Raw genomic sequence first — 72,089 nt, 5'->3', positions numbered from 1 at the left:
TTCCAATGGTGGAATGCGAAGCTGCGAGGTATAAGAAGTAGTCCTGGTTGTAGTTGGGAGGATGCAATAACGGTGCATGGGTCAACGCGTGTTTCAGTGCATCAAAAGATTGTTGGGCAATCTCGTCCCAAAAGAATTGTGCGTTCTGTTTCAACAACCGTGTAAAACCTTTAGTGACCTCGGCGTAGTTTGGGATGAATCGGCGTAAAAAGTTCGCTTTCCCTTGCAAACTTTGGAGTTGGCGCAAACTCGAAGGAGGAGGCAATTTGATGATAGCCTCGACTTTCGAGGGATCGACGCGAATGCCGGCTTTTGAAACAACAAATCCCAGCAATCGACCTGTTTCTATACAGAAAACACACTTGTGGGGATTCAACCGAATTCGATAATGCCTACACCTCATAAAGATTGCTCGTAGGTGGACAAGGTGATCAGCTCGTTGTAAAGAATGAGCAGGCAAATCATCGAGATAGGGTTGCACAATGTGCTTGATGTCATGAAATGCATAAGACATCGCCCGTTGAAAAGTAGCCCCGGCATTCTTAAGCCCAAAAGGTAATTTGCAATAAGCAAATGTCCCCCATGGACAAATGAATGCCGTTTTTGGTTGATCGGCAGGTAGAATATTGATTTGATTATAGCCTGAGAAACCATCCATGAAGGAAAACATCTCACTTCCGGCACAATCATCAATAATTTGATCGATATAAGGCGTAGGATAGTTGTCTTTTGGACAAGCTCGATTGATATCCCTATAGTCGATACAGATTCTTATTGTTCCTTGTTTTTTATTGACGGGAACAATATTCGATACCCAATCCGTTAACGGGATCGGATAAATGAAACCTGCTTTCAACAGCTTTTCGACTTCTGCTTTAATCGCAGCCGCTTTTCGAGGGTGAATCTGACGCAACCGTTGCCGAATGGGTTTAGCATCCGGGTAGGTTTTGATTTCATGAACAACAATGGCAGGATCAATTCCCGGCATTTCCTCGTAAGACCAGGCAAACACGTCGCGGAATTCTTGGAATAGGGCCTTGTAAGTTTGGATTTCTTCTTCAGTACATGCGGCACCTATATGAATGTTCTCCTCGATTCCGGGCTTCACTGAAATATCAATGGGAATAGTACGAGAAATATTCCCTAAATTCAGCTCTGAATCAGAATGTTTCGTTGGATCCTGAGCGTCTTTGACATATTCAGCGGTAAAGATAGATGAAAAATCATTTTCAAATGCATCATCCTTAGGTAAAAACGAAGATCTGTGATGGAGATCTTCCCATGGTAGATCATCTACACTTAGGATTTCGCGAAGTTGTTCGTCAGATGACACTTCTTCGGGAAACGTTATCCGTTCTAAGGGTGAGGTGAAAAGTGACTCTTCACTGACCACATTCATTTGGTCGGTTTCGGTTGAATGAAAGTCGGTAAAAGACATAAGAGCTTCATAAGCAATCTCATACGGACTCAACGGCATAACATCACCGAGTGAGTCTAGCTCAGAGTCAGAGGGAACATACCAAGGATCATCATAAATAATGTTTTCTGACGTGATCATATGAATTGTTGCAAACGAAGGGTCTGCATTGAGTGGAGGGAGAGGAAAAGTTCCCAGTAAACCGGAATCCTTAACTAAACCTACACCAATGTCCCTATAAGGGATTGTCGTTTTACCAACATGCTGGATAGTTTCTAAAGAGGTTGGGTCGGATGAAAAGTATGTCAGCTGATCAATAGTCACGATCTTACCGTTATGTGGAAACTTAATGACTCTGAAGACCGATGAAACGACCGCTGTCATAGCATATGACCAACTTCGACCCAAAAGAAGGTTGTAGTCTAGAGGGGCATCAACCACTTCCACATCCAGACTAACGGTTTTACCTTCGACCCCTATAGGCAATTCTTGTAGAATACCAAACGGACGGAACCCACGGCCATCAAAGGCCTTAAGGATGGTGGGGGATTGGTTCAACGAAGGAGAACCAAGCGATCTCCAACATTGAATCGACATAATACACGTAGAAGCTCCCTCATCAATCACAGTCCGATGAATAGGCCTGTTTTTGACTATCACTGGAATTTGGAAAGCCATTTGATGGGGGAGACGCGGTGTACTACTTTCTAGATCAAAGATCATTAGGTTCGGGTCCTGAACATCGACAGCTCCAATAGCCGACAAAAGCAATTTTCGTTGCGCTGGACATGATTGCAGCACTTCGAGTGCCGACATTGCTGAAGGTGAAACAGCTAAGTCTTCAACAATGTTGTAATTCTGGGCTGCTCTCGCATGTGGATTGAAAGCAGACCTTCGAAGTACACCCTTGGCGGGCGGCTTAATCACTAAGTCTGGGTTAGGTTTTTCGATCTGTAGTGGATCGGAACCAGGAGCTGAGGTTGATGGGTTAGAGTGAGAAGATTCTGCTTCCTTACCATCAACAGGAGCCTTACTACCATAATCTTGCGATCGAGTCGCAATCCTGACATGAGACATCATCAAAATGGGTTCTTCACTGGCATTCGAAGAAGAACCTATCATCTTATTCTCCTGCTCTGGAAATGGATTTTTTAACACAGCAGGAGTGGGAGAACCTTTGACTATTTTCACTACCTCGGCCCGATGAGGGCAGTCTCTCGTAAAATGATCTTCTTCACAAATAAGACAAGGATATCGAGGTTTGCGTTTTTCGTCATTGGTTTCCGACTTTTCCGTTTTCTCCTTTGGAGCCTTGTCTGCTTTAGCCTTCTTCTTTCCTTTCTTCTTTCCACCGTTTTTTGATTTGGCCGTAGATGACTCTACAGCGTGAATGTCGGCGGTAAGTTCAGGAGGAGAAGACTCTCCTGTCGGAGAATCAGGCAAAGTGATAATTGGAGTATTGGAGGCCTTGGAAGACTTCTTCTTACTCTTCGTAGTCACGATACCAATCATACCATCAGCGGCATGAGATCCCGAAGGAGCAGCAGCGATTTGGTTTGACTTTGGAAGATCCGGAATTTTCTCGTGTAACGTACCCGACTGAGTGTAAACTAAGTCAAGGTATTGTGCCTGAGCAATGACTTGCTCCTCAGTAACTACTCCGGCCTTAGCTACATCTTCAGTAATTCTTGGTAATAATGATTTGACAAACCATTCAGCTAAGATTTGGTCCGGGATAAAAACTTTCACTAATCTTCTTCGACGTCTCCACTCATGGATGTGATCAGAAATGTACGTGGATGTCGATTGTTTTAGCGAAGTTAATAATTCTGTACCATTATCGTATCTGACTGGTAACTGAAAATGAGTTAAGAACGAGGTAGCTAACTGGCTAAAGTTGTAAAAAGAGGCCCGTGGTAACTCAATGTACCACTTGGCTGCGAGACCAATGAGTGTACGCTGGAAAAGACGTAAGCGGATGGAATCATCTGAGATGGAATTTGATGCACACCAGAGGTGGTAAGTCATCACGTGATTAGACGGATCCTCTCCAGACTTACCTTCGAACTTGGGTATATCGCTGGGCAACTTATTTGGCATTGGCGGCCAGAACTGAAGATATTGAATTGGATCGTTCGTTAGGCGCGTCAAGTCGGGTAAATCTAAAGTCGCAATAAACGGTAACTGCCGGTTAGGATCTCTAAAACTCTGAGTCACAATACCAGCCCCAGGAGGAGGATATCCAGGATAACTAGGAACAGGAGTCGCATTTGGGATATTATATCCTCCTGGAAAACCAGGATTAACCGGACCGTACTGGGGTTGCTGAGGTGGTTGATAAGTGTACCCAGGATACGGTTGATACTGGTAAACCGGTTGTTGGGCAGCTTGCCCAGGTTGATACTGTCCCTGGTACGGAGGTTGAACAAATTGAGGTTGAGTAGTAACAACCGTACTTGTACCAGGTTGGCCTGCAGGCATCTGGACTGTGGTTTGAACCGTGGGTCCAGACAACGGTACAGATGTCTGAGGAGTGGTTACAGGGACAGTAGAAACCGGAGCTGCCGATACTCCAGAAGTAAGCATGGTAGATGAAGCGGTAGTTGCTGCAGCCGTGTGAGGTGGAGTACCAGGTGCAATTGGCGGCTGAGTAACTACAGAAGTTACAGGGGTCTGAACACTTGACTGGACAGGTTGCGGTTGCTGGGGTGGACCAGGAACTGCAGGTTGTCCTGCTTGAGGTACCGACTGTATACTTGGTTGCGACATCTGTTGACCCTGTGACGGATCCCATGTTAACATTCCAGGGTATTGACTCGTAACAGGTTGAGGATACTGAGATCCATAGCCGTATTGAGGATAGGGTTGATAACTGTAAGGTGCAGTCCCATATGATTGCCCTTGAGGTGGTTGATAACCTTGACCAGGGTATTGACCCGTAGGTTGATAACCTTGAGGTAAATACGAATACTGGGGTTGACCTTGACCTTGAGGTTGGTATCCTTGAGGTTGATACCCTTGGGGTTGATACCCTTGGGGTTGCCATCCTTGAGGTTGCCATCCTTGAGGTTGATATTGATACTGAGGTTGACTTTGGGGTACATATTGAGGCTGGGGTTGATACCCTTGGGGTTGATACCCTTGAGGTTGCCCCCCAGTCACGAATGAAGTACCTTGAGGTTGCCCCCCAGGCATTAACGAAGGTTGCCCCCCAGGCGGTAATTGGCCACCTTGAGGTTGGTTAATGGGAGTTGAACCTGACATCATATAAACGTCACCTATACTCAATGGTACATTACCACTGTTTCCAACTAATAACCCATGATCAACAGGTTGAGGAGATGCTCCCGCAAAGGTACCAGAAAGTGATTGATACCCAGTAGGAACAGAAGGACCGCCATGTAAAAATGATTCAGGACTTTGTGAAAACACAGATGACTGACCAGACATATTTACAGGAGAATGAATTCCTCTAGGTGGAACCGGAGTACGAGGTGTAGAAAAACCTACTGAGTTGTCTAAAAAATTGGTTAATGCAAGGTACCAAGATTCACTTCTAGGAGGACTGTAAAAGATGGATTCACGCTCCCTTAGATCAAGGGTAATTAGATCTTCAGAATCAGAAACGCCTATTTCTTCCTCTGGAACAAGTTCTTCTATAGCAATTAATCCAACAGGAAGATTTTCGGTGATAATTCTTTCTATTCTTGGTGAATCAGGAACACTAGGAGTTGGAGTAACAGGTTCTGAAATTTCAGGTTCTTCGCCTGTTTCACTGGCAGATGAAAAACTACCAGCAAGCTCGGAAACTGTAACAGCTTCGGGATTGTAACCTGTTTCTAAACTTTGGTAATCTGGATGGACTACCAAGGAAGATTCTCCTTCTTCAGGTGATCCTACTCTACTGCCACTAGGAGGAGTTACAAGGACCTTTAACCCTTCTAAATGACCCGGAATGTCTTCAGGAGATTCACCCCGCGATTTACGGAGTTTTCTTAACAAATCTATTCCGGTAACAATCTCAGGAGACTTGCCCCGAAGTCTACGGGACTGTCTCGGTAATTCCGCCACAATTAAAGATTTTAACTACAACACACGAAAACAAAGTAAAAATTTCAAATCAAACCACCTAAAGTCTTCTAAAGAACAAACAAATTTGAAGCACACGCCTAAATAATCTAGAGCGTCAAACCACACACAAACAGTAGTCTTCCGGACCAAAAGCGCTAGTTGGTGATTAGGCCCAACCTCGCAGGATTCAGTACAGAAATGGTGGGTGGAACAGTTACCCCGGCAACCTGCTTAATGAATAGACTGGACCAAGTTCCTCCACTTTAACCGTCTCGAAGTGAAGCGAACCCCCCAGAAAATCCAAGTGAGTATAACCGACGTCTGCTCCAGGTACAGTGGGACCTTCCCTCCACCGTCACCTTGGGTAGAATCCTAGATATTATGGCCACTAAGGTTACCAATCACAACAATTACACCTGGGGGAACAGTCTAAACTCCGACAGCACGCAAGGGCAGAGTAGCAAGCTCCAATCCCCTTACCGGCTCCTTGACAACAATCCAAGGTTTACCGATAAGTGACCCCTGGCTCCTCGACAATGGTTAATCCGAGGTTTACCGTTTGTAATACGTACTGCCTGGCGTCGTTCCCAACGAGGGAGGAATGATCCCCTCACTGGTTCGGACACGAGCTCGTGCTTCTCCTTTAAGAGGAGCTTTCCCAGAATGTAACTGAAACAATTGGATTTGTTCTACTCAAGATAGACTATCTGTTTGGTTTTGTAGTCTTGGAGAGTTAAGTACTCACCTACTCCAAGACCCTAGCCTAAGCTATGTTGGTGCTTCAGAGCCCTAGAAAAATAAAGATTACTAGATTGATTTTAATTTAAGCGTTACTTTTAAGGTTGTTTCTTAAGTCAAAAGGTGATGGAAGTGAAACTAGTGGTGTGTTGACTCGACTCGAAACCACTACAAAATGCACCTAGAATGATTTATCCACTACTTTACTTTTTCGATGAATTGCTTAACTAAAAAGTTGAGAGAATGCAATCTTTATAAAAGCAACTTCTTAATTGAAGACAATCAAAGAAACAATTCGTTTGTCTTTTCCAAGCATAAAAACATAACCTCTCTTTACATGCACGAAAAAACTCTTTTCTTCTTTCGAAAACAAAAAGCTACTTGAAACAAGACTTTTTAAGAAGATGTTTTTGTATTTTTCTTTTAATAAAGCAAATAAATCTAATATAACCAAAAATCAATCTTAACAACTCTTAAAATCTATGAAAATGCACTCATAAGCAAACTAAAGGCAAATTTACTCTAAGCAATCTTAACGAGGCCAAAACTAACAATGATTATTTCTAAGGTGTTTTACTTGATCACAATCAAATCAAGGACTAGCTTATTGCAGAACCAAAAACTAGTCAAAACAAAACTCTAATCTTTTTGTTCTTTTTGTAAAATGGAAATCAATACTTTATAAACAAGCAATTCGAAATTTGACCCAAAACAACTCAAATGGCAAGTTGCTCACAAAAGGAGACTTTACGACAGGCCCGACTTCTAAGAAGGTTGACTAACCAGAGAGATCTAAGGCTGGACAACTTTCTACTATCAAAGTCACTACAAAGCCTTTCCAAAAATCAAACCCTAGGTCTAAACTTCGTTGAAAACCACTAAAACACTCAAAGCTCACAAAACTAGTTCAGGTGAAAATTCTTGACAGGGTACTAAAGGATCTGGGCAGAAAACACTAAGGAAAAACAAAATCTAAAAGCAATTTAAAGCAAAAATGGAATTTTCTTAAAGTTTACAGGAAGACGCAGGCAACCCGTTGTCACAGGTGCGGCCCCGCTCTGTGCAGACGGCAACAGCGCGTCCAAAGACGCACTGTGCAGTACTAAGAGGGTGCGTCCTTCTGGAAAAATGAAGAAAAACCAAATCTAACTAAATCTAAAGCTAAGCCACCCAAATACTAATTCTCACAGTCAAAAACCAGAAAATAAAAATGATTTTCTCAAAGCAAAGTTCATATAAAGGAAAAGACTCTCTCATTAATGGATTCCCCAGCGGAGTCGCCAATTTGTCACACGGAATCTGTCAAGGGTGCGGACACGACTGACCTTCCTAGAAGTCTAAGACATTCTAATGACAAACAAGACAAAATGGAGTGATCTTTCTCTAAATACACCTTTTACAACATGAAAACTACAAGTGTTTAGGCTTACCTTATTCCAAAACGCTGTTGTTGAAGTCCGTTCTTGACGATCCGGATGAGCTCCTCCTTCAAGTCAATTCCTGCAACCACAAACAATCAAACAATTACCAAGCACTTGCATTTCATATAATAAAACATATATTCAACATGCAGACCAAGGAACACATGAAATAACTCATTAACACAAGCTATTGAGAAAAATAAACCAGTTTGTATTAATAACGAAACAAAGAAACTCTTACAACCTGGCCTTGGTGTTGTGCAAGTTCCTCCCAGGGTCCATCAAGGGTTTTCCTCTACTTTGACAAAGCTCACCCTCTCCCAAGTAGAATCAAGTGAAGACAATCTCTCCTCACAAAGGCTCTAATGGAAGACCTAAATCCTGCAGCATTTACCCAAAGAAAATGTATAGCTCCAACCTCTTCTCCTTCTGGCTCAATGCCTTTATTTATAGTGCTGTAAAGAGGTTATTCAGGTCCACTATCAATGGGATCATCCCCCTCTTTGGGTGGGATAGCTCCCTTATTGATGGGATAAGTTCCCCCTTAATAGAGATACATGAACCAACTGGAGGCGCATCCATTTCATCAAACCGACCTCTAGAATGTTCTAGAAGTAACCACAAGTAACTTTTTCAAGATAAAAACTCGCGCATTTTGCCTTTTACAGAGGGACGCACCTGTTCCTTAACATACAGAGCGTCCATGGACGCATATTTTGTGAACAAGGTCAGCGTCCCCGCAGGTAAGGCTAGAGAGAACCTGCGACCCCAGAGATAAACATAGTTTTTACAAGACTTTCTCTCTTCTTTGAGTTTGAGATGGATAACAGAGGCATGAGACTTGCCTAAGAGGGTAGCATGACTGTTGATTTGAGCCATACTAACTGTAAGTAGTCAAGGTGACATTTTTTAGTGTAACACCTTCATAGTTCCACCCGGGCATATGTTTCAAGGTTCTTCTTTTCCATTCATGGTTCCATTCGTCCCTCTTCAAATCTTCTCAGCGCTCGGTGCTCTCCTCCGTCAGCCTCCAATCGGACTGGAATAAGAGGTTTATATTTAAAGTTTTGAGCAGAGTATTCAACATGAGCCCTATGGAATGTTGATCGCTGATGAGAATGGTAGTGGGGTGGTCGGGGGTTCCAACCCCACTAACCCCCCATCTTGGTGCATTATGGTTTTATTAACATGTGATTTTTTTTAACATTTTTTTGGTGATGTGGTTTTGACTTTGATATATATATATATATATATATATATATATATATATATAAACAAAGTTTTCCCTTTGTTGATTCCACTCTAAAGTGTGTGCAACAGGGTCGGGCGGGACCACCGGGGGTGTCTCGCCCTCCCAACATAAACATTTTATGTTAAATGACAACCATTGGCAGTTGTGGGGTGGCGGGGGTGACAGCCCGACCCCTAAATATATATATTTTTTTGGTTTTTTATAACCAACCACATTTTTTCAATTTGACCAAAATGTTGACCAGTTCTATCTCCCTCATACAAACTCAGATTTGAGTGTTGTTCACACCATTAGAATCAAGGAGACGAGCACTTTGATATGGTCCTAGCTCAAGAGAAATCTAACCACTTTGAATTTTGTGCTATTATAAGCCCTCTTTGACCTCTGAGTGTGTTTGGAGCTATCTAGATCAACAATGCATTGTGATAGCCTAAAATAGTGATGAGCAATGGCTAATAAACAAATACTTGAGAATTTCAATTGATGTATATGGAAATTAATAGAATTGTGGGCCCCCCACCTTTTCTTATACTTCGGATAAGAAGATGCGAAGTGTCACATATGTTGTCGATATGTTCAAGTTATTATGTGCACTATGGAATGTGTGAATTATTTAACAATTGGGCATCCCAAAAAAATCTAAGGCTAAACACCCTTAGGGCTTCAGCCTCTGGTTTGGACCAATAGTCATATGCACTAGGGCATTATACACCAGGGGCTACAAGATGAAAATTTGGCATTCGAGCATCAAATTCTTCTATAGAATTAAATTCATAGAGGAACTAAATGAAATGTGATATATATATATATATATATATATATATATATAAGTTAAATAGAAAACATGACATGTGTGGTTCCCATGCAAGAAAAAGAATTGTAGTTGCTATCAACACATAAAAGCACTTATATTTTTCCACAAAACCAAGAGAAGAAAGGAAGGTGAGTAGCATAGTGGAAATGAATAGATATCAAATAGAGATGAAGTTTAAATTGGTGGTTAAAATATAAGTCTGCAAAAAAGTCTAAATCTGAAGTGGCAACATGTTTAAAGAAGTACATATTTGAAGCATTAGAAGAAAAAATGTAGAAAGGAAATTGGATAAAAGGAGCCTACCACAAAGGGAAAAGTAGAGATCATGAGGAACTTGAATTGCATTAGAGAATCGGATAAATATATGTGTCTATAAGGTAGAGATAGGAAAATCTAAGAATTAATTATTTTGTAATTAATATTTTAATTAAAGGAAACTCAAATTTGAGTGAAAATTTTAAGGGGATCTGATAGGTTGAGAAAGTAGGTGCTTCTAGAATAGTGGGGGTTATTACTTATAGCATGTTCGTTCATACAAACTATGGGAATTGGTGCTTCCAACAAGTTGGTGCCTACAAAGAAAAAGTATTTGGAACCTCCTATAGGTTAATTCCTACATGATTTTGTTACGCCCCTATACTACTAGTGTAACCCCTTATTTTTATTAGTACAACCCCCTTATTATATTTTTGTACCCATGTAGTCCCCATATTGTTATTATTGTTCCCCATAGAATCCCACTATTTTTATTATTGTGCCCTTACATTATTATTGTTATGTTAGCTCTGATTATATTATGACCCCTTAGACTCCTATATATAGAAAGGAGGTCTTGTCATTTGTATCATCCAAGAATTGTTCATTTGTGTAATGTAAAGGAGGTTTCCCCCTCGAAAAGGCTGAATTCTAAGGCGTTGATCTATATTTTCTATCATTTTGTGAGCTGGTTTCATAACATTTGGTATCAGAGCTTTAGATTCTAGGGTTTCACTGCTCCAAACAAGTCATCGTGGAATTTTCGCTTTAACATTTTTTTGCGATGTTTCAGAATATTAAAAAAAAACCATTTGAGATTAAATCTCGCTAAATCTTAGATCCAAATTTCAGAGCTTTTCTCGCTACATTTTAGGAGATATGATCTGAGGAATTTAGGGTTTTTGCAAGCTCCAGAATTTCAACTAAAAAAAAAACCCATTTGTGGAGAAATCAGTTTGAACCTCGACTCTAAATTTCAGGTCCTATATCGCTATACTTTTGGAGATATAATCTGAGGAAGTTAGGGTTGTTGCAGACCCCCAAATTACATTCCAAACAGGTCAACTTGGGAAAATCGTCATTTCTCTGAGCATCGGATGGAATGTTCATAAGAATTTATAGAAAGAGTACGGACTGTAGTTTTGTGGGTACCATTTTCACAACCTAAGGTTGAAACAATAACCCGCAGCACGTTGTACAAGTTTGCACTACTGAACAAGTCTATATTCAGGTCATCGTAGGAGATTTGGCATAACTCTTCATTGGAAAATCCAATCTTGATTAGACTTGAAGAGTTAGAAAGAGGACTTAGAGGGCTATTACAAACCAAAATTTCATAACTTAAATATCTGAATGTATGAAGTTACAGTCATTTCAATATCGATCTCCTAAAATCAAGAAAAAGTGAGATGAGGAAGTTTGATGGCAAGGATCCAGTAAATTGGATACTACATATGGAGAAATATTTTGATCTACATGGTGTACCACTGTTACAAAAGGCATGTATTGCATCTAATTATTTAGAACCGAATCAATTTTTATGGTATAAAGGGATTTTTTCTCGTAAACCACTTGTCACGTGGTCAATTCTCATAGAGGAAATGATAGCACATTATGAGGATACAAAGAGAAACACCTTCTTTAGTCAATTGATAAATCTCAAAAAAAAACGGTTCAATGGCATAGCACATTGAGGACTTTCAAAAATTGAATATAAGGGTAAATGATATTCCAGAGAAGCAAAGGATTGATGTCTTCATATGTACTTTAAAGGATAAAATTCAACATGAGGTTCGTCTTTGGGAACCTAATTCATTGCAAAAGTTATTCAGGTGGGCAAGAAAAATTAAAAGTGAAATTATGGAAACAAAGAATCCCCCCACTCACGACTATAATTATGGAAGTGTTTCTTCTCCTAGCCTTCCAGAACCGAAAAGGTTTACACCACAACAATTGGAAGAAAAAAGAGAAAAAGGGCTTTGTTACAATTGTGATAGCAAATGCACTAAAGGTCATAAGTGTGTTGAAAATAAATGATTTTAAATAGAGTATGAAGAGGAGGAAGAAAAGGATCAAGAAACATCAAAAGAAGAGGATATACACCAGGAACCCACCCCAAAGAAAGAAGAAATGAATCCAACCATATCTTGTAAAGCATTGTAAAGAATTACCACACCTCAAACTCCCAAGATAGAAGGACATATCAAAAAGAAAAAGGTTAAAGAAGTGAAATATCACATCGAGAAAGAAGAAACGAATATGACCATATCTTCTAATGCATTGGCCAGAATTACCACTCCTTAAACTATCAATATAGAAGGACATATCAAGAAGAAAAATGTTGGAGAATTGAAAGAATACATCGAGCATCAAGAAATGAATCCGACCCTATCTTGTAATGCATTGGAAGAAATTACCACTCCTCAAACTATCAAGATAGAAGGACATATCAAGAAGAAAAAGTTCAAGAAGTGAAAGATCACATCAAGAAAGGAGAAATGAATCCAACCATATATTGTAATGCATTGGCTGAAATTACCACTCCTCAAACTATCAAAATAGAAGGACATATTAAGAAGAAAAATGTTCAAAAAGTGAAAGATCACATCGAGCATTAAGAAATGAATCTGACCATATCTTGTAAAGCATTGGAACAAATTACCACTCCTCAAACTCTCAATATAGAAGGACATATCAAGAAGAAAAAGGTTCAAGCAGTGAAAGATCACATCGAGCATCAACAACAAGTTCTCCAAATTTTAAAGGATAATGCCACTTTGGTGCAGAATCGAATGAAACAACAAGTAGATCAACATCGCAGTGAAAAAAGTTTTGATGTAGGTGATTGGGTATTTTTACTGCTACATCTCAAGCAAACTATCTATGAGAAGGAAATGTTGGCAATATTACATGCACTTAAGAAATGGCAACCTTACCCAATGAGAAGACACTTCAAGGTAAAAATGGATCATGATAGTCTTAAATACTTTTTAGAACAAATATTATCTTTAGAAGAAATGAAAAAATGGGTCACAAATATGTTGGGTTATGACTTTGACATCATCTGCAGAAAAGGGAAGAAAATTTTTGTCGCAGATGCACTCTCAAGAAAGGATGAGGATGTGGAAGCATTGTTTTGTGCTATTTCTATTATCCAACTAGATTGGATAAATGAAGCAAGGGATGAATGGAAGAAGGACAAAGAAGTGTGGCCACTCATTCAAAAGTTACAGAATATCCCAATTCAAACAATATTGCCAGAACTTGAAGAGGAAAGAAAAATCATATTGGAACCTGAAGCAGTCACAGAAACAAGAACCCAATAGCTACAAAATTGATCAATTTCATAGTACCTCATCAAGTGGAAGAACTTACCCACTGAATATTCCACATGGGAGGACAAGAATTTTATATAGAAGCATCAAGAACTACTCAAGCGTTGAGGACAACACTTTTTGAAGGAGAGGGGCATGTTAGGCCCCTATACTACTAGTGTAACCCCTTATTGTTATTAGTACAACCCCCTTATTATATTTTTGTACCCATGTAGTGCCCTTATTGTTATTATTGTGCCCCATAGAAGCCCACAATTGTTATTATTGTGCCCTGACATTATTATTGTTATGTCGGCTCTGATTATATATGACCCCTTAGACTCCTATATATAGAAAGGAGGTCTTTTCATTTGTATCATCCAAGAATTGTTCATTTGTGTAATGTAAAGGAGGTTTCCCCATCGAAGAGGCTGAATTCTAAAGCATTGATCTATCTTTTCTATCTTTTTGTGAGCTGGTTTCATAATAGATTTGATGTAATTTTGAGTTGGAGCTTACATTTTACATCATAAGAAAAATGAATATATGGTTTTCTCCTGTATGGGTTTCCAAATAAACTTATTCTATCAAATATTTATGTGATTGGTTCATTATTTTCCATTATAGTGTTGATATGTTAAATTGGTTAAATAATTGTTAAAAGTGTTAAAATATTGATACCCCCTCTTGGTATTTTCCTAGTCTCTAACATTAAGGGAAATAGGAGATTGTTTATCAGAAGGATATTTTTGAGTTATCATCCGTTCTTGAAATTATTATTCATCATATTTTGTAATTACTATAGGACTTCTTTAATTTAATTTTCTCAATGATTGTAATTAAATGTCTTTATATTCTATGAAGGTGATAGAATAAGTAAGATAGTTAGACAGCTCAACATCATATGTGGATTGAGATACTTTGTTATTTGGGTTAGCAACAAGTTGTGAAGGAATTTAAAGTTGTGGAGGGGGGTTATTTGTAGGGAAATGCATGTATGGCTAAGGGAAACTATATAACTTATGGCTATTTGGAATCTAGAAGGGGACTTGTGGTTGATTTCTGAAAGAAGGATTTCACCACCCTTGTTTCCATTGATGGTTTGGGGAAAATTGAGGCATCAATGGTTGTTAGGGAATGGTAGGATGCCTGAGAAGGATATTTTAGTTTTTGGTTACTACAAAAAGTATTATAAGATTGAAGTGGGTTTTGAAACATTCCTTAACGACATGGCTACCATGGCCATTTTCAAATGATGAATTGGACTTATTCCATTTCAATATTTGTATCTTGAGAGACTTATTTTAGCCCAAGTAGTGAGGGGAATATTCTTCTAGCATTTTCTTACTCGTAGACCCCAAAAATATCAAGTCTATTTAACATGCATTATTTCAAGGGATGCTTCTTTCGACACTTGGCACAAAATATTGATAAATCAAACTCGACATTGTCATGCTTCTTCTCAATGTATAATGTATCTAAGTGTGAAATCAAAGAGATGCGTATATCAGTTTTGAAATATTTAAGAAAACTATTGATTTATGCTCTAGAATCACCTCTTCATTGTATCTTGGTGGTTCTTGTTATCATGTCCCTCAATCCCTTTCCTATTTTGGAGGTTCCTCTTTAATACCTCTTGCAACATTTGCAAATTTGATTGTAGGGTAGCTATGAGAAATCTCCACTACTCAGCAAATTTAAGATGTCAAAATAGTCTTCCTTTATTACTCCTGATAGAAAAATTCATAGGATCTCCTCAACCAACTAACTTTGTCTTCATCACTGTACATTGTAATTAAACCATTCAACATAGTTTGTGAAGGTTTCATCTTCCTTTTGCCACATCCTAAAGAGAATTTTTTCCAATATTTTCCTATATGGTAGTATTGATACTTACCGAGTAATGATTTATTCATTTCATCCCACGTTCCTTAATTGTTCGCACTGAGTCCCGTGAGCCATGATAGTGCCATATTTTCCAAGATAGCAAAGAAAATTTTTGAGCATATTGACATAGTCATAACTTCTACAAATAACACCAAATTCAAAGAAGAATGTACCAAGGTCTATATTCACCATCCCATGGAAGTTTGGAAGTGCTAAAGGGGGGATTTGTTTTCATTTTTTGCCATTCCCATTAGATTTATAATTGGGAATTCAAATGTAGTAGTCTCATTTTTTAAAAAAATTTCTCTCTATCACATGATATGCAAAATTCTCCAAAATTTGATTATTTATATAGAAAAGTGAGATTATTATAGCTTGTAGTTGATCTAAATAAATATCTAGCTTATGTTTGCCACTAAGAATTACTTTTGTACTTGCTAGATCTATTGTTGGGAATATATTTTTTTACCTATGTTTAATAAGTGGCCTCTTACATAAAGACTGGATGAATGGACAAATTTCAAATATGGAGTCATAGTTTTACCCCTTTCTAAATTTCAAGTGATAGGTGTTATCTTTTGAGTGGCTTCTCCTTTGATTAGTTTTCCTTCATAATTACTATCCTCATTATTTCAAACAATACTACCAAATCTACCTATATGATCTCTGGTTCTTCTCATGAATTGAAAGAAGCATTCTATGCTAGCTCTAACTAAATGATCAAATTTATATTTTTTCCTTTTGAATAGAGAAGAATGGCTACAACATATTTTTATGGGAACAACTACGTCTTAATTTGTCTTAGGACTCCCACTCAACTTGCCTTTGTGCCCCTTATTTTATATTGTCTCCTATAAACTATGTAACAAGGTATACAAGTTTAGTAAATCCTTTAAAATGGCACAAAAAATGGTGATCATTTTAATTTCCTTTATAATTACTTACAGAGGCAATGAAAGGGTTTGTACATTTCTTTTTTAATCTAGGATTTGTATATAAATTGCAAGCTACCATGCATTATATATGAAAGTCATGTGTTCTTGTTTCACTGATTAGTTTAGCAATTATAGTTTCAATATTTACCAAGTCTCATCCTATGGGAGCCCACAAATTACATAGTCAAGGTAAAAGGTAATGAATTGTTAGTGTCTAAAATATCGATCCTATAAATAGCAATTAATAATGTATTTTGTTGTGGAGGATATCATTGAAAGACCTCTAATGAAAACATGGCGCAATATCCCTTAGATGAATTTCTATTGTGCTATTTCTTTAATTCCTTTAATGCCATGAACATGAGGAATTGTCATCAAATTTCCATTATCAAATGCAGGAGAATTAATTATAATCTCATACAAAATTTGAGACTAGGAATATACTAATTCCAATAGTTTGTCCATAAGTATGACTTACTCTTTAGCGACTTTGAATGGCAACACTATAACCTTGGGAATGATAGGAATTAAAGAGTTCATGATCCAATATGCTAGGATTTTATCTATTCTTGGATTTAATCATCCATTCATGTGTATATTCACATACATGAGTGGAATTGTTCTATTGCAATGATTTTAAGAGCTAAATAATAATCTCATAAAGGATAGGGAATTGGAAGTGATCTAGGAATGAAATTATCAAGGACAAAGAAGAATATTGAGATGAACAAGGTAACTCAATGTACCACTTAATTTTCATCCCTATTAGCTTCACCTTCAAATTTGGAATATTTGAAGGTTATGGGGATGAATAACCACGAAGGGTCAAGTATAATTATGTCATTGGTTAAAAAGGATAAATTAGGAAAATTGACGGTTTCCAAAAATAGAAACAATGACATAAGCAAATAAGTAGAGTTACATAAGGATGTATCTAGTATCATGTTATACAGCACATTTTATGATATAGTACTTCCATGTATGATTTTTCCACCACCAACAATAAGCCATAAACTTGTTTGATAACTTATACTAGAAGTAAGACCTTCACTAAATGGAATTTCAAGAAATGTAATGATTGTGCTCTCAATAGGAATTCTACAATTAGTAATGCTTCCACTTTTTATATAAAATATACATGTAGTAATGTTTCCACTCCCAATAAAGGCTATAGAACTCGGATAATTTCTACTCACAAAAGGGTATCTAGTAGATGGGATACTCACTCTAACAATTGGTATTCCTAAAAAGACATTTCTACCATTGAAATGTACATTGATAGAGGGATTCACTCTGCCAATTAGCATTCCTATGTGGTTTCCACCCTATAAACCTAATGATATAGGAATGTGGAATTACCCAAATTACAAAGAGGAAGAAACATAGAAAAATAGAACTATCCTTGGGAGGGAACCCATTCACTTGACAAATAATATAAACCTCTAGATCAATAGATAGAGGATTAAAAATTCTAGGAGAATAGTTGACATTGTCCTTTATAACCAAAGGGTCAATTTTTTCTTAAGGGAGAGGAGGATGGTCCTTATCTATTCTCAATGGTATTTCGCTATCAATACCTCATAAAATATCATTCATTAATCCTTCATATCCAAGTGAATATTTCACATGGTTTTGGTCCCCTATAGAACTATTCCATCCAATGTGTTCTTTTTCTTCTTCCATAAGAAATAATGGATAAACAATTTCAATTATATTCCTCACTAGGTAAGCCCCATGTAATTGGTAGGAATACCCTAGTTCATTCTAGATTGGTGAGGTAACTTATTAGCCACATTACATTGTTACAACTAAATAAAGAACCCATGAAGATAAAAAAATCAAAAATAAAACCTTTGGTCATCTAAGTGTGACACTAATCAACACACTACTACAACAAGACAATTAAAAGTCAACAACATGGAAACAAATTCCTTCAAAAGTTATCCTAATTTTATTAAATTTGAAGGTCCAAATAGTAAGGATCCAAAAGTGCCTTTTAAAGGTTGTCTTGGGATGATGAGAAACCAAAGCAAACTAATGGAGGTGTGAAAAAAACATTATACTAACCTCAAGAAGTTATTAAATAAGTTTCATCATACATTAGGAAGAATGAAACCTCTAAGGGGGCTCTAATAGAAACTATATATTTGACTAAATTATTAAGTATAATAAATAATTCCTACTTATATCCATCTAGGAGAATCTAATAAGGATTCCCACTCATGATTGTTCGACACATAATCCTATGGGAATTGTGTGTCATTGTAAATAAATTGTACATATTAGGAGAGTTACCAATAGATAGGAGAATGCAAAATGCTAGCGGAAATCTAGGAATATAGAACCATTATAGTGTACTAAACATAATTAGGATTGAGTTATGTGGGGGAAAACTAATAATCCACCTTCAAGGTCCCCAATAGTGATGCAAAATATGGTTGAAGAAAATCCAAATTAAATAATGAGAGAAAGAAAATTAAAGGGGGTACATACTCAATTCAAAAGAAATTTCACCCATGGACTTTGTGACTATGTGACACTCATATTAGACTAGTTTGAACTTCCTATGGGGCCATGTCAAGAGCTATTTCTGTAAATGAAACCAAACCTTATCACTAACTTAAGACTTGTGTTGAATTTAATGCTGGTCCTATTGACTTGTACCTGGAATTTATTTTCTGCAAGATATCATGAACCAATTATTGGAGGTGATGTATTTTTTCAACAAGTTTGGTTTCTCTATATACCTTGGTCTAAGAATTGGAGGACTTTGCTAGTGAGTATGAAATGGGAAGAGATACATTGATAGGAGAAAATTCAAGGAGCCCAAAGAATACATGAAAAATACTTTGGCAGATAGAGAAATGTAGGGATTTGTTATAGCTATGTTGAACACATGGAATGATTTCAACCAATGTATGTGGAATCTTGGAGTTTTAGAAGCACAAGATATGCACAATCATTATGTCTACTACTTATTTTTTCCCATATGTTTACGGGTGAAATGAAGTTGATTCAATCAAATTGGTACCCATTAGATACCATAGGTTGGACTAGAAGGTAATGAGGAACCTATTATACCTATCTAAAGTAATGGTCCAAGGTAGCCCAAAATGAACCCAAAGATACCAAAGAGGAGTTTAGTAGTGGTTTTGTCTGTGATAATTTTCTTGCATGGCACCAATGTGACCATTTTAGAGAATTAAATTTAAACAAAAAATACAAATTCATTACCATGCTTAGTGGAGGGAAAGCCAAACATGTAATCCATTACTCTGAAGGACTTTTTAGGTAGGTAGAGGAGTGTATAGTTCCTGCTTCCTTATGGCTAGTATGTAACAATGAATTCATATTTTTTATTGTATAATTGCAAGAACTCAGAGGTCTGACACCCATAATAGTTAATAATTTTAGTTAGTGTGATAACCATGGGCCAATTTAGGCAATATTTGACATGGTTGGTGTTTTCCTTATTGTGCTTGATGTTTAAGTGGAATTGTTGCAGGTATGTGGACCATTTTTAATCACATTCATTTAGTAACTTAGACTTATATTTGCATGAATTGTAGAGGCCTATGATCAATGTGGATGATTTTCTCCCTCACGAGATTATAATTCTTCCATTCTTATCATACCTACATTGAGAACATATTATCATCATAGGTGGAGCATTTATGAATAGTATTACGAGATGTTTTTCTATGATAAGCCTCTAGATGTGATTTTTGAGTGAGGACTACATTAATAGCATAGTTTGAGGCATATGTCTTAATCTCAAATGACCTTTGTAGGTATGGTAGGGTGAGAAGTGGTACAAAGTAGAGGTGATATTTTAAATCCTTGAATGTCTTTTGTTTTGACTTAGACTAGGAAAAATTTTCGTTAGATCCACCCTTGATTACTTGACTTAAGGGCCAACAAATATGAGAGAATCCCAAAACAAAATTTTAGAAGAAGTTGAAAACACCCAAAAAGTTATGGAAATAATTTAGAGTCATCAAGGGTGGTCATTTATGAATGAGTTGGATCTTGGTTAGGTCCATATGCACCGCTTTTTCATCCATGATGTATCCCAAATAATCATTTGTTCATAGTGGCATTCAAATTATGGTGTTGCAGGGTTCTTAGGAACTACTAAATGTGCTGTGAATGTTCTTCCTAAGTTCTATTGAAGATGAGGATGTCATACCAATATATGACTTCACAATATTTTGTGAATAGTCAATGGATATCATCCATCATCTTCATGAATGTTCTTGAATCATTACTCATACCAAAAGGCATGACCAACCACTCAAAAATGATTTCTTTATATTTGAAAGTTGTCTTCATTATATAAACTTGCTCAATTCATACCTGGTGTGAGTCTAACTTCATATCGATCTTACTAAATAAGTTAGCACCCTTAAGTTGATCAATAATATAATCAATTCAAGCCTATCAAGTATCTACTCTTGACGATGATTAGATTAGTGATATATAATCAATACAAATTTTCCATGTTCCATCCTTCTTCTACACAAACATAATTTGGATCCCACAAGGAAAGCTCAATTAAATGTGTCCCTTTTGGATTTGATCATGAACTTGGTGTTTTATTTCATCAGTATCCAAAAGAGATCATCTATACATTAGGTCATTAAGTAAAAGGGCACCAGGTGTCTAGTCAATTGAATTCTTGAGATGCTAGTGGAGAAGCACCCCCATAAATGAAATGAAGATATCTTTGTATGCCTCTACAATATTGTCCACCTACATATATTATGTAGAGAGACCTCATGCTAAGGCTATGGTGATCATAGTCATCTTCCAATCATGTTATGATAGAACCATGAAGAGGAAAAACTTTCTGGTTTGAAATATTTCCTTTTGGCATTAATTTATAGAGATAAATGAAATTGAAGTAGTTGGAACTACCTTTGGTAACTTGTTGAGTTGACATCCAAAAGTAGCAATGACACTATGGGGATGAAGGTCATATATAGCATGATGTTTCCAAATCTAGTTTTTCATATATGATAAAATAACAAATTTTGAGTGGGGCAACATCACAGAGTACCTCATCTTTGAAGGGATTAATGGCATAAGATAAGTGGCATTATTAGCTGATAGAAAAATATCATATTTGGCTCAACCAACCGATAACGTATGGTTGGGGATGTGGAACTGTCAATAGTTTCAACCTCTTGTTGATCTTGTCTAATATTAGGTCTTTATGGCTCCCACTTTCAATAATGAAATTTAATGGGATCACCTTCACCCATATCTATGAGTGGAAGAGGCACTCTCCCTCCTTCGAATCGTCTGACTCTTTTGGTTGGACATTTACAGCCACAATAGTAGAACTGGGTTTTGGATCAATGATCCACATTACTTAATCTTACTCCAAATAAAAATGTGAGACAAATTCCATTTCCTTTTTAATAAAATCAGACAAGAATGATTATTTCTAGAGGCATTCACCAATGTTGTACTAGAGGCTTCTCTAGAAATAACATGACTTTCAATGTCCTTCAACTTCCCATTACCCTTCTCTTCTTGAAAATTGGGTTAGTTTTATTGAGGTTGTATCTTCTTTCTCTATCCCATGTTCAATAACATAGGGTTTCCTTTTCTAGGCCCCTGTTGCAGCAAATTTTTGGACCTAAACTTCTACTTATTTGTCTACTTAAAATTCTACTTGATTTTGACATCATATTTATAAGTGGCTCTAAACGAGGAGAGGTCGAAGAAATGCATATTTATTTTGATGTACTAGTATAATCCACTATATTACTTTAGAACTAGATGTCACTGGGAGTCTTTAATACCAATGTTTGAGTGCAAGGTATGAAAAATATTGGTGCACTCCTAACACCGCATAGTCTCTCTCATTTCACAGAGTTGTCCATCTCATGTATCAATCATTATAATTCCTTACAGAGTGTAAAATCTCCGTTAGGGCACCAAAAAAGGCCACCCATGTGGGCATTTTCTTGAAAATTGTAGAGGCGTCTTTGTTGTGTCTCTCCTAGTAACCTTCCTACCAATATTTTCCATGGGAAAATGCTTTCAAGAGTGTAAATACAATCTTTTCAATGCTGAAATTCTTTTGGATGGACTAATATCCCTCTAATAGATTTAATCAATTTTCCAAAATATGTGCATCTATATAACCTTCAAATAAATGGATGTCAAAGCTAACTTGCACCTTGAGGGGTGTTGCACCTCCAAAATTACCACTTGTTGAAGGTGCCTCAACCTCGATTAGTAGTTTTCATAAGATCTAGGTGAAATTTTCCATCATCTTGTTCTTCTATCACATGAATGCTTCCTCGAGCAATAAATTGAGAGGATCTCATACTTCATCATCTATATTTTATTCCACTATGGGAGGTTTCCTAGGCTAATGAGAGGGATCATTCTAAAGAGAAACTAGCTTGAGACCCAAATCTCTATATCTTGACCTCATCAACGATATGCACTAAGAAACATCAAGAAACAAATCTCTATAATACCATTGATATGTGTTTTATAAGGAACAAAATGAAATGAAGGGAAGAAAATGGAATACATACACAAGGAAATATAGTAGAGAGTACAGTAATATAGTGAAAAGCTAAGTTCTATTAATGAACAAAATAGCAAAACATTGTAGAACTTGAATTTTTTAAACTAGTTGTAGTGATCTCTTGAGAGAGAGAGAGAGAGAGAGAGAGAGAGAGAGATGGTAGCTACACTTATTCGCAAAAGTCATTACAAGAAACTAAAATAATGGTCTTTTAACATAAAAAAAATAAACATCCCTAAAGGTCGAAAACCCTAACCATAGATGATAAAGTGCCAAAAGGTTTATAGGCCACAAGGTGGTTAGTTGATATGTCAACTTCCCAAAGGTGCAACCTTTTGCATATGCACTCTATTTAGAACACATAGTAGCTCGTAGAAAACAACCATTTGAGGATTAGAACTTTTGGCTAAGGCGGGGGTATGCTATGGCAACTCCTAACCCCTCAAATAACAAAAAAAACATCATTTAAGTTCTCAAAATAACTTTGGAAATTTCAAAATCAAAAAACTATAAAAAAAAACGCCATACAAAACAAAAACAAAAACAAAAAAATACAAAAAAAACAAAAAACAACACAAAAAAACAAACAACTGAAAAACTATTCAATGAATATAAAATAAATAAATGATTATCAATATTCCCTTGAATTAGATTACACCAAAATAAAATTATTCAAATTATCATTTCACTATATTCTAAAAATAATTAAAATTAACACCATATAACGTGTAAAATAAATTCTTAAATTTAATTAAAAAGTAATAATTTCTAATAACTTTAATGTTTTTATTCTATAACTTAATAAAAAAATATACTTCAATCCATATCAATACCTTAGTATTGGATACCTCCTTTATTGGGTTGAAATATTTCCTCTCATAACAAATATGCGAATCAAGATGGAAAGAAGCATTTCAACTACTTTTTATTTTATTTGTTTGTTTCATTTATGATTTTTAAAAGGGAACCTACAGGAAAAACCCATTTTTATTATTCCATTTGTTTTTGGCTTCTTGTTAAAAAGTATGAGAAATTATTATGGATTGTTATTTTTTTTATTTTTTATTTTCCATCCTTTGAAATGTTGAAAAGACCGTAGATATTTATTTATTAATTAATTGGACTTGAATATTATTAGGAGCGAAAAATACTCTCTCAAGCATTTAATTTGGAGCGCATTAGCAAGCTCACATGGGGTGGGAACATTATTCGAAGAGAGAGAAATACGGGGTCGGAACATTGATTTGAAATTTAAAAGGAAACGCTTTGCCCTTTCAAATTTGTTAATAAGGAAATGCTTTGTCTTTTCGAAATTGGTTGGAACAATGATTTGAAATTTAAAAGGAAATGTTTTGCCTTTTCAAAATTGTTAATAAGGAAACACTGGGCCCTTTCAATGTTCTTAATGGAATTAGAAATTTAAAAGGAAATGTTATGCCTTCTCAAATTTGTTAATAAGGAAATGATGGGCCCTTTCAATGTTGTTAATGGAATTAGAATGGCTTTAAAAGTGAGGAAAAATATATTAATGTAATTTAACGGTTAATTATTGTTAGGTTAAAATTGAGGAAAAATATATTAATGTAATTTAATGGTTAATTATTGTTATGTTAAAATTGTAGGTAGAGTGTAGTATATGGTGGAGATGTCAAAGTAATATTACATTAAAAATATTTTAAAATATATGTCAACTGATTAATGAAAAATAAAAAAATAATATTAAATATGTTAATTTAACTAATTTTTTTAACAAAAAATACAAAAATACATTAATATTATTGATTACAAAAGGAAATTAAGTATAGACATTTAATAAAACAAAAAATAAATAAGGTTGGTTTAGCGAAGAAGTGTCCAAAAAATCAATTAAGGTATTTTTGTTCTTCAAAAATTCTTAAACTATATTAATTATAACATATAGTAATGAAATAAAAGTATTTGTTTGTAAATTTTAACAAATTTACCAAGCTATAAAACTTACCAATGTGCTACCACTTGGCATTACACAAAAAATATTAGATTAGATTTTGTGTGTAATGTAAACTAGCAATTGTACCACATGTTGCAAAGGAAACATCGTAAGGTAGTAGCATAAGAAACAATAGCATAGAACCAACAACGTGTACAAGAGATATTGTGATGAATAAATAAGAAAAATATTAATTGCTTTGTCAAACTCAAAAGTCACACATTAGATTTAAATGTTTTAGAACAATATGATGTATAACTTTTTTCGTCAAAAAATATTTAAAGGGGGGAGGTCTTTGACATTAGAGTGAAGCTTGATCTCTGAAATGACATATTTTTTAAACTTCATGGCATTAGCGTCAGGATTTCTGGTGTTTTCCTTGAAATCAATTTGACATTATTTATTTAGCATATATGCGTTTCTGGTCCATCTCTTGTTAAATTTGGTTCACGACTATTTTTATTTGCAACAGAATTTGTATCACATCCCCCTAGCCATGATCAACAAGATCTTGTTGATGGCGCCAGAAATCTGTCAACCAAGGGGATCTCCCCGATATCAAGTTCCAACTAGACCTCACACTATTTGGTGTAGGAGTCTTATCTAGTATAAAGGTCGGGTTGCCATATATTTAGAGATTTGTCTTGGCTCTAGATGTTAACACATGAGAGAGTTATGCTAGTATCTTCAAATAGCAAGGTAAGTGTGCCCATTGAGTGCGTAATGTAACCCGTGTCTAGGTTCTCTTACTTCAAAGGGAGAGAGTAAAGTGAGCCTCCAAGTGAGAGGTAGTAGTACCACCCAAGAAGAGACATAAGCGAACCAGAAACGGTCTGTCTAGCATCCAATAGAATAGTCCATAGCAGATACGACAGTCGTTAAAATCGAAGTGCAAGGGAGAACATGTACACCATCTGGAAAACTAGTCCCCACGGATGTGATGGTCATTATAACTAGTAAACAAGACATGTTTGTCTAATATCCTGCGGAGTAGTCCACAAGGAGACAACAATGTAAGTACTAAAACAACCAAAGTAGTTCAACTATCTTAGTACAGGTTAAGAAAACATGCATTACAAATTTTGAAAGAGTAGTTTTACAAACATCTACAAAACATGCATGAAACATGTTGGCCTTAAGAGACTTATGAATTAAGAAAAACCCCCAAGACACATATGTACACCGTACATCACTAGTCCCAGCAAGGGGACATTGGAGCCACTCCTCACTTCTCAAAGAATTGACTAAAAACCCTCAAGGCTATGTGAGATGAGCCAAGGTAAAAAATCCTTGCTCATACAATGGGAAGGGTATATATAGATAAGGGTGATGCTTGACCCTTGTGACTCTTGGACTACCGTCATGACTGTTCAACTTCCTATGAATTTTAACTGACATGACTCTTCATATTCATTATGTGTGTCCGTTGGACTTTCACTTTACATTACATTCGGTTACAATAGATATGGCCCGTAGTAGTGATGTGGCCTTGACAACTCATGACACAACCTGACATGACACTGCTGACATGGATTGGCTGGCTGTGGTGGCAATGTCAAGCTAATTTTGCTGTTGAGTGATGGATGTTTTCTTGGATGTGCTTTGTCTTCACCTTCACATGGCTTGATGTTGCGGGGTCTTCAATGGTCTTGGTCTTGTAAGATGGTTACATGCATGTGTTCCTTTCTCTTGAGCTTCTTTCTTCCATCCAACTACAAGTAAGTCTTCTAGCATGTTTGCTCCTTCCTCATCTTGTTCATCGTCTCACCATGATCCATCAATGTACCTGTTCCTGCAATTCACTCATGACGGGAAAACATCAAATCCAAAACCTCCTAGTCTAAGATTATGAATTGTTTTCCATGGTCTAGGCCTGGGATAGATGACAGGCTGGGAAGAGGGACCAACAACTGTGCAATTCCAACTAACAGGGAGGGAGACTAGTCACTAAGACTACGCAAAGCGCAGGTTAGGCTTGGATGAGGAACTCTAACATAGAGTCTTAGATGTTGGGTAAAATTGCACAAAGGCCATTGGGAGGAAGGATTGTGAAGTTGAATACACCAGTGGTAGCTATAAGGTGGGACCCTGAGGGGCACCTCTGTGCAGTTTCCTGTGGAAAGACAAAGCAGGACATCAGAGGAACTAGAGAGGACAATTATGTACAGTTTTTGGGAACAATGAGTCCTGCTTGAGGGAGGTCACTGGGAAGACACCTTTGTGTAGTTTATGGTAGCACTGCAGGCTCAAGTCTCTATATATTGCGAGGTTCCAGTAGGAAGGGAAAAGGCTCGATGACTAATCTTGCAAAATGTGTAGTTTAGTTTAGGCTTTGAGGCAATTTCTACACAGTTCTAGGAAGGAAGACATGTTTCTCACCTCTGGGATTGCATAATGCAACTGACCCATAGGACAACCTCAAGCACTACATAGTTCCAGGAAGTAGAGCAGCACCATTGAGAGTTGAGACTGCGCAGTGCAGCTCAGTTAGGTTCCATGAAGGGGGTTGTCCGGCCGAGAGATTTTCAGGAAAATATCTACGTGTGAGAAGCAAGTGAACTTGTGAGGACTCGACATTGTGATCACACACTTATAATACTTTAAAAACATGACAACACCAACCACAAAGACAACATAATAAAGCATGAACCTCTATGATACTGTCTAGAGCTGAAAGCGACAAGTGAGACCTTTGGCATAGACCCTTGGATGACCATGACGACACTTGCACGAAAGTTCTTACAACTTTGTGTGTGAGTGTGATGGATGTTCGCATAGCTAGGACAACTCAAACACACAAAGACAAATGTTTGAAATAACCATAACAAGATCGCAACCATGACAAAGCAATCAACATGCCAAAAGACGACAGTTGGTCCAACAAGAGAAAGCGAGCAAGACAAGTAGAGGAAAAACACAAAATGACTTTTAGTGATTGCAACCATTCATTTCATTCAAGATAGAATGATATGAAAATGATATGCAGTCCTTCAAGCTACATTAAGATGTTTATTTCAAAATATGTGCTTCGTTTCCATACCTACCCTCCAAAGGGTTATGCGTCATATGGAGTCTTCATGTGGTCCTGATCCTGTATCATACCTTAGGTTCCTTGATTTGCTTATCTTCCTCCTCAGCTCCTTAAGAGTCCTCTATCTTGTCATCATTCTTGTGATCACTAAGAGACGCATCTGCATAGTTTCAATGGGAAGTGACTGTTGCAGGATGAGGCTCTGGGAGGACACATCTATGTAGTTTCAATATGAAAGGTAGTCTAGGCAGCTAAGGGACAAAACTATGCATTTTCTGGATGCAAGGCACTATTGCAGGATGAGGCTCTGGGTGGACACATCTGCATAGTTTCAGGATGCAAGGTAGACTTGGAAGCTGAGGGACAAACTGCGCAGTTTCTGGAGACAGTGGGTTTTAACTAAGGGAAGGACACTGGAGGAAACCACTACGTAGTCTTGAATGATAAGGGATTTTGGGATTTCTACACATTGCTCGGGTCCAACAGGCAAGGGAAAAGCTTGAGGGTTGCAGATGTGAAGTGTGCAGTTCAGGAAAGCTGGATGAGGCTAGGTTGCTAGGGAAACTCTAGAGTTTGGCTAAGCATGGGATTAGTGAGACTAATGTGAATAGTGATAGAACTTGACTACAACCACACACTTGAACACTTAGTGATACAACATAGACCATCCAGAACATATAACACATACTTCTCTTAATGCAACAACCTTTTTGGAATCTTACAACAAGTGTGGCTCTGGTGATAGACTTTGAGAGGATAAAGGAGACACTTGTGTAAGAGTGTGTGAAATGAGTGTGAAACATGTCTATGTGATGATAACAACCAATTCTCACAAATATTTCCCTTTGAGGTAAAAAAAACTTCCCTTTGCATGACAAGCAATAATCCCCATTCCCAAAACTGACACATGCTATATAAAGATAAAAGTGTGAACTACTCTTAAGATTGAAGAGAGGGACTTGAGATCATAATCTTACCAATAAGCTAGTATGGAATGATTGATCACAGGATCCAAAGTAGGCTCCGAAATTTGAGTACAAACCAAAATTTTGGAGGGTGTTGCAGCCACTACAACAAATCCATACAACAATCATTGAAGCATTTTCATGGGTGGTTCAAAGTATGAAAATCTCCTCAAATATGTTGTCATGTTGAATTATATTGGTCTAGAATCTAGCTATTGTTGATTCAAAGTCATCAACAGTAGAGTAATACCTATGGGATACTCACTGGTCAGTCTTTGATCTGTAAGATATCACAAGTTCAATTTATAGGTGGATGAAAAGTTGTGTCAAAAATAAAAGGAAAACGCTCAATTTGATTTTTTTTTTGTGACCAAGTGTTTGTTGAGCTCTTTCATAGTGCAAATCAAACTCTTACATTCCCACCTCTTACAAGTCATTTTCCCTGATGAGTTTTTCAACATTAATTTGATGTAGCATTGAAATATGGAGAAAACAGAAATAGAAAACCTACCTTCGTTACTTCCATATCTAGTTGAAATTATCAATCAATACTCATGAATGTGATTCCTAAAAGGCCATTAATAGACAAAAATATGATTGCAGGATATGGAATGCATGGGGATGGAATGGGAGCTCTCAAACATTTCTATGAAATGGAACAAGCATGCATGAAGCCATATCCTGTCACCTTCATTGGAGTCCTTTGTGTGTGCAACCATGTAGGCCTGGTGGACGAGGGTTGGTTGCATTTTAATCGAATAAGAAGACATTATTGCATAGCACCCATGGTAGATCATTTTGCATGCATGGTTGATATGCTTGGTGTTGTTGGGAAAAGTATCCAATACGGAATGACCCTATCCCACTCTAAGGGTGATAGTACCTCAGCAACAACTGAATTCAAAGCTATTCAAGATTACTTCTTTATGAGATGTAAGAGAGAGAAGAAAGGGATCCACTAACCGTTGTCTTCCGCTAATGGTTGATCCAATCTTCCCTCTTTGCTGCTTTCTCCCAGCTCCTTGCTCTTTCACTAGCCCAGCTACACAAAGATCCTGCAAAAGCACAAGAAATGGAAACTACAAGAAGCATACATCCATAACTGATTCAAGGATTAGAATAAATCAAATATACAAGTATCAATACGCCACAGAGACACATGCATATAGAAGAACCTCAAATGCTTTATTTAATGGAAGAAGTAAAGTTCTGAGAGTGTTACAACCATAATAGGCCCAATCCAGCAACACCTCCCAGCAGAAAGAAATCTCCTCTTCACCTCCTTCAAGCAAATCACCCAATAGTTCTATGCACAAACCAACAGCACTTCCTTACATTCACCAGATTCCAACCTCCCTAGACCTCATGAGAGAGCTCTATATATAGGAGTTTTGGAGGAAGGATGAGTCAGCTTGAGGCTGGCATGAAGCTGACTAGTGTCCTCTCCCACTTCAGTTATACTTCAGTTCTTGAGTCCACTTGGAGTTTCTTGCTTCCACTTGGAGATCTAGATCCTCTTACTCATCACAAGGTGAATTCCCTGATCCAAGTGTCATTTTGGAAGCTTCCTGGGCATTTGACACCTTGCAGAATGACTGTGCCACTTGGCCAATCTCGCCCAGCGCAGGTAGCTTTCATTGCTTTTGACATTCAGCGCAGGTACAGAGTGGAGCAGTTGGCATTCAGCGCAGATTCTCAGTGGAGCAGCTGACATGATCCAGAAATAGCCTGTTTTTGACTGTTTTCAGGTGGAGAACTGATTTTCAGTGCTGTGGTTTGCTGACCTTGTTCCTCTAGGGGTAGGAACAACATGTTTAGGGACTTTGGATCCCTCAGATTATTGACATTTCATGCTTCATGCTGTTAGGCACAAAAATGTCTATAACAGTTGCCCCCTAAAGTATGAGGTTGTTTATCGGGTGAAATGCTTTATCAGGAGGATCCGAAGTTCATTCAATCGCTGAGAGGTGCCCTGTAATAAAATACAATACAATACATTAATTTTCATTCTGCTTTCATGATCTAGCTGATGCGGGCATTCCCATGCTCATCTTTATAAATTCATTTTGGTACATAGAACAGATGATCGTCTGATGGTAGACCGATAATTCTCTGCTGAAATTATCATCCTTTGAGTAGGATGATCATCTGCTGCAATGATGCACATATCAAATGTCTTTATATTTCCTGAATATATATCGCAGCCCGGATGGATGAAACTAGATCCGGGGTCTTCAAACTCGTTCGATCTTCACTCTAAGTACAGGTCGATCCATGTGAGAATTGCGCTGAAGTCGAACATGGAAAGACATCGCTTGATTACCGGTCAATAATGTAAACCGTTAACAAGCACGAGAGGGATCACAAATAATGACAATGATCCTCAAGGTACTGCAGTACAAGTCATGTGGTGTGAATAAAGGACTTGGCGTCGAACACCACGCAAAATCTTCTGGTCGAAGGTCATTAATGTATACCTGTCACCGGAAGTGAGAAACTTGCCATTGAGGCATGCAAGCTTCAAAGTACTGGAGGGATTGTTCCTAGATAAACTTCTTGGATAATGAGCTGAAGTCGACAAGAAGCGATCCATCAAAGGAGGGCCTTAATGAATCCCACATCAGTGACACGGAACGGAGCTAATGATTTTAGTGGAGGTGAAAACAATCTGTGAGATATGATTCAGGGTGGCGATCATGGGTGGATGAAGGATAATGTATGGCAGTGGATGGGACACGGTTGACTCTTTCTGAACGACATCTCTTGAACATATAACGACACTGATGTGATGGATCGGTAGCATTACCCCAAATGTGGATGGTTTGGCGAGGACCATGGTGATGAGACCGGTGAATGAAAAAAACCCAACCCGATGTGATACGGAGGACAAAGTGTCATGTTCAAGAGCGACTTGCTACCATTAAAGCTTTGAGGTTCTCCCAATTTTTCCCCAGTCATTTCTGACCAGTACCTCTTTATTTTTGTCAAGCTTGAGGAGGATAACATATGCTTGTTCTATAACCTGCCCTTCGGGCAAGCCCATCGCTATGTTTTAACGAGCCTAGCGATAGGGAAACTCGTTCTCGTCTAAAGACAAGTTTGTCGCTATTTAATCATTTTAACAAGTCTAACGACAAGGAAAACTTGATCCTTTTCATTTTTAGAGAGTCTGAAAAGGTACAGAAAGTTAACTCCAAAATTCCTTTTTCGTCATCTAATCCCTTAAGTCCGAAAAAGTATAAAACAATACAGAAGGGATGAGTTTTCAATAATTTTAACGAGCCGAATAAAACAAGTGCTCGACCTTTTTGTGCAATAATCCCTCAGGTCCAAAAAAGATTAAAATCTAGAGGAGGGATAGCTCTTCTGGTCATTTTAACGAGCTGGAAGGCCAAAACTCGGCAAAATTTTCATATTTTACGAGTCAGATGAAAAGAGCTCAAAGAAGACTCATCTTTTGAGGAACGAGTGATAAACAGGGATAGCAGCAGATTCCAGGTACAGGTTGGAATTTTCCAATCCCGGTAGTGTCACAGGGATGGCTAAGTGAAATCACTCTTCGCAGCTGTTCCTCAAAATGGGTAAACAATCATATGGAGGTGAACGATTGGCCAAATGAAATGGAGGTGGTGGGTGTAAACACGACCAAGGAATTTTATGGCTAATAAATTTACGATCACAATGGTTATTTACCGAGATGGGTTCATTTTTTAATGAGCTTGAATGCGCCAAAACACTGCTCAATGCTTATGTTTATTTTTTAACGAGCATGAACTATGACACTAAAACTGCTCGAATCTCGCTTTTCTATTTTTTAACGAGCATAAATTCCGCGGTAAAACTGCTCGATCTTATGTTTATTTTTTAACGAGCATGAACTATGTGCTAAAACTGCTCGGATCTCGCTTTTCTATTTTTTAATGAGCATAAATTCTGCAGTAAAACTGCTCGATTCTGATTTTGTATGCCTCCAGCATAATAATGTAAACGAGGCACATGCCCCCTAGTCTTTAGGGGGTCGTTTCATTTTTTAATGAGGTTGACACCGTAAAGAACTATCCTCTTGACTCTTTATTTCATTTTTTAAACGAGGTTGACCTGAGATAGGAACTATCCTCGAAGTTTTAGATCCATTAGAAACAGAAGGTTTCATATTCCGCTGTGGCCATTTCCGCCAGATTAATTGGAGGCGGTAGGGCAAAAGTACCCTTTAAAGTGGGATCTTTTAGGAAAATTACTCCGATATTTTGGAGAGAATGATTCCTTCCGTGGATCATTGGAATGCTTCCCGTAATAAATGACGGCACAACTTCTGTCGAAGTTGTCGTCGAACTGCTTGGTTGATCTCTTCCCTTGCTGTTCGACAACTTCAGATTTCTGTGATCTTTGTTCTCTGTTGAAATCAAAGCATCATTCTGTTGCTTTGCAACTGACAACATAAGTACTTGCGACGGGGAAGCATTTCCACTATCAACCAGATTTTGACCTGGGTTGGGAAACGGATCAGTCAACACAGCTGGATTTTTCGGACTCTTAAAAAATCTTTTTATTTCAGCTTTGTATGGACAGTCTGTTGTCCAATGATCCTCGTCACATATAAAACATGGACTTTTTGGTTTTCCTTTCCTAGGAGAGTTTGAAGAAGATCTTTTAGGAGACGATTCTCCTTGTTCCTTCTTCTTCCCTTTGTTTTGTTTCTTCTTGCTTCCTGGTTGATTGGTTTCTTTGCCTTTATCTTCTGATACAGCATTTACTTCCGAAGCAAGAATTTCTTCTTTTGCATTTTGATCCGAATTCTTACGGGCTTTCTTTGATGAAGCCTTTATCGATTTCGTGTTTTCTGTGCCAATCACGCCATCACCGGCATGAGAGTCACTATTTGATTTAGGAGGGGGAGGAATTGAAAATTCCGGTCTAGGGGCGTCAGGTATTTTGTCATAGAGTGTGCCGGACTGAGTATACACTAAGTCCAAATATTGTGCACGAGCAATCACTTGCTCCTCTGTTACGACTCCCCCCTTGGCCACATCCTCCGTAATAGCCGGAAGTAACGACTTTATAAACCATTCAGCTAGTAGCTGATCGGGAACATATGTTTTCACCATCCTACGACGACGACGCCACTCATGTATATGATCAGATATATGGGTAGAAATTGTCTGTTTGAAGTTGGTTAATATTTCTGTTCCCGTTTCATACCTTATCGGTAATTGAAAGTGGGTTAAGAAAGTCGTGGCTAGGGAACTAAAGTTGTCGAAAGAGGCTCTTGGCAATTCAATATACCATTTAGCCGCTGGACCTGTCAATGTCCTCTGAAAAAGGCGAAGTCTTATCGAATCGTCGTTAAGGGTGTTCGACGAACACCACAGATGAAAAGTCATCACGTGATTCGACGGGTCTTCACCTGGATTTCCATTGAATTTAGGAATGTTAGATGGAAGTTTATGAGGAATCGCTGGCCACCAAGGGGCATAAGCAATCGGATCGTTTGTTAACCGGTGTAAATCGGGTAACTCTAAAGTTGCCACGAATGGTAACTGTTGATTCAAGTTAGGCGAGGCGTAACCAGGGTACGATGGAATCGCTTGAGCAGTGGGCCTTTGCATACCAGCATAATGTAATTGATGTTGGTATGACTGATACGGTTGGTGGACTTGACCACTGTAAAGTGGTTGGTTTTGACCGTTTTGGATATACGGTTGTCCACTATTCGCAAAGATCTACTGCTCAGAACCTTGGTACACTTGCTGGAACTGCGGTTGTTGGTATTGTACTAGCCATGGTTGTGACGCCATGTTCTGTTGCGCCATGCTAACCATTGGACCAAGGTGTGGGGTAATTGTACCCGTTTGTACTTGTGTCGACCCACCGGTTGGCGATTGTGGTTGTGACCCATGGTCAAGCGACTGTTGCATTACAACCTGAGAAATCTGAGGTTGACATGTAACAGGTATCGCTTGAACTTGCGACACGGTTACAATAGCCAGAGTGGTTGGGATGTTCGTCACAGGTACACACTGTTGCATAGAATATAAAATCCTTGGTTGTTGAGGTAGCATAGGTACCCAACTACTTGATGCAATTCCAGTATAACCTGAATACTGTTGAGAACTGCCGTATGGATATCCTCCCGGAGGAGGTAATGAAAGGGCATACTGCCCCCCATATGGTAGCAATCCGGGACTCAGAGGGATTGTTAGTCCTTGAGGACTAGATGGCCCAAATTGACCTCCATGAGGATCAATCTGTCGAGTTTCAACATAAGAATTACCGGGTATTACTCCGGATGAACAAACTGGAACAGACCATACTGTCGAAATAGTCCCTTGGTGAACTCCTTCTAGCTGTTGAGAGCTAGTCGGGACAGCTGGTATGCCGGCAAACATCGTTGGGGTGACGGCAGGGGCTTCTGCTGTCGCTGTGTCATTTGACACAGTCCTAGATGATGACGGTTGTTCAGACATTTTAAGTCTATCCAATAGATTGCCTAGCGATTCTACAGGGACTTCCACTTGTGGTGGATTAACTTCTGATGAAGGAAATAGAGTGACCCCAACTCCAAAATGAGTTGGAGTACTTGCTTGCGGATCCTCTGCAATTTCCTCTATCGCAATCAAACCCGGTGGAAGAGGAAGACCGTCAGGTCCGTAAAATATTTCTGGTGCCGAAGAAGTGGTTGCTTCGACAGCGACAGTTGTTTGGGGAACAAAACTTTCTGGACCGGTTACAGATGGAACTAGTTCAGTTACACAAGTATTTGCCCCCAGACTAGGATCAGTATTACTATCCTTCTGTGGCTGTTGAACTTCTTCTATAGAGGCAGGGTTTCCAGAAATGTAAGGAGTAACCGGAACCTCAGATTCAGTCGGAACACTTGTTCTAACTTTCAAAGGGGATTTTGAACCAGTTAAACGAGTTCACTTTGCCCGTACTGTTTTCGATTCCGGGGACAAAGACGGTTGACTCGTAAGCCTCCGCGAACGACGGGGTTTCAATTGACTTTCTTCCACGATTGCAGATTACTCGATCAACTAAAATATTAAAAGGGGAAATTTGTGTTTCTAAATTGAATGAATTTTATTAGACGCTTTTAGACACAACTTGCTTTTTCACTTTTTAAGAGTCGAGAAAAAGCTAAAGATGACTCTAGTCTCCTTCGATGTATTAACGAGCCCGAAGTGACAAATGCTCGGTTGGACTTTTTCAGTTATAGAGTTTGAAAAAGGCCAAAAGAAACTGCTCTGGAGATCTAGGCAGAGGGTGTGCCAAACCTTTCGCAAAACCACAGAATACGTTTTACGGTACGAGTGGTCGATCTTCGTGAATGCTGTGTTCACTGCATTGCGATCAGTAGGGCGGCCAACACGGTTTCCTATGGATAAAGGCTTTATTCCTATAGGGGTCTCCCAATATATACGCGACGGTACGTGGGAGCACAAGTCCGTATTAGTGCCACCGACTCTCAGGAGGAATCACCCACCTTCGTCGAGATCGACAGTCACTACGTTTAACGACGCCGGAACACGTCTCTAGCTTAGACCTCTAGATGTTTGCGTTATGTTTCAAAGCGTTGTTAGGTTCATTCAATATATTTTAAGTTGATCTTTTTAAAGTTTGCCTTTCAAGGTTCACCACGTGATGTATTGATACAAATTCCTAAATGCAGTCTAAGATGAGAAGCAAGCTTTTTCAATCTTTTCGACTTATGAAAATCTTAACTACTGAGGGAAGAGAGAGACAAAATCTTTCCACACAGATCAAAGAGCACTCGCTAATGCACTTTTTCCCTAAATCAACATACAAACTTATATGCAAAATGCAAAAATGCAAGTATTTCTTTTCTCTTTCTTAATGTTGGCGTAATGCAAAAAAGAAAGCTGTTGTATAATTTTGAATTCAATTTCAAGCGAAAGCAAACAAGCTTGTCCAAAATCAAAAGACACCTTAAGATTTACTTGTTTCGACACTAGAAATATATAAATTCAAACCATATGACGAAAGAAAAAGCTCAATCAGCTATGAACAGCAAACAAACTAACTCTTAAGATCAAAACGACACTTTATCACAGGTCTAGATCTAAGAGGCCACAGCAAGACCAGTTCTCTTTCGTTATGGGAAACTGTAAATGATGCAAGAAATACACAAAGAACAAACACAGTTTCTTTATACAACTGAGGCGGAATAGTGGCAAGGAAAGTTGGTTTCAGATAGGCACATTGACTGGTAACAGGCAGCAAAACAAGAGTGAAAACAGGGCAAGAAACAGCAGGAAACCCCAGTAGCACAAAGCAAGACTGGTCTAGCGCAGGTGGGACACTGTCTGTTTGACCTTCAGCGCAGGTAGCCCCTTCTAGAACTGCGCTGAAATGCAGACAGCCTTTGTACAGCCTGCACTGAAGAACGAAACTTTCGTTTCTCTTGGTTTCCGGGTCATAGATTGCTCAAAAATTCACAGTTTTTGCTCAAATCAGAAGCTATCAGTCAAGGACACACTAAGGGATGACAAGGGGGATGAAAAGCTATCACTAAGAGCTTATTAGAGTCCTTGTGGATCAGCTCTTCAAATCATAAACTTGCCCAGAAACTGAGCTAGAGTAGCTGCCCTCTACTTTGTATTTGAAGGATCCAAATACAGTTCGATTTGGTACTCCCTTTGTTTATGAAATGAATAGCAAAAACAAAAACAACCAACAAGATACGATCCCCAGCGGAGTCGCCAATTTGTTGTTGGGAAAAGTATCCAATACGGAATGACCCTATCCCACTCTAAGGGTGATAGTACCTCAGCAACAACTGAATTCAAAGCTATTCAAGATTACTTCTTTATGAGATGTAAGAGAGAGAAGAAAGGGATCCACTAACCGTTGTCTTCCGCTAATGGTTGATCCAATCTTCCCTCTTTGCTGCTTTCTCCCAGCTCCTTGCTCTTTCACTGGCCCAGCTACACAAAGATCCTGCAAAAGCACAAGAAATGGAAACTACAAGAAGCATACATCCATAACTGATTCAAGGATTAGAATAAATCAAATATACAAGTATCAATACGCCACAGAGACACATGCATATAGAAGAACCTCAAATGCTTTATTTAATGGAAGAAGTAAAGTTCTGAGAGTGTTACAACCATAATAGGCCCAATCCAGCAACACCTCCCAGCAGAAAGAAATCTCCTCTTCACCTCCTTCAAGCAAATCACCCAATAGTTCTATGCACAAACCAACAGCACTTCCTTACATTCACCAGATTCCAGCCTCCCTAGACCTCATGAGAGAGCTCTATATATAGCAGTTTTGGAGGAAGGATGAGTCAGCTTGAGGCTGGCATGAAGCTGACTAGTGTCCTCTCCCACTTCAGTTATAATTCAGTTCTTGAGTCCACTTGGAGTTTCTTGCTTCCACTTGGAGATCTAGATCCTCTTACTCATCACAAGGCGAATTCCCTAATCCAAGTGTCATTTTGGAAGCTTCCTGGGCATTTGACACCTTGCAGAATGACTGTGCCACTTGGCCAATCTCGCCCAGCGCAGGTAGCTTTCATTGCTTTTGACATTCAGCGCAGGTACAGAGTGGAGCAGTTGACATTCAGCGCAGATGCTCAGTGGATCAACTGACATGATCCAAAAATAGCCTGTTTTTGAGTGTTTTCAGGTGGAGAACTGATTTTCAGTGCTGTGGTTTGCTGACCTTGTTCCTCTAGGGGTAGGAACAACATGTTTAGGGACTTTGGATCCCTCAGATTATTGACATTTCATGCTTCATGCTGTTAGGCACAAAAATGTCTATAACACTTGGGTGTGTTGAAAAGATGAATGAGGCATTCAATCTAATTGAAACAATGCCATTAAATCCAGATGTTGGTGTATTTAGGTCTTTTCTTGGTGCTTGCAAAATTCATTGCAATGTAGAGATAGGAGAATGGGCCGTAAATTAACTTTTTGATTTAGAACCTAAAAATGTAGGATATTATGTACTACTATCAAATTTATATGTGGATGTTTCTAGATGGGATGGAGTAGAAAATATTATAACAATAATCGAATACAAGGGACTAAAAGAGTAGCCAGGATTCCATGCATTTCATGCAAGAAACAAATCACATCTGCAAGCAACGCAAATCTATGCAATGCTAGAAATTTGGCTATTTCCCCAATATAATTTGTGTGCTTCATTATGTTCTCTGAAGTAGAGAAAGTGTACATATTTGTGCCCAACACATTACCAAGTTTCTTTGGTTGTTGAAAAGAAAATTAATAATTCTAGGTAATAGGATGAAAGAACTTAAAGCAAGGCACTCTTAGCATATATGCAATATACTCTTATTCAATCTTGGTATGAGTTTGTGAAACAAAGCATGCTCACCTTACATTCAAAATATTTTTTCTATGTAGGTTGCATGTTCATTTCAATAATTTGTGATTTAAAAGAAAAGTGTTTGATGTCATCATTACATTATTTAACTCTCAAATCTTGTAGGAGCTTAATCATTCCTGGAAACCTACAAATTAGCAAGAGTCACTCTTTTCGAGAACATTAATTAGAAGCAATAAACACACATCCTTCTAAAAACCATTACCCATCTGGTGCCCTAATTAAGTAGATTTATCAAGTTACCAGTAACTCTTTGGTTGCATATTCATTTACATAATTTTCAATTTTAGATTAAAAGTGATTAAATATTTATATTTTCAACCCATGATGAGGCTTCCTTAAGACATTTGAAGACTCAACATCATCTTATTCTTAGAATGGGAATCACCATGAAACTTTGAATGCCTTTCATCAGATGGAACTTGCAGGTGTGAAATTGGACTCTACACCCTTGTGAGCATTCTTCCTATATGTCCCAACTCAGAGGATCTTCAACACAGCAAGAGAATTCATGATTATGTAACTCACAATGGATTAGAATATTGGGTAATGCACTTGTAGACATGAATTTGACATCGAGGAGCGAGATTGGAGACCAAGTATTTGCTACATTGTCTTTCAAATATGTGGCCTCCTAGAATGTTTTCATTGTAGGTTGTTCTTATAATCAATATTTTGACAATGCTTAGAACAACTATTGTTATATGATAGTTCATATGTTTTACCTGATCCAGTCACTATGATGAATATTCTTCCAATCTATATTCATTTAAGATATCTAATGTAATACAATGGGATCCACAATTACATAATCAGAAATGGATTTTGAGTTAGGTTTGTGTAGGTGATGCCCTCATATGCATCTATTAATTGTCAACTCCGGATAGGATTGTCTAGACAGGGTTTGCTATTATGGAGTGTCATCATTGCAGGATATTGAATGCATGGGGGTGGAATGGAATCTCTCACACTTTTCTACATAATGGAATAGGAAAGTGTGAAGCCATATTACATCACTATCACTAGTGTCATGTCTGCTTGTAGTCATGTAGGTCTTTTGAATGAGGGTTGGTTGCATCTCAAATGCATGAGAAGAAAAATTCATAATACCCAATGGATCACTATACAACCATGGTTGGTCTTCTTGGGAATGTTGGGTAGTTAGATGATGCATGTGCTAATATTATAGGAATATCAGTACAACCAGTAACAGATTAGAATCTTGAGGCAAAGTATGACCCAAATGTGATCAATATGCAACAAATCCTATTTTTATATTTAAATAAGTATAGAGACAACACTTGTGATTCTACATTGACATTCAAATGCATGGAAAAATCTACGATATTCAAATAACCATGATATTTTTACCTAGTTGGTATATAAATCCAATCTCTCTTGCAACCCCACCCTAGATGAACACTAACCCAAGATCAACAGTTAACCTAGTGGCTTCCCTTTTCTTTCCTCCTTCCCCTACCTTGGTCCTAGTTGCCTTCATAAACCAAGAGGTGACTCCACTCCCTTCATACTCCCTCCTCATGATGAGGGCACAACCATTTTTGTGGTGGTGCATTACTTTACTCTAACAGCTACTCCACAACAACAAAAACATATTTCACTATAAAAAATTTAGAACAAAGACAAAATATATTTTCAAACAAAACAAAGCTTGAATCATAATTGGAATTAAAAAATGTTTAAATGAAGTGAAACAAAACAATATGTGATAACTTAAGTTTTACAACATAGATAGAAAATATTGATGTCTTGCATGGGTTTTAAGTTATGCAAATGATTTTGCATGTTTATAAAAGAAATTGGTAAGCCCCAAACAAATATGTTTCCTGTCTATTATTTGTAACTATTGACAAGTTATGTTAACTAGGAGTTGCTTTAACAAAGGCTTAAACCAATAAACAAAGAACTATAGAGCCTGAGTGAAAAATGAACAATGCAAAAATTGAAATTCCACTCAAACCATGAAGGCTACATAACCAGAAATCATGTTTATCACCTGAAAACTATTATTTGAGCAAATTTGTCCCATCAAATATATTTCAGAAAAACACAACACATAATAAATATACAAGAAAAACTATAGAATAGTAAAATACATTCCCAGACTCAACGAGACAGTGAAATATCCTAAAAACATACCCAAAAACAATTAGATAAAGCCATAACTGACTTTTTTGTAGAAACCGTAAATGAGATATTAGGCATTCTTTGAATGTGTATGCTAAGGAAATGAAGATCCTCTGCTAGTGATGCTTATGAGGTAAGTCGAACAATGAGAGTAGGTTTCATTTTGTAACGCTCTTTAGTATGTTGTGCCTAGTTCTTCTTAGCCTCATCACTCTGCCTGGTATCATCATATTTCCATTCTTCTTCATAAAATGAATTGAAGAAGGTAGAATAAGTGACATTCATAGACAAGTTTGGAGAGTAGTTAGTAAGGGAAAAATCCCAAGAATAGAGACTGTCTACAAAGCTGCTTCCACTGGACCTGCTCTGTTGTCCAGTGGATGACAAATCCATAAATGTTACTCCCACTTGAGCTCCTATCACTAAGACATGAATGAACCCTATCAAGACTATACTCACCAAGGATATTCACATGGTCCATGGGTGAAACACTTTACATATTTTTTTGAATTAATCAGAAGCAATAAACATGCATACTTCTACAAAAGCTTGCCCATCTAATGCCTAATTAAGTGGATTTTATCGAATTACTAGTATCTCTTTGATTGTATATTCATTTACATAATTTTCAATTTTAGATGAAAAGTGATTAAAGAATTGTATTTTCAACCCATGACAGGGCTTCCTTAAGACATTCTAAGACTCAACATCATGTTATTCTCATAATGGGAATCACCATGAAACCTTGAATTCCTTTCATTAGATGGAACTTGTAGGTGTGAAATTGGACTCTGCACCCTTATGAGATTTCTTCATGTAATTCCAGCTTAGAGGATCTTCAACATTGCTAGAGAATTCATGATTTTGTAGTTCACAATGGATTTAAGTATTGGGTAATGCACTTGTTGACATGCATTCAACATCCAGGAGCAAGATTGGAGACCAAGTATTTGCTACATTGTCTTACAAAGATGTGGCCTCCTGGAATGTTTTCATTTTAGGTTTTTCTTATAAACAGTATTCTGACAAGGCTTAGAACTGCTATTGTTAAATGGATAGTTCTGATGATTTACCTGATTCAGTCATTATGATAGATATTCTTCCAATTTGTAGTCATTTAAGATATCTATTGTAATATAAGTGGATACACAATTACATCATCATAAACAACTTTTGAGTCATGTTTGTGTAGGTGATGCCCTCATATGCATCTATCAATTGTCAAGTTTGGTAGTTTAGAGGTTGCACATTATTTCTTTGATAGATTTTCAAGATAGGATTTTATATTATGGAATTTCATTATTGCAGGATATTGAATGCATGGGTTTGGAATGGAATCTATCACACTTTTCTACAGAATGGAACAGGAATGTGTGAAGCCAAATTACATCACTATCACTGGTATCATGTCTACTTGTCGTCATGCAGGTATTTTGAATGAAGGTTGGCTACATTTCAAATGCATGAGAAGAAAAATGCAGAGCACCCATGGTGGATCATTATACATGCATGGTTGGTCTGCTTGGGAATGTTGGGTAGTTAGATGATGCATGTGTTGTTATTATAGGAATGTCACTAGTAAAATATTATAATCTTGAGGCAGAGTATGGCCCAAATGACATCGAGATGTAGCAACTCCTATTTTTATATTTAAATAAGTGTAGAGACAATAATTGTCATTCTACATTCACATTCAAATGGATGGCAAAGTTTCTGAGCTTCAAATAGTCACGATCTTTTTACTTTGTTGGTATAAAAATCCAATATCTCTTACAACCCCACCCTAGATGAACACTAACCGAATATTAATAATTAACCTAGTGGCCTCCTTTGTCTTTCCTCCTTCCCCCACCCTAGTCCTAGTTGTCGTATTAAACAATGTGGTGACTCCACTCCCTTCCTCCTCCATCCTCATGATGACAACATAGCCATTTTTGTAGTGGGGCATTACTTTACTCTAGCCACTACTCCATAACAGAAAAACATATTTCACTATAAAAAATTTAGAGCAAAAACAAAATATATTTTCAAAGAAAACATAGCTTGCATCATACGTGGAAGTACAAAATGATTAAATGAAGTGAAACAAAACAATATGTAATAACGTAAGTTTTACAACATAGATAGAAAATATTGATGTATTCCATGGGTTTGAGGCTATAGAACTTCTTTTGCATGTTCATAAAAGAAATTGGTAAGCCCCAAGAAAATGTTTTTCTTGTCTATTATTTGTAACTATTCACAATTTATATGAACTAAGAGTTGCTTAAAGAAAGGCTTGAACCAATATATAAAGACTTAGAGCCTAAGTGAAACATGCACAAGACAATAATTGAATTTCCACTCAAAACATGAATGCTACATAACCAGAAATCATGTTTATCACTTGAAAACTATTATTTGAGTAGATTTCTCCCATCAAATATATTTTAGCAAAACACAACACATAAGAAAGATACGAGGAATAATTATAAAATAGTAAAATACATTCTCAGACTCAATGAGACGGTGAAATATCCAGAAAACTTACCCAAAAACGATGAGATAAATCCACAATTGACATTTTCACAAAACCTGTACATGAGATATTAGGTGTTATTTTAATGTGTATGCCAAGGAAATGAGGTCCTTTGCTACCGATGCTTTTACAGAGCAAGAGTAAGCTACAAATTGTAACTCTCTTCATTCTTTCATGCCTAGTTATTCTCAACCTCAACACTCTGCCTGATATCATCATATTTCCATTCTTCTTCATAAAATGAATTGAGGGAAGAATCAACAACATTCAAAGAAAAACTAGGAGAGTAGTTAGTAAGGGGAAAATCCCAAGAAGAGAGACTTTCCACAAATTTTCTTCCATTGGACCCCCTCTAAAGTCCCATGGATGATGGATCCATAATTGTTACTCCCCCTTGAGCTCCTATCACCATATCAGGCATTAACCCTGTGAAGATTGTACTCACCAAGTATATTCACATGGTCCATGGGAAAAACACTTTACATATTCTTGTGCATTAATCAAAAGCAATAGACACACAAACTTCTACAAACCCTTACCCATCTAATGCCCCAATTAAGTGGATTTTATCAAATTATTGGTAACTCTTTGGTTGGATATTCATTTACATATTTTCCAATTTTAGATGAAAGGTGGTTAAAAATTTGTATTTTCAACCCATGACATGGCTTCCTTATGACATTTGAAGATTCAAAAACATATTATTCTCAAAATGGGAATCACTGTGAACCTTTGAATGTCTTTCATCAAATGGAACTTGTAGGTCTAAAATTGGACTATGCACCCTTATGAGCATTCTTCCTATATGTCACAACTTAAAGGATCTTCAACACAACAAGAGAATTCATGATTTTGTAGTTCACAATGGATTGGAGTATTGGGTAATGCACTTGTAGACATGCATTTGACATCTAGGAGCAATATTAGAGACCAAGTATTTGCTACATTGTCTTTCAAATATGTGGCCTCCTTGAATTATGCCATTGTACGTTGTTCGTATAATCAGTGTTTTGACAAGGATTATAACCACTATTATTAAATGGATAGTTCAGAAGTTTTACTAGATTCAGTAATTGTGATAAATATTTTTCCAATATGTATTCAATTAAGATATCTACTACAATGTAAGGGGATCCACAATTACATCTGATCAAAAACAAATTTTGAGTCAACTTTATGTAGATGATTCCCTCATATGCATTTATCAATTGTCAAGTCTGGTAGCTTAGAGGTTGCACACGTTTTCTTTGATAGATTTTCTAGACAAGATTTGCTATTATGGACCCATTATTGCAAGATATTGAATGCATGGGGATGGAATGGAATCTCTCACACTTTCCTACAAAATGGAATAGGCAAGTGTGAAGCCATATTACATCAGTATCACTGGTGTCTTGTTTGCTTGCAACCGTGTGGTTCTTTTGAATGAGGGTTGTATGCATTTCAAATGCATGAGAATATAAATGTAGAATACCCATGGTGGATCATTATAGCAAAGGTTGGTCTGCTTGGGCACACTGGATAGTTAGATGATGCATGTGCTATTATTATAGGAATGAGAGTACAACTAGTAGAATATTATAATCTTGAGGCAGAGTATGACCCAAATGAGATTGAGATGCAACAACTGCTATTTTTATATTTCAATAAGTGTGTAGATAGCACTTGTGATTCTACATTCACATTCAGATTCATCACAAATTCTATGAGGTTCAAATAGTCACAATATTTTTACCTTGTTGGTATACAAATCCAATCTCTCTTTCAACCCCACCCTAGATGAACACAAACCAAGATTAATAATTACCTTAGTGGCTTCCCTTTGTCTTTCCTCCTTCCCCCTCCCTAGCCCTAGTTTCCTTCGTAAACCAAGTGGCAACTCCACTCCCTTCCTCCTCCGTCCTCATTATGAGGGTAGGGCCATTTGATGGTGGTACATTACTTTACTGTAACCCCTACTCCACAACAAAAAAGCATATTTCACTATTAAAAAATTGGAAAAAACAAAATATGTTTTCAAAGAAAACATAGCTTGCATCATAAGTGGAAGTACAAAATGATTAAATCAAGTGAAACAAAACAATATGTGATAACCTAAGTTTTACAACGTAGATAGAAGGCTTGCATGGCTTTGAAGTTATGGAATTTGTTTTGCATGTTCATAAAAGAAATTTGCAAGCCCCAAGAAAATGTGTTTCTTATCTATTATTTATAACTATTAACAAGTTATGTGAATTAAGATTTGTTTGAAGAAAGGATTAAACCAATATACAAAGAACTTAGACCCTGAGTGAAACAAGCATAAGACAACAATTGAATTTCCACTGAAACCATGGAGGCTACATACCCAGAAATCATGTTTATCACTTGAATACTATTATTTGAGATGATTTCTCCCATCAAATATATTTCAGAGAAACACAACACATAAGAAATATACGAGGAAAAATTATAAAATAGTAAAATACATTTCCAGACTCAATGATACAGTGAAAGATCCTGCAAACATACCCAAAAGTGATGAGATAAATCCACAATTGAATTTTCTGCAGACTTGTACATGAGATAATAGGTGTTATTTGAATGTGTCTTCCAAGGAAATCATGGTCCTTTACTAGTGAAAAGGGGAAGGCACTCACATTTCTTCCTCCATGCCCAAGGACAAAATATTTTTCATTAGACAACAAAAGGGACTCCAAGGATAAGATGCCTCTAACACTGAAAATCTGCAAGAGATCCTTCTTAGTTTTATCTCCAAATGGAAGAGCCAACAATGGCATGCTTCTATAGTAATCTCCAAAATCCTCTTGATGTTTATCACTAGAGATGTAAAGAAATCTCAAACCCTTTTCCTATTTCCTTGAGTTTTTTTATCCCTTTACAAGCTCTGGAGTGAAATATTAACAAGGGGGGACCAACGAGTAGAGAAATACAAAGCAATTGTCTTGCCCACAAGCTTAGCTACCGACACCTATTACAAGAATCAAAACATTTAAATGATCAACATCACCTAAGATAGTACTAAATTTCACCTCTCTCTATTTTCTTATCATCATTATCACGATTCACAAGCCCAAACTATGACGGGAGAGTCCAATGAGGCACTCTTCCTGACCTTTTATGTATATGAACCCCGTTTGTTAACAAGTAGAAATTATTTATATGGTTTGATATATGAATAATGGAATAATAAAAATGAAGGTAGTGAGCGAATCTCAGTAACTCACCTGGGCACCTTTATGCTTGATATAAAACTTTCTCTCATCGAAAACCAAGAATAAATCCATGGCTTGTGCTTCTTATATGGCTTTCTCCTCCACCTAAAGCTCATCCAACCACGCTTTTGTAAATGGGTAAGCTCTGATTTTTTATTCTTGTATAAGGCCCATTGCATCAATATGTGTTTCTTTCCCATATGGACCTAAAATAATCAAGGTATGGATACCTTGAACTTGAATGTAGCGAAATAATTTATTTTCAGTGGTGTCTCAAAATGGCAAAGCCAACCATTGCATGCTGGAAAAATAATCTTGAAAGTATTTCTTTTGTCCATCAATCAAGAGAAACACAACCTGAAAGGTCTCCCCTCTCTTCAAAATCTTATTATAAATCTCCACAAGTTTTCGAGTGAAATTTCTACAAGGATCACACCAGCGGGCTAAGAAATACATACCAACATTATTCCCCACAAGCTTTGCTATCGAAACCTATTGGAAAAGTACCAAAGTGACAGTGAGGCCATCATGAAATAAATAAAATATATGAGCCTATTTTTCCTAAACCCTTACAAGATCCAATAACTGCATGAAACTCAATCGACCAATTCAATACATGTATTTAGTAGACTTAATGTTTGCATGATCTATTCTCTAGGTTTTTAAGATTAATATCCCAGTTCAATACATCCTTTCATCCCTACATTCTCATAAAGAACCCAAATCCATATTTGTAGGCAAAGAAAAACACAAGTGAAAAGGGGAAGACACCCACCTTTAGTCCTCTGCAGCCAAGGACAAAATCTCATTCATCATATAGTAGAAGGGACTCCATGACCTATGCATCCCTTGAGGCATCCTCTTTGACCTTAAGTTCATCAAGTATCTCTCCAGTGAATGAATGACCCTCAACACCATATTCTTCAATGATCTCCAAATTTTCAATGGTTATCACTTTTCCCTTCCAATTCTTCAGATTTCACTTGTAGATTACATTAGATCTAATATAAGGATGCAATTTTCGAGCAAATTACAAGTCTAAGATCAGAAAGCTCTTAGAGCCCTGTCTTCTCCATAAGTACCATGGATTAAGCTCTACTTTTAACTTGGGGGTCCCTCCATGTTTCCTTTCAAACAAGAAAGAATTAGATCGACCATGTTTTCTCAGTGCTGCAAGTTGATTGAAGATATGAACAATGGACTTCCTTTATGTTTGTAGGTGAAAAATCACAGCTCTGAAGACGATGACCATTATTGGAAAGATGCGACCTTGTCCATGACAGATCCATTGTTAAAAAACCTTAAAACTCCAAACACAAACAAAATAAGATATGTTGGGTAGGGGACTTCCCTTATGTTTGCAGGTGAAAAAATGTACATCTGAAGTTGATTACCATGGAGAGAAAGACGTGACCTCATCCATGACAAATCTTCTATTCAAAAACCTTAAAGTTCCAAACAAGAAGCAAAGAAGCTACGCTCGATAGCTCATCAACATCTCCAAACCATTCCTTCCAAGTACCTTCACCTGTGATGATCGAATGGATGAGCATCCTCCAATCGTCTAACATATAATCCAAAGGTGTAGAGTGATGACAAGTGGGATAGAGGGAATTTTTTCTCAAAAGGGAATGCCTTACAGTGTAAAAATCATATAAGATTATTTTCCAAAAAGTGAAATTGATTAAACACATGCTTACATGTAAAATGTTCCATAAAATTGGAATACTTACAAAACTAAAATGTGAATTCTTATTACATGTAAAATTTTGAATGAAATTGCAATACTTACAAAACTAAAATGTGTCTTGAAAAAATTACTAGTGGAGGGAACTATTATCAAAGTAAAAAATAATTATTATTTCACACTTATAAATTAAGTAAATTGATATCATAGTTAAAAATGTTTTTTGTTTTCTCAAAGTAAAAAAAAAGTATTCTTGATATATAAACTAGCATAACTCCACCTTAACTATGGATCTACCAAGCAAAGGGGATCAAATCTCTTAACAAGAAAACCTTTTTCTGAGTGCAAAACTTGAGGAAATGTTTGCACCTCAAAAATTTGATTCCTCTCACCTCTTGATAGATTCAGAATTAAGATGGGTCTATGATGCCATATGAATAGTAAAATAATTCATTTCCCTTTCAAAATTGTTAATGGTGGTTGATAAAATTAGAATGGTTTTAAGAGTGAGAAAACTATATTAATTTAATTTTATTGTTAATTTTGTTATATAGAAAATGTGGATAGATTTTGATATGAGCCAAACTCCAAATTATTCACTATTTTTTATAGTACTTCAAATAATAATAAAAAAAATAAATGGTAAGTAAAAATATTAAATAATTAATTATGTGGATAAGTTTGTTCTATATTTCAATAGAAATTGACGATTTTTTTTTTAAATGTAAAATTATAAATGGATAAAATTTAATAACTTGAGAATATTCCTTGTCTTATACAAAATTTAATGGATGATATGAAAAGGGTTTAAACAATTTTCAGTTTCAACACATTGAGATAACACATGTGTCAAATTCTATCTACTCACCTTCTCAATCACTTATTGGACCAAGTTACTTATTCCCCATAGCCTTAGGAATTCACTTCTTCTCAATCTTGAATCATTTTAATTGAGAGTTAAAAATAATTTCAGTTGACAACATTATGTGTGTTTCGTTTTGGAAAATCTAATAAAAATATTAAAAAAAATCTTCTCAATCATAATCATTTTAATTGCGAGTTACAAATAATTTCAATTCACAACATAATCTAGTAAAAACATTAAAAAAAACCATTTCCTCCTTAAAAATGAATAGGAGGAAAGAAAAATTAAACATGCATATTAGACCATGAGTGGATTATATTTAAATTAATTTTTTTTTTTAAATATAGGAAATATATGGTAACTTAATTGTGTATTTGGTTTTAAAAATATCATTATAAATAAACATAGTGATATAGATTATATATTATGCTTCTAATTCATATATGATGGACTCGTTTCATTTCACATCATATGTTAACATCCTTGCATGAGTTTTTCTTGTGCTCCACGTGATTGAACATAGAAATTAAGATGAATAAATGTAGTTTTTCTCATTTGAAGATAGAATTAAAAATGAATAAATGCATTTTTTCTCACTAGGAGTGGGATAAAAGTAAAAATAAATAAATGTGATTTTCCTTCACACATATTCACAATGGGATAAAATTTAAAAATAAATTAGTGTGAACTGGATGTTTTACACCTTATAATGGCCACCAATTGTCTACCAAAAACAACTCGGTCACGCATTCAAGCCCTTGAGCTAAAGAAGAAACAACTCCTTTCTATGGAGGAAGCCACTTGGCGTTTGAAAAGCTGGGCACTATGGATCAAGGAAGGGAACCATAACACTAAATTATTCCATCGTTTTACAAATCACAGATGCAACATAAATTTTATATGGGAGATAAAAAATGTTGATGGACAATATATCCAGTCGCAGGAGGAGATTAGTAATTGTCGCCCATTTTCAGCTTGCTTATGGTCGTAACGAGGTATTGTTGCAGAAGATCTCATATGGGGGATTGATCCATATCCGACTATGTATGATGAGGATTCAAATGTTGCACTGTACAAGGAGGTCACTGAAGAGGAATTACATGGGGTTCTTAAATCCTTCAAGGGTGACAAAAGTCTAGGGCCGGACGGATGGATGGTGGAACTATTCACACACTTCTTTGATCTGTTAAAAAATGACTTGCTATACATGGTGGAGGAGTCGAGGATCATTGGAAATATTCACCACCTCATCAACTCCACATATATTGCACTTATCCTGAAGCGCTGCCCATCAACATGCTTTGCAGACTTCAGGCCCATATCATTGTGTAACCTCATCTACAAAGTCATTTCTAAAACCATTGCTGGTCGTATGTGGAGTACATTATCACACCACATATCTCCAGAACAATATGGGTTCCTACAGGACAAACAAATTCATGATGTTGTCGCTAATGCCCAAGAATGTATGCATATGATACATACCAAACAACTCAATGCTGCCATTATGCAAGTGGACTTACAAAAGGCTTACGATTGCCTGGATTGGGGATATCTCAGATTGGTACTTCTCAAAATTGGCTTACAACCTAGATGTATTGATTGGATAATGGCGTGTGTTATTAATGTCAATTATGTTGTGATTATAAATGGATACCCAACACAATTCTTCCGGGCTGGCCAGGGACTTCGTCAGGGATGTTCCCTTTCACCACTTTTATTCATTTTGGCGATGGATGGGCTGAGCTTGGATATAAAAAATGTGGTAGCACAAGAATAATTCCAAGCTCTGTAGATGGGAAACAACATCAGCATATCACATGGCTTCTTTGTCGATGATGTACTCATCATGGGTATGTTAAATCGACTTGCATGGTTATGTCTTTTTCATATTTTTAGGAAATTTGCTAATGCCACTGGCCTGCATATGAATGTTCAAAAATCTATTATTTTTCATGGATGTTGTGACATGGATATAATTGCATATATTAAAAACCTGTTTGGTATAGAGACGGAGATGATGAAAAAATGTCTAAAATACCTTGGGTACCATATTAAAGCATATAGTTACAGGATTGCTGATTGGAAATGGCTTGTGAATCATTCTTTCAAAAGGATATCTGTGTGGGAATTTAGATGTCTGTCTCTGGGGAGTCGGGTCATCCTTACCCAAATTGTACTCTTGCATGGAACACGGGTTCGGGCAACAAGATTCTTATCGGTGTTGATCAAATTTTGGTTGTTGGCATCAACTGTAATATCTGCATACACTTCTTAAATGGATGAGGCATATACTTCTGGAGTCAAGTCATTACACATTGGCAGGGCCCATGCGCCGTATGGAAAAGTGCACAAGAGATGGGTCTTTTTGGGCTAATGGACCAGGAATGGAACCAGATTATCGCCGACATGAAACATCTTGGTATTTTCCATGCAGAGATTCATGACAAATTTATATGGACTGGGAAGATGAAAATTGATAACATCATTGTTGTTGATACATATTTATCTCTTTGTAACAAGGATTCTCAATAGGGGGGGCATCATGTCTTATATGCCTTTTGGAGGACCAAAATTCCAAACAAAATCATCCTCTTCTCATGGCTAGTCTTCTATAACAAAAATCTCATATGGGAGAATTTGCAGAAGAGGCAGTGGCATGGGCCTAGCATTTGTTCTATATGCAAAATGGATGAGGAGAGCAACAAACACATATTTCTCCAGTGTTAGCATATGGTTCAGGTATGGAAAAAACTATCATCTCTTATTGGGTTTCCTTATATACAACATGACTGCATTGTGGAATGTATGAAATGGTGGAGCACACAAAAGACTATATGGAGAACCATTCCACTTTTCCTTTTCTGGGCGATATGGAAATGGAGAAATAAGTACATTTTTCAGAATTCTACAGAAGATTTCTCTATGGTTTTTGAAAGAACTATAACAAATCTATCCATGCTCACCCCACATGACTCATGCCCCAAAAACTCCCAACACAAGCAGATCGTACTACAGATGGAATATCCAATGCGTTTTTTTGATGGGGCTGCGCAAAGAAACACTTGTGGTTGTGGTTTTTGGATTTCTATTTCAAAGGATTTGTCATACAGGATTCAGGATTTGTCATACAGGATTCACTGGAATGGGGGAAGTGGCACCAATACCAGGGCAAAAGTAATGGCCTTATGGGGCCTTTTATGGTTCAACAATTTCCTTGGTATCCTTGACATTCATATATATTAAGATTCCAAGATTATCATTGATCATGTAAAGGGCAGTGCAGATATCAACAATTTCTTGCTACTCGGCTCGCTAGGGAGAATTGATCTTCTATGGAAACAACACAACAATTATACAATTATTCACATTGGTAGAGAACAAAACAAGGAAGCTGATGAACTTTCAAAGAGGGGATTGCTTGGTAATTTTGGTAATATGCACATGGAAATAACATGGGGTCACAATGTTTTAGATGTTGGAGAATTTCCATTTCCTGGGTAACTTCTATTCCCCCTCCTTTTTTGTATATATTTTGCATGGTTTACTAGTATAATATTTGTCAGTTTTCTCACATGGATGGATGGACAAGCTTTCCCACTTGCTCGGATGGATGGTAAGGTATTTTGGACCTTGCTCTGTTAATAACACCTATGTCTACTTTTTTATTTTTGGAGCAGAACTGGGCTGATGGACTGTACTTATTTGTATTATGCAAGCTGTGATATTTTGGATGGAAAGCATGATATGCTCACCTAAATAGACTGAATGATGCACTAGGTTTGGCAGATGATAATTCTATGTTGTATATTGATCATATAATATAATATAATATAATATAATATAATATGTTTTTTCCTACTGAAAAGAAAAAAAAAATTAAAAAAATAAAAATTAATTAATTACGCCGTAAGGCATTCTCTCTGAAATCAACTCCCCTATCTGCCACTCTTCATCGGTCTACACCGTCGGATCAAGTGTTAGACGATTGGAGAAAGGTGTACCATCGGATTGATACAGTTTCATATAATAACCGCCCATGTTAACCAAATTGATAGTGCAAAGTTAACCTAATAAAATGGGTTGCCGATATGAGCAGCACAGGTCGGGCAGAGAGATGGCGAGTTGAGGCCGAGCAATGGAACACAGCCCAGGATCTGATAAAATGGCTTCAGGTAAAAGACCCGAGGAGGCGCCTCGGCTTGGCCCGCGGAGCCACCAATATCAAGAAACACCCCTTGATTTCAAGAACATTAACTGGGCGCTCATACGCTCTGTTCCGCCCATAGGAGTACTTGCCTTTGCTCTTGGAACGATTGGCAAGGGTTTTTATGTTTGGCAAGGGTTTCTTTCTTCTGGCAGAAGGGAAAGACCTGGCTCATACAAGGGTTTTTACGTTTGGCAAGGGTTTCTTTCTTCTGGCAGAAGAGAAAGCCCTGGCTCATACATTGAATGGCCTCTCTCCTTATACTAACTCGTGAGTGATACCAATTTCAGAACAACCTCAACAGGAATTCCATCATGAAAAAATCTAAAAAGGTATGAGCTAGGACTTCATACAATATGCTTCCTGATTACCCTTATGCGTTGGAGGTTACAGGGGATTTGGCTGGAGAAGAAGTTTATAGAAAATTAACTCAGGATGTTCAACTTATTCCAACAAAGAAGTAACAGCATAGTAACAAAATTACAGAAACAAGAAATAAGCCAAAGGTGCAACCTCCAAATTTTGCTCCTCTCTCAGATGTACCAAGTCAGCAGAAACCGAAGGTTGAAAAATGTAAACACCCGATGTCATTTAACGAAAAGAAGAAGCAGGATTCGGCGGTCACAGAGCATTTATCTTTAAATTTATGTATCTCAATGCAGCGTTTTCAATGCATTAACGAATTTTACCTAAAGGATTCTTCGTGGTAGCTTAAATGTTTCTAATCAACTACTTTGATCTCTGTTATGCAGTGATGTGCGAGGCAACAACTTGTCAGGGACCATTCCTGAGAATATTGGCAACTGTACAAGCTATGCAGTTTTGTATGTTTTCTGATTTTCCTAACTGGATTTTAAATGAACAAACGGGTGTAAATGTATGGTTTGATGCAAGACTCGTGATCTCAATTACTTGCTGAATTGGGGCTGGTATTCTTATCAGGGACTTATCATACAATCAACTTACCGGAGAGATCCCCTTCAATATTGGGTTTCTACAAGTGGCTACTCTGTAAGTGGAGATATTTCCAGGACTGAACTGTGTTCTAGTATCAGGAATTTTGTGTTGAATAGGCAGGGATATGAGATTATGCAGGTTGTCTAAGTAATGCAATTCATTGCATGGTATGCACTATTCAACCGACATCATTAATTTGGTTGCTTTAGTTGTCCTACCCTAATTTTAAAGTGGTTATCCTAGGTCGTTACAAGGAAACAAGCTGACCGGAAGGATACCTGAAGTAATTGGTCTCATGCAGGCTCTTACTGTTCTGTAAGTACAGTGTTTTCTGGATCTCAACTTGTCCAAAATCTTCTTGTAATCGGATTAAATTATAATCTCTTACATTTAATTGCATGGAAGCCTAGATCAATAAGAATCTGTTATGGAACCAACTCAAGAAAAGATAGAAAATATAGATCAATGCCTTAGAATTCAGCCTCTTCGAGGGGGCAACCTCCTTTACATTACATAAATGAACAATTCTTGGATGATACAAATGAAAAGACCTCCTTTCTATATATAGGAGTCTAAGGGGTCATAACATAATTAGAGTCGACATAATAATAATAATGTAAGGGCACAATAATAACAATAATGGGCTTCTATGTGGCACAATAGTAACAATATGGGCACTACATGGGTACATCAATATAATAAGTGGGTTGTACTAATAACAATAAGGGGTTACACTAGTAGTATAGGGGCCTAACATGCCCCTCTCCTTCAAAAAGCATTGTCCTCAATGCTTGAGTAGTTCTTGATACTTCTGTATAAAATTCTTGTCCTCCCCATGTGGAATCTTCAGCGGGTAAGTTCTTCCAGTTGATGAGATACTCTGAAATTGATTGATTTCGTCACTGTCGGGTTCTTTTTTCTATGACTGCTCCAGGTTCCAATATGATTTTTCCTTCCTCTTCAATTTCTAGCAATATTGTTTGAATTGGGATCTTTTGCAACTTTTGAATAAGTGGCCATACTTCTTCATCCTTCTTCCATTCATCCCTTGCTTCGTTTATCCAATTTGGTTGGATAATAGAAATGGCACAAAACAATGCTTCCACATCCTCATCCTTTCTTGAGAGTGCATCTGCCACCACATTTTGCTTCCCTTTTTTGTAGATGATTTCAAAGTCATAACCCAACTTTTTTGTGACCCACTTTTGTTGCTCTTCAGAGGATAATCTTTGTTGTAAAAAGTATTTAAGGCTATCATGATCCGTTTTTACCTTGAAGTGTCTACCCATTAGGTAGGGTCGCCATTTCTTAAGTGCATGGAGTATTGCCAACATTTCATTCTCATAAATAGCTTTGCTTAAAAACTTTCCCTTGATTGGACGACTTTCAAAAGCAATGGGTCTTTCATCTTGCATTAGAACAACACCAATTCCATTTCCTGAAGCATCACATACCACAATAAAGGTTTTTGTGAAGTCCGGTGTAGCTAAGACCGGTGCTTGGCACATTGCCTCTTTAAGATGTTCAAAGGCCTTTGTTGCTTCCGGAGTCCATGAAAATGCATCTTTCTTCAATAATGTTGTTAGAGGTGCTGCTATTCTCCCATAATTCTTAACAAACTTGCGATAATACCCTGTCAACCCGCGAAATCCTCGCAGATGCTTTATGGATGTGGGGATTTTCCATTCCTTAATGCCTTTAATTTTGCTAGGGTCTACCTTAACTCCTTCATGAGATACAATATGACCCAAATATTCCACCTCCTGGACTCCAAAGAAACATTTGGATCTTTTTGCATATAATTGTTTCTCCTTCAATAGTTGTAGCACCTTGTCAACATGTTCAACATGATCCTTCCAAGATTTGCTGTAGATTAGTATATCATCAAAAAATACTAACACAAATTTTCTAAGGAATGGTTTGAAAATTGAATTCATCAAACCTTGAAATGTTGAAGGTGCATTGGTAAGGCCAAAAGGCATGACCAAAAATTCATAATGACCCTCATGAGTTCTAAATGTTGTTTTCGGAATGTTTTCAGTCTTCATTCTGATTTGATGATATCCTGAATGAAGATCCAACTTGGTGAAGTAAATTGATCCATGCAATTCGTCCACTAATTCATCAATGACAGGAATGGGGAACTTATCTTTAATAGTGAGCTTTTTGAGCTCCCTATAATCCGGACACATGCACCATGATCCATCCTTATTGTGCACCAATACTACTGGAGCAGAGAAAGAACTTTGACTCGGTTGAATTGAACCAACCTCTAGCATTTCTACAACCATACGTTCAATTTAACTCTTCTGGACATAAGGATATATGTACGGCCTGATGTTTGGAGGAACACTTCCTGGAATCAGATGAATAGCATGATCATGATCAGGCATAGGTGGGAGACCTTTGGGAGTCTCAAATACCTTGGAATGATTGTCCAGGACCTTTTGGAGATCTGGAGAAATAGATGATTCCGATGTGGAAACATCTAGCGAGCATAATTGTGCAATTACACCTCTTTGCTCATTTTTTAGAAGCTTTTTCATACTATTAGAGCTGATTATCTTTCCTGGTTTCCCTGCAATACCCCTTAATTCAACTTCCTTTCCTTCTGTAGAAAATTTGATGAAAAGTTCTTGAAAATTAAAAGCTATTGTACCCAGGGATTGTAGCCATTGGACTCCTAGTACAACATCAGCACCTCCCATTGGAATGGAAAGCATTGGGCTAGTCAATACATATTCTCCCATGGATAGCTTGATATTATGGCACTTTCCAGAGAAATTTATTATTCCTCCATTTGCAATCATCACTTGACACTTTGGTGTTGGATCTAGGAAGCAATTCAATTATTTTGCTACCTTACAATGAATAAAATTGTGGGTGCTTCCTGAATCAATCAACACTATTACCTTTTTCTTCTTGATTTGTCCTTTTATCTTGATGGTTTGAGGAGTGGTAATTCCCGAGAATGCATTACAAGATATGGTCGGATTTATTTGTTCTTCGTCTAGGCTTTGTTCTTGGAGTATATCCTCTTCTTTTGACCTTTCTTGCTCCTTTTCTTCTTCCTCTTCACAATCTATGTAGAATAATTTCTTATCAGCACACTTATGACCTTTAGTGTATTTGCTATCACAACTGTAACAAAGCCCTTTTGCTCTTTTTTCTTCCAAATGTTGTGGTGTCAACCTTATAGGTTGTGGAAGACTAGGAGCAACAACACTTCCGTCTTTATAGTTGTGAGTGATATGCTTCCTTGTTTCCATAATTTTGCTTTCCATTTTCTTGCTAACCTGAATGCCTTCTCTAATGAATCAGGTTCCCAAAGGCGAACATCATGTTGGATATTATCCTTTAAAGACCCTATGAACACATCAATCCTATGCTCCTCTGGAATATCTTTTACCCTTATGTTCAATTTTTGGAACTCCTCAATGTGCTCCATTATTGAACCCTTTTGTTTGAGACTTATCAATTGGCTAAAAAAAGTGTTGCTTTTTGTATCCTCATAATGTGCTATCAATTCTTCCGTAAAAATTGCCCAAGTGATAAATGGTTTACGAGAGCAAAGCCATTGATACCATACAAACTGATTTGGTTCCAAATATAAAGTTTCCATATGTACCTTTTGTGTGTTTTGCACATTATTGAGATCGAAGAATTGCTCCATCTGTAATATCCATGTGGCAGGATCCTTGCCATCAAAATTCCTCATATCGATTTTTTGAATATGGTGAGTCTTCAATCCAACATTAGCGTCTATGGAATCATGATTAAAATTTCTTTTGTTCTCATCATGAGTTTCCTTTAGTACCCTCTCACCCTTAGGGACCATTTCTTGTAGCAACTTATTCATATTTATCTTCAATTCGTCCATGTCTGTCTTCAAATCTATCTTCAAATCATCCATCTTAGCTTCCACGTCAATCATCTTAGCTTCCACATCAATCATCTTAGCTTCTACACCTTTCTTTAAACAGTCCATCTTATCTTCTACACCTTTCTTTAAACCATCCATCTTATCTTCTACATCTTTCTTTAAACCATCCATCTTAGATTCTATTCCTTTTTGTGCAAGGGACAGTTGTTGCACTTGGTCTTGTAATTTTGATATACCATGTTGCATTTCTTCCTCTTCTTCATGAGTCATGCTAGAGCTTTCAGGTTCTTTACTAGGTGTTTGCATTTTCTTTCCTCGGGGCATCAGTTACCGATAATAATGCTCTACTATGCCCTTTGAATTCCTTCAAAATAAATTTTCAGACCAAGCTTAAACAAAAATTTAAGAAAATCTACACACTGTTTTTCACTTTGTAGGAGCTCAATATTGTCTCTGATGTATCTCTATACTTTCCAATCATCTAATTCTAAATTTGTGAGCTGTAGTAGCCCTCTGTGTCCTCTTTCCAATGCCACAAGTCTGACCCAAATTGGATTCTCCAAGGAAGAGTTATGTGAAATCTCCCACAGTGACTTGCTTATAGACTAGTTCAGTATAGCGAACTTGTATGACGTGCCACGAGTCACTGTTTCGACCTTTGGATCTGAAACATGCATACAAGAAACTACGATATCTCCTCTTTCTATACCTTCTTACGAAATTTCAATCCGATTCCCAGAGAGAAAGTTATGACGATTTTCCCCAGGTCACCTGTTTTGAATGTAATTCAGGAGTCTGCAAAAAGACCAAATTCCTCAAATCATATCTCTGCAAATATCGAGTGAAAAGCTCTGAACTTCCGAACCAAGTTTTACCGCGATTTCTTCTCAAATGGGTTTTTTTTGCAACTTCTTAAACATCACAGAAAAAAAGTTATAGCGAAAATGCCACGATGACCTGTTTGGAGCAGTGAAACCCTAGAATCCAACACTCTGATACCAAATGTTATGGAACCAACTCAAAAAAAGATAGAAAAGATAGATCAACGCCTTAGAATTCAGCCTCTTCGAGGGGGGAACCTCCTTTACATTACATAAATGAACAATTCTTGGATGATACAAATGAAAAGACCTCATTCTATATATAGGAGTCTAAGGGGTCATAACATAATTAGAGCCGACATAACAATAATAATGTAAGGGCACAATAATAACAATAGTGGGCTTCTATGTGGCACAATAGTAACAATATGGGCACTACATGGGTACATCAATATAATAAGTGGGTTGTACTAATAACAATAAGGGGTTACACTAGTAGTATAGGGGCCTAACAGAATCCATAATGATTTTGGATATTGTCAATATATTTCTTATGCAGAATCAATCAGTATTCCTTCATTCTTTTGTGACTTTTGGCAAAAACTTGATTATGTAATTATGGTGTAAGCTTTAGTGTACTGATACATTTAATATTTATTACAGGGATTTGAGTGATAATCATCTTACTAGAACAATTCCTCCGATTCTAGGCAACTTGACTTACACTGATAAACTGTGAGTTGCTTGCATAGTTAATGCTCGAATTGTTCCCATCTGGGTTTGTGAAAGTCCATTACTTTTTGACTATAAATTTCCTTTATGTTCAATTTTCAAGAAGTTGATTCTGTTGTTCTTTCTTTTGCACTACTCAGATATTTACACAGTAATAATCTCATGGGATCTATTCCGCCAGAATTGGGGAACATGACAAAGTTGGGATACCTGTAAGAGATTCCAATCACATATTTTGTGATGATTGATATGTAAGAAATGGAAACTGGACGTGCATGATAAGAAATAGCTCTTTGATAGTCAACGGTTGTATGCATATGCAGGCAGCTAAATGACAATCAGCTGACTGGGCAAATTCCACCTGAGCTGGGGAATTTGGAACAGCTGTTCGAATTGTAAGTTTGTGTCCAAACCTTTTTCTAGAAAGTGGAGATAAAAATGATAGAAATATCTTGAAACCTCCCATACACTAAACATTAATCTATGATATCTTTTGGATTCTTGTTGTAATTATTTAACATTCCAAGGTTGTTTTTTTTTTTTAGACAGAAAACTTGCCAGAAATCAACTTGAAGGTCCGATCCCAGAGAATATTAGTTCATGTGTTGCTCTCATTTTCTTGTAAGTGATATAATTTTCAAGCCAAGTGATGAATTTGCGGAGCATAATTTCCCACTGGCTAACAATATTAACGCTGTGCCTTCATTGTCCTTTGTCCTGTAGCAATGTGCATGGCAACCGTTTGAATGGAACTATTCCTTTGGAATTTCAAAAACTTAACAGGCTAACTTATCTGTAAGTAATCCTGGGCCATATTCTAAATTGACCTATAACATAATGAGCTGTTGAATTGCATTAAGCATATTCAATATGACTAACGGATAACGTTGCTGCTTTTACAGAAATCTGTCCTCCAACAATATCACGGGAACAATTCCTGTAGAGCTGGGGCATATTATAAATTTAGACAGATTGTGAGTTTTAGTTATTCTAATGTCTTGGTTAAGGCTTCTAAGGTTCCCTTTTAGAACTATATCTAAAAACATAATAGCTGCAAGGGTAGTCCTTACATTTTTATTGCCCTGTGATGTGATGTGAATTTTTAGGGACATTTCTAACAATAATATATCTGGACCTATCCCGAGATCTATTGGGAACATGGAACATCTATTAAAATTGTAAGTCTTGTATGTAGAAAAGTTTTTGAATTATTAAGCTACAAGTTTTATGTGTGAAAGTTATATTTATTTTTAACCCCATTGGATTATGAAAAGCTTAATGGGTGAGAGTTATATTAATCCCATGATTTCTATTGGATTATGAATTCAAGGAACTTGAGTGGAAATAAACTGAGTGGGTTTCTCCCTGCAGACTTGGGAAACTTGAGAAGTATCGGGGATATGTAAGTCCTTAGTATTTGATTTGTGTAGCTTGTGAACTAGTTCTATTTTCTAGTTCTTTCTACATCTCTTTCTGGTGTGCCCTAGCCACTTCATCAAAACAGTAACATAGTGCGGTATTTTTTCAATGCAGGGACCTTTCTGCCAACCAATTATCGGGTCCTATTCCTTCAGAACTTGGACAACTACAGAATTTGGTCTCACTGTAAGTTCCTTGGAGTGATCCCTAAATTATAATTTATTAATACCTTCACAATTATTCTGAAAATAACTCTGTAAATGGATAATATACAGGATACTGAATAACAACAGTTTATCAGGGGAGATGCCATGGCAGTTGACCAACTGCTTTAGCCTTACTACTCTGTAAGAATTTGCCTGAATTGGTGCTATTTTTTGTTCATTTCATCATGAAATTACAGAGGAAATAATCCTCGTATATCAACTCGTAGTTATTCATACTAGAAACGATCAATTTGTTTTACAGAAACCTCTCCTACAACAATTTGTCTGGGAATATTCCTGTCACACAGAACTTTACAAGGTTTACCCCAGAAAGGTGTAGATATAATGAACACATTTTATTTCTAGATCAAATTCAGTTTTCTTCTTGATATTGTCAAGTCTGTACATTTTATCTAATGGGAACGATTTTTGCCTTAGTTTTTTTGGAAATCCAGGTCTCTGTGGTTATTGGATTGGATCACTTTGTGGGATATCTGCCAGACAACCAAAAGGTGAAAACAAAACTAGATATTACAAATCAGATTCCATAGATTTGTATTAAATATCCTTTAGATTATATTGATAGTGTTATCTATTGATTGTGTAAATGGACAGCTTCTGTGTCAACAACAGCTATTGTTTGCATCTCATTGGGTTCAGTGATATTAGTGTGTGTAATCACCATCGCTCTCTACCTTTCAAATCAACATAAACCATTCACTAAAGGGTCATCAAGCAAAACGGGTCAAGGTATTATGCCTCATTTCAAATTTGTTATTTCTCAGAGTAAAGCTATCATCTTACCATCAATATCTATGCCTCTTGTTAAAAGATTCTTGCATGTCCTGACCAGGTTCTCCAAGGCTTGTAATATTGCACATGGATATGGCCCTATACATGTATGATGATATAATGAGAATGACCGAAAATTTGAATGAGAAATTTATAATTGGCAATGGTGCTACAAGCACAGTTTACAGATGTGATCTTAAGAACTGTAAGCCAGTTGCTATTAAAAGACTATACACACACTATCCACAAAGCTTGCGGGAATTCGAAACTGAGTTAGAGACTGTTGGAAGTATCAAACATCGGAATCTTGTCAGTTTGCGTGGGTACTCTCTTTCGCCACATGGCAACTTGCTGTTCTATGACTACATGGTAAATGCAAACACCCGATGTCATTTAATGAAAAGAAGAAGCTTTGTCAGGATCTTGAACAATTACCAGATGAGATGGCGGTACCCATAATTACATTCTTAAGGAAGCACATTGGTCTAAGTCAGAATGAGGAGGAAATCGAAGTTGATATTGATGCTTTTGATGATGATTATTTATGGGAGCTACAGAACCTTGTTTTCAATTGCCTCAAAGAGATAGGCGAAGGCACCAGAAATACCCAGGCTTCAGCAAGGCTTTCTAATCCTGCGGTATGTTGTCCTAGTGCTATGACTGTCTTATATGTTAAATGTAGTCAAGAATGGCCATATCGTCATTTGGTTCTTTTCAATGTTCACCAATATTTGGTTTGTTTGTCCTTACGAGAGCCATTGACATTTTCTGTAGCAGCCTGTGAATGCTAGGGTTGTATCACAATTGGAGAGTCAGCCCACAAACGTAGTTCAACAAGGTTTACTCTTTATTCTAGCCAGAATTTCAAGTTTCTATTTATTCTTTTTAGATGGAATTTCTGCATTTCGTTACTGTTGTTCATGTAAGCATATGTAATTTCAAGAACATTAACTGGGCGCTCATACGCTCTGTTCCGCCCATAGGAGTACTTGCCTTTGCTCTTGGAACGGTTGGCAAGGGTTTTTACGTTTGGCAAGGGTTTCTTTCTTCTGGCAGAAGAGAAAGCCCTGGCTCATACAAGGGTTTTTACGTTTGGCAAGGGTTTCTTTCTTCTGGCGGAAGAGAAAGCCCTGGCTCATACATTGAATGGCCTCTCTCCTTATACTAACTCGTGAGAGATACCAATTTCAGAACAACCTCAACAGGAATTCCATCATGAAAAAATCTAAAAAGGTATGAGCTAGGACTTCATACAATATGCTTCCTGATTACCCTTATGCATTGGAGGTTACAGGGGATTTGGCTGGAGATAAAGTTTATAGAAAATTAACTCAGGATGTTCAACTTATTCCAACCAAGAAGTAACAACATAGTAACAAAATTACAGAAACAAGAAATAAGCCAAAGGTGCAACCTCCAAATTCTGCTCCTCTCTCAGATGTACCAAGTCAGCAGAAACCGAAGGTTGAAAAATGCAAACACCCGATGTCATTTAACGAAAAGAAGAAGCTTTGTCAGGATCTTGAACAATAACCAGATGAGATGGCGGTACCCATAATTACATTCTTAAGGAAGCACATTGGTCTAAGTCAGAATGAGGAGGAAATCGAAGTTGATATTGATGCTTTTGATGATGATTATTTATGGGAGCTATAGAACCTTGTTTTCAATTGCCTCAAAGAGATAGGCGAAGGCACCAGAAATACCCAAGCTTCAGCAAGGCTTCCTAATCCTACTAGTGTTATGACTGTCTTATATTTTAAATGCACTCGAGAATGGCCATATTGTCATTTGGTTCTTTTCAATGTTCACCAATATTTGGTTTGTTTGTCCTTACGAGAGCCACTGACATTTTCTGTAGCAGCGTGTGAATGCTAGGGTTGTATCACAATTGGAGAGTCAGCCCACAAACGTAGTTCAACAAGGTTTACGCTTTATTCTAGCCAGAATTTCAAGTTTCTATTTATTCTTTTTAGATGGAATTTATGCGTTTCGTTACTGTTGTTCATGTAAGCATATGTACATGTGTAGGTTGTGACACTGGCGATGAATCTGTTGATGTTGGTGGGGATGAGATGCCTCCAACAAACTTCCCTAGTGTTGATATTGAGAAAGAGATGACAGTAGTTAGCATCCAGTAGCTCAAGTAGCTCAAGCAGTGATTATGGATCTTTCTCTAGTGGTATTGTCTTTGGATAGGAATTGAGCCTTTTGATGTTTCTCAAGTGGTATTCTGTTTTAAAGTTCATTCATTTAACTTGGTCATTCTTTTTTATAAGATTCTATTCTAATTTATGACTGTCTTATATTTCAAATGTAGTCAAGAATGGCCATATCGTCATTTGGTTCTTTTCAATATTCACCAATATTTGGCTTGTTTGTCCTTACGAGAGCCACAAACATTTTCTATAGTAGCCTGTGAATGCTAGGGTTGTATCGCAATTGGAGAGTCAGCCCAAAAATGTAGTCCAACAAGGTTTACTCTGTATTCTAGCCAGAATTTCAAGTTTCTACTTATTCTTTTTAGATGGAATTTCTGCATTTTGTTACTGTTGTTCAAAGAGTTTATACTTACAGACATCACATATCTCTAAAACCCCACTGCATTTCCCAATTCCTTTGCTTACATAAATTTCATGGTCGTGTATGCAACAACTGCACAATCAACGTTGAATCCCAACAATCCCGCTTAGTGCAATGCCACTCAACACATTTTCTCTTCTCAACAAACCCTACCTGTTGATAGAAAAAGGTGAAACCCTACTTTTCTCTACACATATTCAATGTTTGCAGTTGCAGTTTCCTGTGCACACCATAAATACACGATTCCACTGCCACCCACCATTTTATTCAAATGCCATATCTGAGATTATCAAGCAGTATTTGATTTAAAAATCATGTCACTGGAATCAGTTTTAGCAGAGTTATCCATCGATGATCTCAGTGATCATTTCCAACAAATGTTGCATGTGAATATGCTTGCCACTGCTACGCAGGAGATATATATTATTGAATTGAGGCTTTTGTGATCCATAATAGTTGTAAGAAGAACTTCGGCGTAAATCACATGAGGAAAGACCTTTGTCGACGCGTTTCGAATCAACCAGTGTGGTTCATCGTCAGGACAAGTTGAAGAAACAGATCCAGCTATGCAAGTTAAATAGACTAAGCAGAGCCCCCAACGGCTAATTTTGACTTTGGGACCAGAGTCAAAAAGTCATTTTTATAATAAAGTTATATTCGGTGACCATTCCTTTTAAAATATATAAAAACATTTATATAAATAAAATAATTTAATAGGTGCTAATGTTAATAGTTAGTTAAAAGGTTTAATAATTAAAAATTAAAAGTTATAAGAGATATTATAATAACAATATACATAGGGTACTTTATAGGATACTAGTTAGTTAGAATTAGAACGAGAAAATAAGTTAAAAATAAATAAATGAATAAAAATAGGAAAAAATAAAATAAATGAACGGTAAAAGTTAGTTGAAAAGCCAAAATTAATAATAAAAAATAAAAGAGGAAAAACAAATAAATAAATAAAAATAAAAATATATAAAACTATAATAAAGAAAATAGTAAATAAAGGTAAACGTTAGTTTAAAAATTAATTAAAAATAAAGTAAATGAATAATAAGATTAAAAAATAAAAATAAAATAAAATAAATAAATAAAGATAAAAATAATAAAAACAAGACAATAAAAAATCAATAAATAATATAAAATTAAAACTAGGAAAAATAATTAATAACGCAGCTAGGAAAGGTAAAAGTTAGTTGAAAAAATCAAAATTAAAAAAATAATAATAATAAATAATAAAGAAATAAAAATAAAAATAAAACATATATAATAGAGAACAAAGCTAATTAAGGTAAAAGTTAGCTGAAAAAATGAAAGTAAAAATAAAATAAATGAATAAAAATAATAATATATGAAAAAAAAATAAAAATAAAAATTATATATATATATATATATATATATATATATATATATATATATATATATATATATATATATATATATATAGAAAGAACGACAAAAAAAGGACAAGAAAAAGACCAATAAAAACCACAGAGCAAAACGGATAAACGTAAGGAGGAAGGAAGGCTCCAAGGGGAAAACAAAAAGCTAGCAAAAAGATAATAGGGTGGAGGAGAAAGACTAAGATGACAGCGCAGGGATCCAACAACTACTAATTTTCCAACCGTCATCTCTATTGAGATTGTTAGGCCTTCTTTCAATCTCAATAGCTTCCTTGAATTTACGATGATGGAAATGAGCAACTTTGGCAACAACCTTGGCCTCCTCTATACAAACATGATGCTTGGTCTTTTCCACATGCTCTACTAACGCTGAAGACTTGGTTCTCCCATGTCTTAGGTCAGCTGCATGTTCACTGATCCTCTGATGGATGGAGCGCCCTGTTTCCCCAATATAGGGGGGTCCACAAGAACAAGGGATCAGGTAGACACCCTTCATGTCCTTAGGGTCAACAGGATCTTTCACCGATTGGAGGGATTTACGAATGGTGTTGAGGGGCCTAAAGGTTGAGGGGATATCATACCTCTTGAGGATCCGAACAATTTTGTCTGTGATTCCTTGAACATAGGGAAGATGGACACCTAGTCGACGCTCCTTCGGTTCTTTATTAATTGACGCATTTTTAGAGGCTTTAAGGAAAGCCTTTTGACATAGGTGCCTACTGTATCCATTCTCCACAAAGACATTAAGGAGATGGGTTCTCTCCTTATCAAAGCTCTTATTATCAGAAATCCTCAGGGCACGAGTAGCAAGGGTGTTAAGAACACCCATCTTTTGAGCAGGGAAATGATGGGAATCGGCATAAAGATATTGCTCAATATGCGTTTTCTTCCGGAATACTGAGTGGGAGAGCGAGTTGTCCATATTCTTATAAATAAGAATATCCAGGAAAAGGAGGCAACCATTGACCTCTTTTTCCATGATGAACTTAATGGCAGAGGACTCAGAGTTGAGATGATTGAAGAAGCGATCTAGTTCCTCTTGGCCATGGGACCAGATGACATTAGTGTCATCCACATACCTTCTCCAAAGCTTGGGAAGGAGATGAGTCGAGGCTAAAGCTTTGGCTTCGAAATCTTCCATAAAGAGATTGGAAACAATAGGGGAAAGGGGGGAACCCATGGCAACACCACAAGTCTGTTCAAAGAACTCACCCTCGAAACAGAAGAAAGTGGAAGTGAGACAGATCTCAACCAGATGCGCGGTATCGGGATCTGTTAGGCGATAGATCACTTCCAAGGCCTCCTTTATAGGGATGCAAGTATAAAGGGAGACCACATCAAAGCTGATAAGAATGTCATCAGGGTCAAGTTTAATATCCTTAAGCTTATTAATGAAGGACGCAGAGTCTTTCACGAAGGACTCAGTGCGGCCAACCAGGGGCTTAAGTTTCAGGGCAAGGAACTTAGCTAGAAGGTAGGTCGGATCACCAAAGGTGCTGATGATAGGCCTCAGAGGGAACCCTTCTTTGTGAATATTAGGTAACCCGTAGATCCTAGGAGTAAGGGGACTGCTCTCAATGAGTTTGTGGCATAGAGAACCCACAGAACTACTAGACTTGATGGTGAGAGCCACCGTCCTAGAAATCTTCTTAAGAGGGTTCTTGGGAAGTTTTTTATAACTGCCACTATTGTGAAGATGATCTAACATCTTCTTACGGTAATCATCCTTGTTAAGGATGACCATAGCCCCTCCTTTGTCAGCCTTCAGAACGACAATATCTTGGTTCTGATTTAAGGATTTAAGGGCAGATAATTCCTCCTTACTGAGGTTCATCCGGGGGGGCTTAGCCTTTCTAAGGATGAGAGCACAATCCTACCTAATAGTGTCCTTGATATTGTCCGGAAGATCTCTAATCCCGCCGTAGAAGCTATTCAAAAACCCCACAGGGTTACAGTGTATATAAACACAGAGTGGTACTCATCAGCATCCCCCAAAGAAATTGGGGGCTATTTCAGTTGGAATCTCTCTGATTTAAACATAGAATCGATTGAAGTCTTTGAGGGTTCTCTGCAGCGAGAAAATATTAATGACTACCAGGATGAGGATATAATTGAATTGAATGCACACGATGCTGAATTCTTTCCTATGAGTGGTACCTTAGAGCCCTCTGCAAGTCCCAAATCGTCATCATTAATTCCAGCAACCAATTCCAATAGCCTTGATCTAGTTAGCCCATCATTCAATGACACCCCCCAATCCCATGTGGTTCCTGAGCTGAAGGTTTCGGCTCCATCCAACTCGTTTCCCGGGCTTTGTATAGAGAAAAACTCTGACAATAATGTTACCGATTCGGCAGAAGATGAAGATCATTCAATCAAGAATAGCAATGTCGAAATTACACCGACGCCTTTCAGTCCTGCAAAGATGGCCTGCACAAATTCACTTTGGGGTGTATTTTCTTGTAGTTCCCTGGGCAAATGTTTTGCGGCAAATCGTTGAAACAACAGATGGAAAAGGTCAAGCAACCAGTGCCGGCAATTATGCGACAGAGCAAAGACGAGAAATTATGCTGTAGTTCTCAGGGTGTGAAAGATGATGTCCCTTCGGTTGAGTGCGAAGAAAATGAGTCAGTATTAATGTCCAGTGTAATCGTGGAGGTGTTCAGATTTTTTTTCATTCTTTTTATTAATACAAAAAGAGAGTACATGATCTGGTATCTGTCTATAAGATTTTTTTTATATCTCTTATGTCTATTTTCTTTCTACTGTTTTAGAGATTCTTTCTGTGATCTACCTTATATTCATCCATATCAAATTAAACTACATATTGTCCAAAAGACACAAATTTACAGCATGTGTATCCAACATTTTAACCCCCAAAATACCCATAGCATAGCTTCTCTTATCGGTAAGATTTTCTGTTTCTTGTACATGATCTTGTATCTGTCTATAAAAAAATTTCATGTCTCCTAAATCTCTCATGTCTATTTCCTTTCTGTTTTAGAGTTTCTCTCTGTGATCTACCCTATATTCATCTATATCAAATTAAACTAAACTGCATATTGTCCAAAAAAACACACAAATTTACAACATGTGTATCCAACATCTTAACCCCCAAAATACCCATAGCATAATTTCTCTTATGTTTCCAGATCATATTGTCCAAAAAACACACAAATTTACAACATGTGTATCCAACATCTTAACCCTCAAAATACCCATAGCATAATTTCTCTTATGTTTCCATATCATATCATCAGTGGCCTCCTAAGTAAAATCAATGCATTCAACATTTGTCATTACATCTTGAATAAAAGTTGCGAAATGAATCTTACCAGGTTCCTTTGTGATGCCTTGCTTTGAAAGTAGATCGACAATCTGGTTTTGTTCCCTGTATATATGACCAAAATCTATCTGTTGGAAAGTACTTACCAGGTGCTGAATCCGCCTCATCCAATTTGATAAAATAGGAGGATTAAACAGAGTGTAATTCTTGACCCAATCAATTATGCCCTTAGCATCTCCAAATAAGCTCTCTAGTCCCAGCCATTTCACTCCTATGAGGACACCCCATAAAGCGATAATTTCAGCTCTATTGTTGGTCCCATGACCTCCCTACCAACATAAATGGTAATAGTTGTCCAACTCCAATAGAATGTAATTCTTGACCCAATCAATTATGCCCTTAGCTTCTCCAAATAAGCTCTCTAGTCCCAGCCATTTCGCTCCTATGAGGACACCCCATAAAGCGATAATTTCAGCTCTATTGTTGGTCCCATGACCTCCCTCCCAACATAAATGGTAAAAGTTGTCTGACTCCAATAGAATGACTGCACCAGAATCACATTTTCTGTGCAAGCATGCCCCATCAAAAAACCCCACTGGAAAGTCCTTCCAGATACCTAGGAATCTGAATTTTTTAGTCGGCCTTATTTCTGCAACATAGGCACCAGACTTAATGATAACTTCCTGCACAATTGCAACTTTCTGTTAACAAATTAGTGCATTCCAACTCCTCCAGATTGACTAAATAATGTAAAAGCATCCAGAACAATACATAAAGCATCCAGAACCCCCTCCCAGACTGCCATAACAAATGCACATTGAAGCAACAAATGATCAACATCTTCATTCCCCCGCTTGCACATCAGACAAATACCTGGACCAATAAAGCCCCTTTGTTGAAGATTCTTCCAAGTAAGGATGCGGTTGTGTAGTGCCAACCAACAAAAGCATTTGAGTTTTTGTGGTATGTCCCATTTCCACGATTCCTTAAACCACAAGCAGTGATTGAAATCCTTCTCAACCATATTTTTAAAAACCGGAACTAGTGACTGGACCGGTCCACTTAATAAATCGGGTTTCAAACTGGAACCGGTCAAACCAGGACTAGTCAGGTCTAAATGAACCCGTCTTTAAAAAATACATGAAATAATTAGTTTTTAATAAAAAAAGCTATTTTTAAGATTTAAAACCATGATTCCAAACCAATAAAGACAAAATATGCAAGGTTTTCTCATCTATATACCATGTAAACGTGAATATAATGTAAAGACGGAAATTTGAAGCGGAAACCAGAGTTCCTTGCAGGCTGGTCGAAGAAATCACTCGAAGCGATTGGTGGTGGTTCACTGCAGTCTGGCGGGATGATCCTCTGTGAAAAGCAATATGGATTTCCTGGTCTCCCCGAAGATCCAACAAGCCAGCTTCTTGACTGGGGTTTCCCTGCAACACCAAATATTGCCCAGTGTCCATCGTACCATAAAAAGCCTTCCGTGTAAGGCTCAGGAAAGCCTTTGGAAACCCCATGCCATCACAGGGAAGAGTAAAACATATATGCAACAATGGAGAGATCCATGCTTTCAGGGAAGAGTTTCCTTCTTATATATTGACCCCGCACTAGGTTGAAAGGGCCTAAATCATTCTTTATTCATGATTCTCTAAATCATCTGTTTTTTGGTATTAATAAAAATTTCCTATGTATTTGGCCAGACAAGCTGAGGTCCATACATTACCACCATTACGACTATGATGCGCCTATTGACGAATATGGTAGGCAAGAGTTGGTGATGCCAAACTTTGTTCTGCAATTAAAGAGTGTGTGGGGTCTAGGAACCCCCATCCCCCACTTTTTTTTTTCTTCTTCTTGAAAAATCTGCCCCCTGGGTTGCAATGAAGTATGCTTCAATTATCCTTCCACAATCAGAAAGTTAGGAACTTTTGTAAGTCCGTATTTGTATTTTCTCCTTTTATTTGAAACAATTTTGTACTCCGTAACCATTGAAGTGCATACTTTGATATAGGATTGACTTAATGGATATATAGGAACTTAGACCGGAGATTATTCTAAATGGGAGTTTACATTCCACTCAAATTGTTTTTGTTGAAATGGCTTGAATCATCAACAACATAACCACAAGTTTAAGATAACAAGTTATAAATCTCAACTTTGTTTTTGTTAAAATGGCTTGAATCATCAACAACATAACCACAAGTTTAAGATAATAAGGTATAAATCTCAACTTTGCTAGGACTCTGATTCTGTACTTTATCAATGAAGTGTAAAAATCAATGAAGATGATTTGTTAGACAATAGAACCCAGTTTATGATAAAAAAGAAACACTAGTAAAGAAACAAAATTACATAAAATGTTGACTTATTT

The 72,089-nt window shown here is 37.1% G+C and overlaps 1 protein-coding gene and 1 long non-coding RNA gene across 2 annotated transcripts; both read left to right on the top strand.

Moving 5' to 3' along the window:
* The first annotated feature begins 54,379 nt into the window (after positions 1–54,379).
* Positions 54,380–54,932, top strand: LOC149224103 (uncharacterized). Its single transcript, XR_016249030.1, has 3 exons — positions 54,380–54,451; positions 54,570–54,638; positions 54,828–54,932. It is a non-coding gene; the product is annotated as an uncharacterized LOC149224103 (long non-coding RNA).
* Positions 54,933–60,212: 5,280 nt separating this feature from the next.
* LOC149224102 (uncharacterized) lies at positions 60,213–62,911 on the top strand. Its single transcript, XM_089388085.1, has 13 exons — positions 60,213–60,232; positions 60,344–60,415; positions 60,570–60,641; positions 60,744–60,815; positions 60,923–60,994; positions 61,127–61,198; positions 61,351–61,422; positions 61,554–61,625; positions 61,715–61,786; positions 61,908–61,979; positions 62,084–62,157; positions 62,261–62,395; positions 62,499–62,911. The coding sequence occupies exons 1-13, from the start codon at positions 60,213–60,215 to the stop codon at positions 62,894–62,896; spliced, it is 1,275 nt and encodes a 424-aa protein (XP_089244211.1). The 3' UTR covers positions 62,897–62,911.
* The last annotated feature ends 9,178 nt before the right edge of the window (positions 62,912–72,089 follow it).

The sequence above is a fragment of the Pinus tabuliformis genome, chromosome Q (genome assembly GCF_031772625.1).
Source record: "Pinus tabuliformis cultivar Carrire ecotype Pingquan chromosome Q, CPIR1, whole genome shotgun sequence".
Taxonomy (NCBI): domain Eukaryota; kingdom Viridiplantae; phylum Streptophyta; class Pinopsida; order Pinales; family Pinaceae; genus Pinus; species Pinus tabuliformis.
The sequence above is the reverse complement of the archived record's forward strand: the minus strand, read 5'-3'. Positions and strand labels throughout refer to the sequence as shown.

What these genes read in the sequence shown, in the direction of transcription:
- LOC149224102 (XM_089388085.1), top strand. Translation starts at nt 60,213, where the DNA reads ATGACAAAGTTGGGATACCT. An exon ending in TGTGTTGCTCTCATTTTCTT is followed by an intron (nt 60,642 to 60,743) that starts GTAAGTGATATA and finishes TTTGTCCTGTAG; the next exon opens with CAATGTGCATGGCAACCGTT. An exon ending in CTACAGAATTTGGTCTCACT is followed by an intron (nt 61,626 to 61,714) that starts GTAAGTTCCTTG and finishes GATAATATACAG; the next exon opens with GATACTGAATAACAACAGTT.